A 71,728-nucleotide genomic window follows, 5' to 3' on the forward strand; every position below is an offset into this window, starting at 1 on the left:
GCTCCAGCATGAGCTCTCAGCTGATTGGCTCCATCAGCGCATGTCTGCAGGCCATTGGCTGCCGTTCACACAGCTGAAGATAATGAGGCCTATCGTAGTACATATGTATATATGTTCATTTACACGTCACACGGGTGTCTTCTGATAAATGTCATTGTTTGCTGTTTTGGGTTTGGTTTCAGACAGTTTGGTCTTCTTTGTCTTTTCTTACCGTGATCCGGCGCCCCGTCGACTCCTTGCGTAGATAGCTGTAAGATCTTCTGCCGCAGCTTATCCTCCCAGCTGTTAAACCGTACCTCCTCGTCGGGATCTCCCTCACCCATGGATTTCTTCTCCAGACTGGCCATCTTTGCCTTAACCACCCTCCTGCAGTCGGCAAAGCGCTTCTTGCACGCCTCGACGGTGCGGAACATGGATCCTTTACTGTTCACCTCGTTGACGATCTCCTGCCAGATGCACTGCTTCTGCAACGAGCTGGCAGACGATGGAGCGCAGAGCTCTTTGTAGTGTCTCAGCACTCCGTCGACTAAGGTCTTCTTCTCCTCGGGGGTGAAATGGGGGCCCCGCTGCCGGTCCTCGTCCATGCACATGTTGGAACGCTCTCCCCGACCAGGGCAGTCCCATCGGTAGCGATCTCGATGACCAAACTGGTGCCTGAGCCCTCCCTGGCCTTTGCACCTCGTCCGACTCGCCCTCCTCCATTTACTGTTCTTTTCTGCCCCCCTGGCTATCCTCTCCTGGTCTGACGTTAGCGTGTCTGCCATCGCTCCGTGCTCCACACGCGTGTTCTGTTCCTCTTGTCCTTAAGGAGAGCCATGAAAGAGACCACACACGTTGGCCAAAGAGAGAAAAGAATACATCGCAAAATCCAAAATAATACGACATCAACGCGTTACAATAACGCAGCGGGGAGCGGAACCCCTCAGCTACAGACTGGGGGGGGTATTTTTCGGGAGATTTCAATAAAAACACCACATTCCGCTTGTATCGACGTAAAGGTCTCGTGGCTGGAGCCAGAACACACAAGGGCCTGTTTGGACAGAGCTCTGTGGGTCCATTATCTCTACATCTCCTGTTCATATAATATACGAGAGGGCAGCCATGGGGGCAATAAGAACGCCTCGGCGTGAATGACCTCGGTTAGAGGTGGGGAAGGATTCTTGGCCATAATCTAAAAACCTCTTGAGGAGGCGTCCTAAAGTCCCACGTTATTCACCGACGCTCACGCAGAATGAAAGACGCGTCTCTCGGCTCTAATGGTGGTCACTGGAAGAGACCGTCTGATTTCCACAAACCCCGGCACCGGGCGCTCTCCCTGCAGCTTGGTTACTTTCCGCGAACACCAAGCACCACGTAGAGGAAGGGATGGCGAGAGAGACTGCGGGATACTCACCCTCCTCTGCGTACGCAGCCATTTCTCCTTCCGCTGCGCTGGCCGGGTTTTCGCAGTCTGGCTCTTCTTTCAGGGTATTAATGTCTGATCTGTCTGAATCGCCATCTGGATAGCCTGAGGAACGGAAAACGGGAGTGAGCGGGGAACAAGAACACAAGACGGGCCTGTGAGCCGGGTATGGGGGCCTGTGAGCCGGGTATGGGGGCCGTGAGCCGCAAATGGGCCTGTGAGCCACCAATAGGCCTGTGAGCCGGGAACGGGAACACGAACTGAGAACTTGTGCGTGAGCTGGGAGCGGGAAGACGAGCTTGAAATGTCTCACCATCACTGGGAAAGGAGTGGAGTTCACTCTTTGCTGCGGTCGCTCGACACTCGTTCTCTGGCTCGTCTTCCTCCATTTTGACCTGCAGTCTCTCTAGCACAACCTCCGGTAACCCTGCGGGACGGAGCGGGATGGAGACAGCGAGAGACATCAGCGCCCTCTGCCATTTCATTCCCTTTTATTGGACCAATCATCTGGATCCGATAAGGGAATGAAAGATCCACCAGATCACCCCCCACCACACTCAACGCCGCATCAGATGGACTCACGTAACAGGTTCGGGTCCATCCTGGAAGTGGCCGGCGCCTCCCGGCGGATTCTAAAACGTCATTCACCGTTTAGCTGACGTGCCCCTGATCGGCCTGAGTGTAAAAGAAGAGACGCCTAAGTATGGCGAGAGACACCAGGGTGTGCCACGTGAGGCCGTTTGTGGAATGTTGCCCCAGTGGTTGCGCATAAAGCCCCGATTACCCCGGCGTTATGGAGGCCATCGCTCTCCACGGACTGAAAAGTGCAATTATGCAAAGTGAGCAAAACATGGAATCTGCCTCATTAACCCTCGGAGCTGCTCATCCACGCCGGAGGCCGGACCGGGGCTCGCTCCCTGCGCTCTGTCCCAAGCACTCCGCCAGCCCTCTGTACCCAGGAGCTCTCCCTGCACTCTCTCTCTGTACCCAGGAGCTCTCCCTGCACTCTCTCTCTGTACCCAGGAGCTCTCCCTGCACTCTCTCTCTGTACCCAGGAGCGCTCCCTGCACTCTCTCTCTCTGTACCCAGGAGCTCTCCCTGCACTCTCTCTCTCTCTCTCTGTACTCAGGAGCTCTCCCTGCACTCTCTCTCTCTCTCTCTGTACTCAGGAGCTCTCCCTGCACTCTCTCCCTCTCTCTGTACCCAGGAGCTCTCCCTGCACTCTCTCTCTGTACCCAGGAGTGCTCCCTGCACTCTCTCTCTCTGTACCCAGGAGCTCTCCCTGCACTCTCTCTCTCTCTCTCTCTGTACTCAGGAGCTCTCCCTGCACTCTCTCTCTCTCTCTGTACTCAGGAGCTCTCCCTGCACTCTCTCCCTCTCTCTGTACCCAGGAGCTCTCCCTGCACTCTCTCTCTGTACCCAGGAGTGCTCCCTGCACTCTCTCTCACTGTACCCAGGAGCTCTCCCTGCACTCTCTCTCTCTCTCTCTGTACTCAGGAGCTCTCCCTGCACTCTCTCTCTCTCTCTCTGTACTCAGGAGCTCTCCCTGCACTCTCTCTCTCTCTGTACCCAGGAGCTCTCCCTGCACTCTCTCTCTGTACCCAAGAGCTCTCCCTGCACTCTCTCTGTACCCAGGAGCTCTCCCTGCACTCTCCTCTCTGTACCCAGGAGCTCTCCTTGCACTCTCCTCTGTGTACCCAGGAGCTCTCCTTGCACTCTCTCTCTCTGTACCCAAGAGCTCTCCCTGCAGTCTCTGTCCCTAGGCACTCTCCCTACTCTCTCTGTCTCTTGGCGCTCTCTCTGTCCCCAGAAACTCTCCCAGTGCTAGCTCTGTACCCAAAGGGTCTCCCTGCTCTCTCTCTGTACCCAGATACTCTCCCGATTCTCGGTCTCTCGCTGTCTACCTACACTCTCTCTGTACCAAGGAGGTCTCCTTGCTCTGCATCCACAGGGGTCTCCCTACTCTGTCTGTACCCAGATGCTCTCTCTCTGGCCCAGGGGGTCTCCCTGCTCTCTTTCTCTGTACCCTGGCACTCCCCCTGCTTTCTTTCTTTACCAGGATGTTCTCCCTGCTGTCTCAGTACTCAGACGCTGTCCCTGTGCGCTCTCTTTGTACCAGGTCACTCTTTCAGCTCCCTCTACCCGGGCGTTCTCTCCCCAGGGGTTCTCCCTCCGCTCTCCCCCTACATCAGCAGATTAACCCCTCTACAGCCGCTCTCGTGGGGATAAATCATTTGCCCCCAGTTGTCTGCAGTCACAGGAGGGGGGCACTTACCGGTAACCCTGGCAGAGAATGCAGACGGCGCCCCCTCTCTGGCTGGCAATACGTGACTTGGGGGGGTCATGGAGGGGCTCGGGGTCCATGGCTGAGAGTGCAGCAGCTCATAGTCCGGCTGCTCCTCCCCTTTCTGCTGCTGACAGAGGGGAGGCCCAATAGGGAGGTGCCGCTGCCACGGAGGAAGCACATGAGGGGGAGGCGCCGCTGAAACCGGTCCGGTGGTCACACAGTGGAACCGGCAGACAGGGGCGCAGACGCTCTCATGCCCCCGGCCGTATTTTAAAGGGGGCAAAAGGCAGGGGACTCTAGATGGAGTCCGGGAGATATTCGAGAGACGCTCTGCTGGCGGCTGCAGAACATCGCATTAAACTTGTTAGTAACACAGATGGGGTCTCGGCAGATGTGGCGCATTTATTGGGGGGCGAAGGCAGCATTTAGGAGCCATAAACCGACCCAAAATGAGGGAGATGCCGGAAAATCTATCGCTAAGCCGAAGGGGCAGAACACATTATTAGATGCCCCAAAACACACGGAGGGGAAAACTGCCGGGGGGACAAAAAAAGGGGTAAAACCTTTCTTGGATTTGGTTCTTATCTGCATTGAAATTCTGTTTCACTGACTGGGAATCTGTGCCACTTGGCAGCTATTACTGAGAACACGTGGCTTCCCACCAATAACGTGGGGTTTTCCCCACAGGGGCCGGTCACTGATTCATCTATACATTATACAGGGGGCCGGTCACTGATTTACCTATACATTATACAGGGGGCCGGTCACTGATTCATCTATACATTATACAGGGGCCGGTCACTGATTTATCTATACATTATACAGGGACCGGTCACTGATTTATCTATACATTATACAGGGGCCGGTCACTGATTTATCTATACATTATACAGGGGGCCGGGTCGCTGATTTATCTATACATTATACAGGGGCCGGTCACTGATTCATCTATACATTATACAGGGGGCCGGTCACTGATTCATCTATACATTATACAGGGGGCCGGTCACTGATTTATCTATACATTATACAGGGGCCAGTCACTGATTTATCTATACATTATACAGGGGCCGGCTCGCTGATTTATCTATACATTATACAGGGGGCCGGTCACTGATTTATCTATACATTATACAGGGGGCCGGTTGCTGATTTAACTATACATTATACAGGGGCCGGCTGGCTGATTTATCTATACATTATACAGGGGCCGGCTGGCTGATTTATCTATACACTATACAGGGGCCGGTCACTGATTTATCTATACATTATACAGGGGCCGGTCACTGATTTATCTATACATTATACAGGGGGCCGGTCACTGATTTATCTATACATTATACAGGGGGCCGGTCACTGATTTATCTATACATTATCCAGGGGCCGACTCGCTGATTTATCTATACATTATACAGGGGCCGGTCACTGATTTATCTATACATTATACAGGGGGCCGGTCACTGATTTATCTATACATTATACAGGGGCCGGTCACTGATTTAACTACACATTATACAGGGGGCCGGTCACTGATTTATCTATACATTATACAGGGGACCGGCTCACTTATTTATCTACACATTATACAGGGGCCGGTCACTGATTTATCTATACATTATACAGGGGGCCGGTCACTGATTTATCTATACATTATCCAGGGGCCAACTCGCTGATTTAACTACACATTATACAGGGGTCGGTCCTGGGCCAGGTCACTCTAACAATGTGTTTGGGGCTCGGTGACTGTCAGGCATCCAATTAGTTGAAGTTGCTATGGAAACCTCTAATGTTGGGCTGCACTGGTTGGCTGATGTTGCTATGGAAATGTCGAGATGATTAGCAGAATGGCTGGATGGGTGGGAGGGGGTCACTGTGTAGGTGAAGGAGGGCCTGGCGGGGAGCGCCACCGGATTACATGCCCTTGCCATGCATTGCTTTGGGGAAGCCGTGCGCACCCCCTGGCAGTGAAGGGGTGAAGTGATACATTTATTGCAGACACTTAAAATCCATCATTTCCAAGTGAATGATGTCACCGTGGCAACTGCAATTATTGGCTTTAATCCAGTAAAACGGAAATGGGCAAGCTACAGGAATGAAGGGGTTAATTCTAGGAATCTGGAGGAAGAGCGTTGTGGAGGGGTTAAGCATTTAGTTTTGCCCCTTGGGGTCCAGTCTCCGGTTTCTCCTGCTCCTGATCACCATCTTCAGGTTCATTTAAAGTGACAGACACAACGTTTTGGATAGAGGTCTCTAGCAGCGATCTGGATTTAATCTGTTTCACCGTCTGTGCGGAGTCTGATAAAACGACCTCTGCAGGCAGAGAATTCCACATCCTTACTGCCCTTACTGTAACTCCCCCTTTCCTCTGCCTTAAATCTCCTTCCTTATTTATATAATGTATATCGGCCCCGTGTATATTTATATAATGTATATCGGCCCCGCATATATTTATATAATGTATATCGGCCCTGCATATATTTATATAATGTATATCGGCCCTGCATATATTTATATAATGTATATCGGCCCCGCGTATATTTATATAATGTATATCGGCCCCGCATATATTTATATAATGTATATCCGCCCTGCATATATTTATATAATGTATATCGGCCCTGCATATATTTATATAATGTATATCGGCCCCGCGTATATTTATATAATGTATATCGGCCCCGAATATATTTATATAATGTATATCCGCCCGCATATATTTATATAATGTATATCGGCCCCGCATATATTTATATAATGTATATCGGCCCCGCATATATTTATATATTGTATATCGGCCCCGCATCTATTTATATAATGTATATCGACCCCGCGTATATTTATATAATGTATATCGGCCCCGCGTATATTTATATAATGTATATCGGCTCCGTGTATATTTATATAATGTATATCGGCCCGCATATATTTATAGAATGTATATCCGCCCTGCATTTATTTATATAATGTATATCGGCCCCGCGTATATTTATATAATGTATATCGGCCCCGCGTATATTTATATAATGTATATCGGCCCCGAATATATTTATATAATGTATATCGGCCCCGCGTATATTTATATAATGTATATCCGCCCCGCATATATTTATATAATGTATATCGGCCCCGCGTATATTTATATAATGTATATCCGCCCCGCATATATTTATATAATGTATATCCTCCCCGCGTATATTTATATAATGTATATCGGCCCCGCGTATATTTATATAATGTATATCCGCCCCGCATATATTTATATAATGTATATCGGCCCCGCATATATTTATATAATGTATATCGGCCCCGCGTATATTTATATAATGTATATCGGCCCCGAATATATTTATATAATGTATATCGGCCCCGCATATATTTATATAATGTATATCGGCCCCGCGTATATTTATATAATGTATATCGGCCCTGCATATATTTATATAATGTATATCGGCCCGCATATATTTATATAATGTATATCGGCCCCGAATATATTTATATAATGTATATCGGCCCCGAATATATTTATATAATGTATATCGGCCCGCATATATTTATATAATGTATATCCGCCCCGCGTATATTTATATAATGTATATCGGCCCCGCGTATATTTATATAATGTATATCGGCCCCGCATATATTTATATAATGTATATCGGCCCCGCATATATTTATATAATGTATATCGGCCCCGAATATATTTATATAATGTATATCGGCCCGCATATATTTATATAATGTATATCCGCCCCGCGTATATTTATATAATGTATATCGGCCCCGCATATATTTATATAATGTATATCGGCCCCGCGTATATTTATATAACGTATATCGGCCCGCATATATTTATATAACGTATATCGGCCCCGCATATATTTATATAATGTATATCGGCCCCGCATATATTTATATAATGTATATCGACCCCGCATATATTTATATAATGTATATCGACCCCGCATATATTTATATAATGTATATCGGCCCCGCGTATATTTATATAATGTATATCGGCCCCGCATATATTTATATAATGTATATCGGCCCCGCGTATATTTATAAAATGTATATCGGCCCCGCATATATTTATATAATGTATATCGGCCCCGCATATATTTATATAATGTATATCGGCCCCGCATATATTTATATAATGTATATCCGCCCCGCATATATTTATATAATGTATATCGGCCCCGCACATATTTATATAATGTATGTCGGCCCCGCATATATTTATATAATGTATATCCTCCCTGCATATATTAATATAATGTATATCGGCCCCGCATATATTTATATAATGTATATCGGCCCCGCATATATTTATATAATGTATATCCTCCCTGCATATATTAATATAATGTATATCGGCCCCGCATATATTTATATAATGTATATCGGCCCCGCGTATATTTATATAATGTATATCGACCCCGCGTATATTTATATAATGTATATCGGCCCCGCGTATATTTATATAATGTATATCCGCCCCGCATATATTTATATAATGTATATCGGCCCCGCGTATATTTATATAATGTATATCGGCCCCGAATATATTTATATAATGTATATCGGCCCCGAATATATTTATATAATGTATATCGGCCCCGCGTATATTTATATAATGTATATCCGCCCTGCATATATTTATATAATGTATATCGGCCCCGAATATATTTATATAATGTATATCGGCCCCGCATATATTTATATAATGTATATCGGCCCCGCATATATTTATATAATGTATATCCGCCCCGCATATATTTATATAATGTATATCGGCCCCGAATATATTTATATAATGTATATCGGCCCCGCATATATTTATATAATGTATATCCGCCCCGCATATATTTATATAATGTATATCGGCCCCGCGTATATTTATATAATGTATATCGGCCCCGCGTATATTTATATAATGTATATCCGCCCCGCATATATTTATATAATGTATATCCGCCCCGCATATATTTATATAATGTATATCGGCCCCGCGTATATTTATATAATGTATATCGGCCCCGCGTATATTTATATAACGTATATCGGCCCCGCGTATATTTATATAATGTATATCGGCCCCGCATATATTTATATAATGTATATCGGCCCCGCATATATTTATATAATGTATATCGGCCCCGCATATATTTATATAATGTATATCGACCCCGCATATATTTATATAATGTATATCGACCCCGCATATATTTATATAATGTATATCGGCCCCGCATATATTTATATAATGTATATCGGCCCCGAATATATTTATATAATGTATATCGGCCCCGCATATATTTATATAATGTATATCCGCCCCGCATATATTTATATAATGTATATCGGCCCCGCATATATTTATATAATGTATATCGGCCCTGCATATATTTATATAATGTATATCGGCCCCGCATATATTTATATAATGTATATCCGCCCTGCATATATTTATATAATGTATATCGGCCCTGCATATATTTATATAATGTATATCGGCCCCGCATATATTTATATAATGTATATCCTCCCTGCATATATTAATATAATGTATATCGGCCCCGCATATATTTATATAATGTATATCGGCCCCGCATATATTTATATAATGTATATCGGCCCCGCATATATTTATATAATGTATATCGGCCCCGCATATATTTATATAATGTATATCGGCCCCGCATATATTTATATAATGTATATCCGCCCTGCATATATTAATATAATGTATATCGGCCCCGCATATATTTATATAATGTATATCGGCCCCGCATATATTTATATAATGTATATCGCCCCCCCCGTATATATTTATATAATGTATATCGGCCCCGCATATATTTATATAATGTATATCCTCCCTGCATATATTTATATAATGTATATCCTCCCTGCATATATTTATATAATGTATATCGGCCCCGCATATATTTATATAATGTATATCGGCCCCGAATATATTTATATAATGTATATCGGCCCCGCGTATATTTATATAATGTATATCCGCCCTGCATATATTTATATAATGTATATCGGCCCCGCGTATATTTATATAATGTATATCGGCCCCGCATATATTTATATAATGTATATCCGCCCCGCATATATTTATATAATGTATATCGGCCCCGCATATATTTATATAATGTATATCGGCCCTGCATATATTTATATAATGTATATCGGTCCGCGTATATTTATATATAACGTATATCGGCCCTGCATATATTTATATAATGTATATCCGCCCTGCATATATTTATATAATGTATATCGGCCCCGCGTATATTTATATAATGTATATCGGCCCCGAATATATTTATATAATGTATATCGGCCCCGCATATATTTATATAATGTATATCGGCCCCGCATATATTTATATAATGTATATCGGCCCCGCATATATTTATATAATGTATATCGGCCCCGAATATATTTATATAATGTATATCGGCCCGCATATATTTATATAATGTATATCCGCCCCGCGTATATTTATATAATGTATATCGGCCCCGCATATATTTATATAATGTATATCGGCCCCGCGTATATTTATATAACGTATATCGGCCCGCATATATTTATATAACGTATATCGGCCCCGCATATATTTATATAATGTATATCGGCCCCGCATATATTTATATAATGTATATCGGCCCCGCATATATTTATATAATGTATATCGACCCCGCATATATTTATATAATGTATATCAACCCCGCATATATTTATATAATGTATATCGGCCCCGCGTATATTTATATAATGTATATCGGCCCCGCATATATTTATATAATGTATATCGGCCCCGCGTATATTTATAAAATGTATATCGGCCCCGCATATATTTATATAATGTATATCGGCCCCGCATATATTTATATAATGTATATCGGCCCCGCATATATTTATATAATGTATATCCGCCCCGCATATATTTATATAATGTATATCGGCCCCGCACATATTTATATAATGTATGTCGGCCCCGCATATATTTATATAATGTATATCCTCCCTGCATATATTAATATAATGTATATCGGCCCCGCATATATTTATATAATGTATATCGGCCCCGCATATATTTATATAATGTATATCCTCCCTGCATATATTAATATAATGTATATCGGCCCCGCATATATTTATATAATGTATATCGACCCCGCGTATATTTATATAATGTATATCGGCCCCGCGTATATTTATATAATGTATATCCGCCCCGCATATATTTATATAATGTATATCGGCCCCGCGTATATTTATATAATGTATATTGGCCCCGAATATATTTATATAATGTATATCGGCCCCGAATATATTTATATAATGTATATCGGCCCCGCGTATATTTATATAATGTATATCGGCCCCGAATATATTTATATAATGTATATCGGCCCCGCATATATTTATATAATGTATATCCGCCCCGCATATATTTATATAATGTATATCGGCCCCGAATATATTTATATAATGTATATCGGCCCCGCATATATTTATATAATGTATATCCGCCCCGCATATATTTATATAATGTATATCGGCCCCGCGTATATTTATATAATGTATATCGGCCCCGCGTATATTTATATAATGTATATCCGCCCTGCATATATTTATATAATGTATATCGGCCCCGCATATATTTATATAATGTATATCGGCCCCGCGTATATTTATATAATGTATATCGGCCCCGCGTATATTTATATAACGTATATCGGCCCCGCGTATATTTATATAATGTATATCGGCCCCGCATATATTTATATAATGTATATCGGCCCCGCATATATTTATATAATGTATATCGGCCCCGCATATATTTATATAATGTATATCGACCCCGCATATATTTATATAATGTATATCAACCCCGCATATATTTATATAATGTATATCGGCCCCGCATATATTTATATAATGTATATCGGCCCCGCGTATATTTATAAAATGTATATCGGCCCCGAATATATTTATATAATGTATATCGGCCCCGCATATATTTATATAATGTATATCCGCCCTGCATATATTTATATAATGTATATCGGCCCCGCATATATTTATATAATGTATATCGGCCCCGCATATATTTATATAATGTATATCGGCCCTGCATATATTTATATAATGTATATCGGCCCCGCATATATTTATATAATGTATATCCGCCCTGCATATATTTATATAATGTATATCGGCCCTGCATATATTTATATAATGTATATCGGCCCCGCATATATTTATATAATGTATATCCTCCCTGCATATATTAATATAATGTATATCGGCCCCGCATATATTTATATAATGTATATCGGCCCCGCATATATTTATATAATGTATATCGGCCCCGCATATATTTATATAATGTATATCGGCCCCGCATATATTTATATAATGTATATCGGCCCCGCATATATTTATATAATGTATATCCGCCCTGCATATATTAATATAATGTATATCGGCCCCGCATATATTTATATAATGTATATCGGCCCCGCATATATTTATATAATGTATATCGCCCCCCCCGTATATATTTATATAATGTATATCGGCCCCCGCATATATTTATATAATGTATATCGGCCCCGCATATATTTATATAATGTATATCCTCCCCGCATATATTTATATAATGTATATCGGCCCTGCATATATTTATATAATGTATATGGGCCCCGCATATATTTATATAATGTATATCCGCCCCGCATATATTTATATAATGTATATCGGCCCTGCATATATTTATATAATGTATATCGGCCCCGCATATATTTATATAATGTATATCCGCCCTGCATATATTTATATAATGTATATCGGCCCTGCATATATTTATATAATGTATATCGGCCCCGCATATATTTATATAATGTATATCCTCCCTGCATATATTAATATAATGTATATCGGCCCCGCATATATTTATATAATGTATATCGGCCCCGCATATATTTATATAATGTATATCGGCCCCGCATATATTTATATAATGTATATCGGCCCCGCATATATTTATATAATGTATATCGGCCCCGCATATATTTATATAATGTATATCCGCCCTGCATATATTAATATAATGTATATCGGCCCCGCATATATTTATATAATGTATATCGGCCCCGCATATATTTATATAATGTATATCGCCCCCCCCGTATATATTTATATAATGTATATCGGCCCCCGCATATATTTATATAATGTATATCGGCCCCGCATATATTTATATAATGTATATCCTCCCTGCATATATTTATATAATGTATATCCTCCCTGCATATATTTATATAATGTATATCGGCCCCGCATATATTTATATAATGTATATTGGCCCCGAATATATTTATATAATGTATATCGGCCCCGCGTATATTTATATAATGTATATCCGCCCTGCATATATTTATATAATGTATATCGGCCCCGCGTATATTTATATAATGTATATCGGCCCCGCATATATTTATATAATGTATATCCGCCCCGCATATATTTATATAATGTATATCGGCCCCGCATATATTTATATAATGTATATCGGCCCTGCATATATTTATATAATGTATATCGGTCCGCGTATATTTATATATAACGTATATCGGCCCTGCATATATTTATATAATGTATATCCGCCCTGCATATATTTATATAATGTATATCGGCCCCGCGTATATTTATATAATGTATATCGGCCCCGAATATATTTATATAATGTATATCGGCCCCGCATATATTTATATAATGTATATCCGCCCCGCATATATTTATATAATGTATATCGGCCCCGAATATATTTATATAATGTATATCCGCCCCGCATATATTTATATAATGTATATCGGCCCCGCGTATATTTATATAATGTATATCGGCCCCGCATATATTTATATAATGTATATCCGCCCTGCATATATTTATATAATGTATATCGGCCCCGCATATATTTATATAATGTATATCGGCCCCGCGTATATTTATATAATGTATATCGGCCCCGCGTATATTTATATAACGTATATCGGCCCGCATATATTTATATAACGTATATCGGCCCCGCATATATTTATATAATGTATATCCGCCCCGCATATATTTATATAATGTATATCGGCCCCGCATATATTTATATAATGTATATCGACCCCGCATATATTTATATAATGTATATCAACCCCGAATATATTTATATAATGTATATCGGCCCCGCGTATATTTATATAATGTATATCGGCCCCGCATATATTTATATAATGTATATCGGCCCCGCGTATATTTATAAAATGTATATCGGCCCCGAATATATTTATATAATGTATATCGGCCCCGCATATATTTATATAATGTATATCCGCCCTGCATATATTTATATAATGTATATCGGCCCTGCATATATTTATATAATGTATATCGGCCCCGCATATATTTATATAATGTATATCGGCCCTGCATATATTTATATAATGTATATCGGCCCCGCATATATTTATATAATGTATATCCGCCCTGCATATATTTATATAATGTATATCGGCCCTGCATATATTTATATAATGTATATCGGCCCCGCATATATTTATATAATGTATATCCTCCCTGCATATATTAATATAATGTATATCGGCCCCGCATATATTTATATAATGTATATCGGCCCCGCATATATTTATATAATGTATATCCTCCCTGCATATATTAATATAATGTATATCGGCCCCGCATATATTTATATAATGTATATCGGCCCCCCCGTATATATTTATATAATGTATATCGGCCCCCGCATATATTTATATAATGTATATCGGCCCCGCATATATTTATATAATGTATATCCTCCCTGCATATATTTATATAATGTATATCCTCCCTGCATATATTTATATAATGTATATCGGCCCCGCATATATTTATATAATGTATATCGGCCCCGCATATATTTATATAATGTATATCGGCCCCGAATATATATTTATATAATGTATATCCTCCCCGAATATATTTATATAATGTATATCGGCCCCGCGTATATTTATATAACGCTATCATATCCCCTCCAAGGAGCCTTTCTCTAAACTAAACTAAACTAGATTTAAATAAATTAACCTTTCTTCATAAACAGCGCATGTCAGTGTAAAATATTTCCACATTCCACATAAAATATTTATACATACGTATATAGTATATAGAGTATATACAGTATATAGATTATATACAGTATGTAGAGTATATACGGAGTATATACAGTATATTTGGTAAATAGTACATATACTATATAGAGTATATAGATTATATAGTACATATACTATATAGATTATATACAGTATGTAGAGTATATGCAGTATGTAGAATATATAGAGTAAATAAATTATATACATTATGTAGAGTATATACGGAGTATATCCAGTATATATTTGGTAAATAGTACATATACTATATAGAGTATAAACAGTATGTAGAGTATATAAATAGTATATACAGTATATTTAGTATATAGTACATAGAGTATATATAGTATATACAGTATATTTAGTATATAGTACATAGAGTATATATAGTATATACAGTGTATTTAGTATATAGTACATAGAGTATATAGATTATATACAGTGTATTTAGTATATAGTACATAGAGTATATAGATTATATACAGTATATTTAGTATATAGTACATAGAGTATATATAGTATATACAGTGTATTTAGTATATAGTACATAGAGTATATAGATTATATACAGTGTATTTAGTATATAGTACATAGAGTATATAGATTATATACAGTATATTTAGTATATAGTACATAGAGTATATATAGTATATACAGTGTATTTAGTATATAGTACATAGAGTATATAGATTATATACAGTGTATTTAGTATATAGTACATAGAGTATATAGATTATATACAGTATATTTAGTATATAGATTATATACAGTATATTTAGTATATAATACATAGAGTATATAGATTATATACAGTGTATTTAGTATATAGTACATAGAGTATATATAGTATATACAGTATATTAAGTATATAGTACATAGAGTATATATAGTATATACAGTGTATTTAGTATATAGTAGTAGAGTAGAGGTACCATCGAATATGCTCTGACCCCAACGACCGCACCCTGCATCTAAACGACCTCTCCAAATCTATGAAACAGAAAAGCTACCAATCAAAAACTAACAAATCAACTCTGCTCTCAAAGTTCCACGCACACCCCTGCTACAATATAGAGAAAAAGAATCTCTACACCTATACCACTTGTAGTCACCTATAACCCAGCGCTTGGAGAAATCCGGAAAGTCATCAAAGACCTACAGCCAATGCTAGCAGAAGATGAGACACTAAAAAAACATCTTCCCTGAAACCCCCATTCTGGCCTTCAGACAACCCCCAAACCTGCAAAAAAAATTAATTAACCGGAAACTACCCACTGACAGAATGAATAAAGAAAAAGGGAGCACACCGTGCAAAAGGCCCCGCTGCAAACTGTGCCAACACATATGCACAGACAACATAGCCACCCGCAACAGCGAGACCTACAGGGTTAAAGGATCATACGCCTGCACATCTAGCAATGCAGTGTGTATATAGTGTGTGTGGTGTATATATAGTGTGTATGATACAATGCACGAAATGTGACCTAGGATGCTACATTGGAGAAACCAGCCAGCAATTAAATGGCAGAATGAACAAATGAACATGCGCAGACATTCCATTAAACGCCACAAGGAAAATTCCTACTGCACCCCTGTGGGACACCATTTCACCCAACATGATCATTCAATCAAGGACCTAAAAATCAAAGTACTGAAAGGGGACCTCAGTAATACCAAAGAAAGACAAACATTTGAAGTCAGAATGATTCAACTATTCAACAGCAAGAATAGAGGACCCAATGCCGATTTGGGCTTCCTGTCCCACTACACAGGTTTTACATAACCCCCCACCTGCTGTATTTTTAGTGCACCATGTTCATCTATATTTACCTGTATATATATGACAACGTGTGTAGACATATACATTCCCATCCCTATATTCATCACTGCATTCCTATTCCCTGTATGTGAGCACAAGCATCTTATGTTTTTTTGTCAATTTATCTTCAGCAGTGCTAACCCCCCCCCCCTCAAAATTCCCTACTCAGAACATTTATGACCCTCTGGAGGGACACATACTTTTACAACATCTCACCCTCCCTTATCAGATCTGGGCAGTAAGCCCCCCTCCCCTGCCACACAACATTGAATTCTATGTCGTTTTGCTCAGAAATGTTTTAGACTTGAGAAAGGGAGAAGAGCTCCCGAAAGCTTGTCATTCCAAAATTCTGTTAGTCCAATAAAAAAGGTATTATCACAAGATACTTATTCCATCTGTTATTAGTATATAGTACATAGAGTATATATAGTATATACAGTATATTTAGTATATAGTACATAGAGTATATAGTATATACAGTATATTTAGTATATAGTACATAGAGTATATAGTATATACAGTATATTTAGTATATAGTACATAGAGTATATATAGTATATACAGTGTATTTAGTATATAGTACATAGAGTATATATAGTATATACCGTATATTTAGTATATAGTACATAGAGTATATAGATTATATACAGTGTATTTAGTATATAGTACATAGAGTATATAGATTATATACAGTGTATTTAGTATATAGTACATAGAGTATATAGATTATATACAGTGTATTTAGTATATAGTACATAGAGTATATATAGTATATACAGTGTATTTAGTATATAGTACATAGAGTATATAGATTATATACAGTGTATTTAGTATATAGTACATAGAGTATATAGATTATATACAGTATATTTAGTATATAGTACATAGAGTATATAGATTATATACAGTGTATTTAGTATATAGTACATAGAGTATATAGATTATATACAGTGTATTTAGTATATAGTACATAGAGTATATAGATTATATACAGTGTATTTAGTATATAGTACATAGAGTATATAGATTATATACAGTGTATTTAGTATATAGTACATAGAGTATATATAGTATATACAGTGTATTTAGTATATAGTACATAGAGTATATAGATTATATACAGTGTATTTAGTATATAGTACATAGAGTATATATAGTATATACCGTATATTTCGTATATAGTACATAGAGTATATAGATTATATACAGTGTATTTAGTATATAGTACATAGAGTATATAGATTATATACAGTGTATTTAGTATATAGTACATAGAGTATATAGATTATATACAGTGTATTTAGTATATAGTACATAGAGTATATAGATTATATACAGTGTATTTAGTATATAGTACATAGAGTATATAGATTATATACAGTATATTTAGTATATAGTACATAGAGTATATAGATTATATACAGTGTATTTAGTATATAGTACATAGAGTATATATAGTATATACCGTATATTTAGTATATAGTACATAGAGTATATATAGTATATACAGTGTATTTAGTATATAGTACATAGAGTATATAGATTATATACAGTGTATTTAGTATATAGTACATAGAGTATATATAGTATATACAGTGTATTTAGTATATAGTACATAGAGTATATAGATTATATACAGTGTATTTAGTATATAGTACATAGAGTATATATAGTATATACCGTATATTTAGTATATAGTACATAGAGTATATAGATTATATACAGTGTATTTAGTATATAGTACATAGAGTATATAGATTATATACAGTGTATTTAGTATATAGTACATAGAGTATATAGATTATATACAGTGTATTTAGTATATAGTACATAGAGTATATAGATTATATACAGTGTATTTAGTATATAGTACATAGAGTATATAGATTATATACAGTGTATTTAGTATATAGTACATAGAGTATATAGATTATATACAGTGTATTTAGTATATAGTACATAGAGTATATAGATTATATACAGTGTATTTAGTATATAGTACATAGAGTATATAGATTATATACAGTGTATTTAGTATATAGTACATAGAGTATATATAGTATATACCGTATATTTAGTATATAGTACATAGAGTATATAGATTATATACAGTATATTTAGTATATAGTACATAGAGTATATAGATTATATACAGTGTATTTAGTATATAGTACATAGAGTATATAGATTATATACAGTGTATTTAGTATATAGTACATAGAGTATATAGATTATATACAGTGTATTTAGTATATAGTACATAGAGTATATAGATTATATACAGTGTATTTAGTATATAGTACATAGAGTATATAGATTATATACAGTATATTTAGTATATAGTACATAGAGTATATAGATTATATACAGTGTATTTAGTATATAGTACATAGAGTATATATAGTATATACAGTGTATTTAGTATATAGTACATAGAGTATATAGATTATATACAGTGTATTTAGTATATAGTACATAGAGTATATATAGTATATACCGTATATTTAGTATATAGTACATAGAGTATATAGATTATATACAGTATATTTAGTATATAGTACATAGAGTATATAGATTATATACAGTGTATTTAGTATATAGTACATAGAGTATATAGATTATATACAGTGTATTTAGTATATAGTACATAGAGTATATAGATTATATACAGTGTATTTAGTATATAGTACATAGAGTATATAGATTATATACAGTGTATTTAGTATATAGTACATAGAGTATATAGATTATATACAGTGTATTTAGTATATAGTACATAGAGTATATAGATTATATACAGTGTATTTAGTATATAGTACATAGAGTATATAGATTATATACAGTGTATTTAGTATATAGTACATAGAGTATATAGATTATATACAGTGTATTTAGTATATAGTACATAGAGTATATAGATTATATACAGTGTATTTAGTATATAGTACATAGAGTATATAGATTATATACAGTATATTTAGTATATAGTACATAGAGTATATATAGTATATACCGTATATTTAGTATATAGTACATAGAGTATATAGATTATATACAGTGTATTTAGTATATAGTACATAGAGTATATAGATTATATACAGTGTATTTAGTATATAGTACATAGAGTATATAGATTATATACAGTGTATTTAGTATATAGTACATAGAGTATATAGATTATATACAGTGTATTTAGTATATAGTACATAGAGTATATAGATTATATACAGTGTATTTAGTATATAGTACATAGAGTATATAGATTATATACAGTGTATTTAGTATATAGTACATAGAGTATATATAGTATATACCGTATATTTAGTATATAGTACCTATATACTATACTATATACATATATATAGTACCATTGTTGGGTTCACCTAGTGGATTATTTCTTCATTGTTTTGTGAAAAAGGGTAAAATAAAAAAAATTAAAAAGGGTACGTTTTGTTGTATCGCCAATTAATAATTAGAGTGTTAAAAAATGTTAATTATTTATTTTCGTCGCAGTTTACATTTTTATTCATAAAAGTTGACCATTTATTGATGATCTTTATTATTTTTTTGTAATATTGGCTTCGAAGAAGGTTTTATTCAGATTTTGAGATATTTTATTCTGTTTTAGGCATTAAATAGAACGTTTGCCAAGATTCTGTGTATTTGGACTCCATACCCCTCGCGCTCAGTACTCATCGCTCCGAACCCTCCACTCTCCGTACCCTGCGCTCCGTACCCCCTGCTGTATATCCCCGTGCTTCGTACCCCCTGCTGTATATCCCCGTGCTTCGTACCCCCTGCTGTATATCCCCGTGCTTCGTACCCCCTGCTCCATACCCCTCCATGCCCCCTGCACTCCATACCCCCGCGACCCCTACCCCCCCACGCTCCGTACACTCCGCTCTGTAACCCCCGCGCTCCACACCCCCTGTTCCGTAGCCCTCCGTACCCCTTTGCACCGTATCCCTGCACTCAGTTCCCTCGTGCTCCGTATCCCCAGGCTCTCTACCCCCTCCATACCCTCTGCTCTGTACCCTGTACCCCCTGCTACATACCCCTCTGCCCAGTACCCCCGCGCTCCGTACCCCTCTGCCCAGTACCCCCTGCTACATACCCCTCTGCCCAGTACCCCCCGCGCTCAATACCCCTCTGCCCAGTACCCCCGCGCTCCGTACCCCTCCATACCCCCTTCACTCTGTACCCCCTGTGTTCCTTACCCCCTGTGTTCCGTACCCCCCCAGCTCTGTTATCGCCGCACTTTGTACCCCGCTGACTTTTCTCTATCTTCATTCGCTGTAATGACGTCAGGATTGATTACCGACGGCGGATTATTGTGTTGGGATTAGCAGCAGATAAGGAGCGGGGCAAAGGCGTCCGGAGCCTCAAACCAGATGCAGGAGCAGAACATTAATACTATTACAGTTACCCCCCACCCCCCTATCAATGTACAGTTACCCCCACCCGCCTCTGTTAGTGTACAGTTACCCCCAACCCCCCTATCAATGTACAGTTACCCCCACCCTGGTGGTGCAGTTTCACCTTCTTGCCCCAGCACTGCGCGGTTGATGCCAGTAATGAGTTCTCTTCAGTCTGGGAGAGCGGGTTTAACCCTTTCAATTCACCATAGTGTCGTTTGTTACAAGATACAGGATGGGAAAGAGTCGGGATCCGTGTGGATCTGGGGTGCTTCTGCGGCATTCGGCTCTATGTTCTGGGGAGCAGGGTAATAACCCCCCCACGCAGGGTAATAAGGCTTGTAGCGCACCCTGGGTACCTGAGAGGTATTAGTGGACGGGGCAAATAGAGGAGTTTCTTGCGGTCCCACCGTGGACCCCGTATCCTGCTGGAGGGTTACAAACGGTTAACAGACCAAAAGCCGCCGAGTCCGTCCATTAATCCTCTTAAAGCAGGCAGCGAACAAAGTGCAATAAGCCTTTAAGATAACGGTCTCCATGGCAACTATCACGCAACAAGTCAATTCATGGCGTAACTGCTAAGCGGGACTCTGATCTCGCCGATGCGCCGCAGGAGCGAGAAAATGGATTTACTGCGCCGGTCGGAGGGTAACTAAAAACGACCGAGGGGTCAGAGCGAAACTCCCTGCTGTGTCGGACCCCCAAACCCTGACATCTGTCACAGGGCAGGGGTCAGAATATCGGGGTAATAAACCTGGAGGAGGAGGCACCTGCTAGTCCCGCCATACCCCTCGCAGTATTATGCGGGGTAATTATATTCACACCCTGGAGGTGCTTTTAGAACTAAATGCAACCTCAGAAGCCTTCCCAGGAATAATCATCTCCGTCAAGTCAAGTTTCGGCTGATTCGGAATTTTTCAGGGAATGCTTAATTGTCATGTGACAGAAAGCCAAACACCGGGGGGGGGGACAATGGCAGATCTGCTAAGAAGGGTTTATTTTTTTAACCTTTCCCAGAAAAACATAAAAGTCGGATCGATAAACGAAGACACCGAGTATTTCGCAATACTCGGTGGCTGCAGATAACGCGACGGACTTTAAGTGAAAAGTGATTTTCTGTAAACAGACCGCTGAGTCCTCTGACAATCTCGTACCCGGTGAACCTCGCGTGACTCTCGGTTATCAGCTCATGTACCAGTAAAGCCCGAAGGCGTTCCGTCTCCGTACCGGATCACCGTTCATTAAATGATTAATCTGGAGATCTGGATGGATCCCAACGACGTCACATGCGGCGTCCGACACTTAAACTCCGCTCTCTTTCCGCACCTCTCCGCATTCGTCTCGGTAACATGGCACAGCAAGTCTTCTGCCGGGCCACGGTCTCTGCCGGCTGGCTGTCGGGGGCTTTGAAGACCAGACCGCCTGGACCTGCTCTGAGGGTCCTCGACTCCTCGTGGTACGGCCCGGGGGGGAAAGACGCCCGCAAGGAGTTTGCGGAGAGACACATCGAGGGGGCCTCGTTCTTCGACCTGGACCGGTGCTCGGACCGCAGCTCGCCCTACGAGATGATGCTGCCCGGCGAGGCTCAGTTCGCCAAATACGTGAGCGGCCTGGGAATCAACAACGAGAGCCACGTGGTGGTCTACGACTGCGACAGCTCGGGCATGCTGTACGCCCCGCGGGTCTGGTGGATGTTCCGACTCTTTGGCCACAACAAGGTGTCGGTCTTGGACGGAGGACTCAAGAACTGGCTGAGGCAGGGGCTGCCGGTCACGTCCCAAGCAACCGACGTGAAGCCCGAGGAGTTCCGGAGCCGCTTCAACCCATCGCTGCTGAAGACCTTCGAAGACGTTCAGGAGAACCTCGCGATCCGGGGGTTCCAGCTGGTGGATGCGCGGTCAGAGGGCAGGTTCCGGGGCCCCGAACCCAAACCCGGAGAAGGTGAGTGAAGGAAAGGAGGCTGGCGGCCCCAGATGTCTCGCTCTTAACATACGGAGGTCACATCGGGGCTGGGGTCACGAGAGACGCCGATTACAGCAACAAAGGTATGAAGAAGCCAAGAAGGGAGGGAAGCAGGTTACGCAAATATTTATAACTAGAGGGTGAGCCGCGGACACAGAGTGCCCTATTACCCCGCGGAGACAGACGGGGGCAGAGAGGAGACAGACGGAGGCAGAGAGGAGACAGACGGAGGCAGAGAGGAGACAGACGGAGGCAGAGAGGGGACAGACGGAGGCAGAGAGGAGACAGACGGAGGCAGAGAGGGGACAGACGGGGCAGAGAGGAGACAGACGGAGGCAGAGAGGAGACAGACGGAGGCAGAGAGGAGACAGACGGAGGCAGAGAGGAGACAGACGGAAGCAGAGAGGAGACAGACGGAGGCAGAGAGGAGACAGAAGGGGCAGAGAGGAGACAGACGGAGGCAGAGAGGAGACAGACGGAGGCAGAGAGGAGACAGACGGAGGCAGAGAGGAGACAGACGGAGGCAGAGAGGAGACAGACGGGGCAGAGAGGAGACAGAGGGAGGCAGAGAGGAGACAGACGGAGGCAGAGAGGAGACTAGACTTGCGCATTCGTCTTTGGGCGAAAATGTAAACCAGCACAAAGAGGCCGTTTTTTGGTTCGTGCCGAAGAGGCGCCGAAGAGAATACAGTGCCGGCAAAACGTAGGAGAAGACGAAGACTCACAATCACGAAGAATCGAAGATCCGTTCATTTTTCGCTGTGACTGCTTTGGCGACACTGCCACATCCGAGCGTTACAGAGAGATTGTTCTGTTCCGTGTGAGACTGGTAAGCCTCAGCCTGCCATTTCTCACAGTGTACTTCATCCTCACTTCAGTTCTACTGAATTAATATTTAATAATAATCATTTGATTAATTTAATCATTTATTTTATTTAATTTGTCTGTCATCAACTGTGTAGTGCTGTTGAGTTGACCTCACTGGCACTGGGGTGCCCTTGCCCTGGGCTGGCACTAGTGCCTACTGCCTGCCCTGCTTAAATAAATTAAATAATAGAATTTATAAATAATTTAATAGAATATATTATTAATAATTGAATACATATAAAATTATATATATATTTGTCAGTTATAGTTAGTAATAGTATACTAGTGTAGAGTGTACTGTAGACATTCAAGACATCTACTAGTGTCTAATCTAAAATCAGTAATATCAATAATTCTATAATTCTTTCTTGTCTTAATAGTTAATTAAATTAGCTATAAATAAAAGTAATAATATTAATTAATTACTACTAGCGTATAGTTCAGCTAATCTTATTAGTACTGGTGCTGCAGCTCTATAGTTTGCTTTGTTTTAGCAACAGTAAGAGACCAAGTCAATTTTTCTTAATTAATCTTTCCTTTTATTTCATTTGTTTTGCTCACCTCAGTCCATCAGTGGAGTGAACTTGTTGGGCTAGTGAGTGCAGCCGCATAAGTGCTGTGTGTTTCAGCAAGCAGTGAAGCTAACTGTTTTGCTGTGACATTTTATTTTATTTCTAATTTCTTTTCAAGAAAAATTGACTGTGACGACAACAACTGTACTAAGCAAAGCTTCAAGATACTAGCTGCAGTACTAAAATAATTCTAATCTTTAATCTTCTTAATCTATAATATATTATATAATATAAAATAAATTCTAATTCATAATCTATAATATAAGTAATTCTAAATTCTAATTCATAATCTATATTCTTCTATCTATAATCCATAATATATAAGTAAATTAGTTCTAATCTATTAATAATATAATATTATATATAACTTAACCTCACTTTAGCTTAGTGGGCTTGAGAGCGTCTGCCTAGAGTTAGACTAGAATACTAAGAAATATCGCTTTAGGTTTAGCATAGTAGTAGGCTAGGCTCTTAGGCCCGTGTAAATTCAAAGTCTTTAATTTTTTTATCCCCCTTTTTTCTTTAAAGTTTTTTTAAACACCACACTACACACGCAACACAACATTTGAAATGGATCCTCCTTTTGGGACTAAGGAGGGACAAGCTCCATCTACCACCACCACCAGCACCACCACCAGCACCACCACCAGCACCACCACCAGTTCTAAGATGCAGCCTTTGCGTCAGTCTAGTCGGCCAAGTAGGCCAAGCTCTCGCTTATCATTTGGGGAAGCATTGCTTGAAGGATCATCAAGTAAAGGAAAGGCACCAAAAGCAGGCAGTAGTGCTGCTAGGCCCACAAGCTCTATGGTTTTTTACGGAAAGCCTAAAGCACCAGAAGCACGTTCAAAGTTAAAGGGTAGCACAAGTAGTACTTCTACTAGCCCAGTGAGTAAAAAGAAGTGCCTTTTGCCCCAAGCAGCATCTTCCCCATCCACAAGCAGCATGCAAGGTACCAAGCAGAGCCAAATTAGCAGCAAGACTCAGAGGGGTCCCAAACCAAAGCGATCTCATTCCTTCATAGGGAAAAGCACACTTCCCAAAACATTCTGCATGCGACGAGGAAAATGTTTAGCCTTTGGGTGGGAGCAGAGGCGGGCACCAATGTTGAAGTTGGTTTTGTGGTAACTGACGGAGGTGCCAATATGGTGAAAGCGCTGCGAGATGGTCATATTGTTGGTGTGCGCTGTGCAGCCCACATCATCCATCTTGTAGTGAAAGCAGCAATGTCAGAAGGAACTAATGTGGCAGCAGTAGTTCTGTCCCGCTGCAGAAAGATCGCTGGGCACTTTCACCATAGTGTTAAGGCTAGCCAACTTTTGAGGGAAGAACAAGAGAGGTCAGGTCTTCCCGTACACTGCCTACGTCAGGATGTCAGTACACGGTGGAACTCCACGTTAGACATGCTGGAGAGGATTTTGGAGCAGCAGAGGGCAATCCATAATCTTGCCTCAGAGCGTAATATTGGGATTACCTCTCCATTGAATAGGGAGGATTGGACAGTGATCGCCCAGCTAGTGGCAGTCCTTAAACCATTCAGGGACGCCACAGAAAATTTAAGCTCAAACACTGCCAGTCTGGCCCAGGTAATCCCAGTGTTCTCCCATCTAGGCAGCAAGATGGATGTGTTCCTTGGAAACCGTGAGGCTGTTCAAGGTGGCACTCTACATCCTGACGTAGCAGCCATAGTCAGGAAGCTGAAGGAGCTGCTAAAAGTACACCTTCGCAGACGAATGGAAGAGAGTCCCGAAATGATGCTAGTGTGCCTTTGCGATCCAAGAATTAGGAAGGAAGAGATGATGTGGTCTGCTACCCCTAGCAGCAGCATCAGCAGCAGTGCCACAAGCAGCACAATACAGCTGAGTGGAGCAGCTGCGTTTTGGGAAGAGGCACTTGGCAGTATAGTTGGACCATCTGACAGAGCTAGCAGCAGAAAGGAGAGTAGTGCTGCTGAAATGGTCAAACTTTACCTCTGTGAAGTTCCTTCTGCTCCTAATGTTGATCCTCTTAGCTACTGGGATGAAAAGAAGAGTGTGTGGCCTGCACTCTCATGGGCTGCGCAGCAGCTACTATCATGTCCGCCAACCACTGTTCAAAGTGAGCGCGTGTTTTCTATGACTGGAAACATACTGAGTCCACAGCGCTCACGCATGGCACCTCATCTGATGGAGCAGATTGCCTTCCTTAAATTCAATCTGCCCAAGTTGGGTAAGTTAGCTTGGAAAGTTAATTTGTTCAAGGTAGTTTCTCCCCCTGGTTGCACGTGTTTGTGGTGTGGTCCGAAACGCCATGGACTGACAGACTTTCATGCTTTGCCCTGGGGTGGAACAGGTGAGCGGGTCGTCAATTGCCCACTCATTCAACTTTCCCAATGCTGCTGCTGCTGGTGGTGGTGGTTGTGGTGGTTGTGGTGGTGGTGCCAGCGTCTCTTCTCTGCCAGTTCGCTTCCTGGCTAGTGTCATGCCTCAAATGTCCAAAATGTTCAAGGTAGTTTCTCCCCCCTGGCTGCGTCTGTCTGCGGTGTGGCAACGCCTGTTACCTCCGCCGGAGTGGCCAGCTTACACTAGGGCCTTGTGTCTGAGCTCTGGAAGTTCGCTCCCAACTGACCCAACTTTTTCAGGGACAGTCCTGCTTTTTTCCTGTCCCATCAAATTTAGCTAAACTAGGTATGCTAGTGCACATAGGTATAGCTGGGTAGGGTATCATTACAACATTAAATAAATATAATAAAGTAAATAATAATAAATATAACTTTAAAATAAAATTCAATAAACCCATTAAAATTAAATTATTATTTAGACATAATAATAGATCTTTAACCAAACCAGTGCACTGCTAATAATCTTACAAATAACCGTACATTAACCCTAAGCTATTTTTTAGTTCTTGTCCAACATTTTTCCATTCGCATACCCGCCAACACACCCAACATTTTCGTGGACAGTCCTGTCCAGTAAAAGTTGGGTTGTTGCAAATGTTAGGCATGTATTACAAGTGGTCCAAAATCAATTTAAAAACGTAAAATAATCCCTATTCTTTTATTAAACATCTATGGATGTGTGATTGTTTATGATAAACGGAGGCCAAGTTCCTTGGAGCATTTGTCTCTAGGTCGTTTTGTGTACAGTACACCTCAGTACGTGTGTGCAACTCTATTGGTCGTTTTGACAGGGGGCTGGCCTGCCATCAGCGAATGAAGTGAGTTCTGCAATTCTGCAAATTATTTGTTGATGCCAGACCAGCCCCCTTCCGGCAACCAATAGAGTGGCACACACGTACCTTCACGTGCTGCTCCGATGTGTTGTTAACCCCGTATTAACCCCTGCTAAGCAGCCGGGAGACAACGAAGATGAAACGAGCACGAAGAATGGCCACGAATATTCGCCCGAAAAGAAGACAGGAAAGGGCGAATATTCGGGGAATACGAAGTTTTTTTTTCCCTCGAAGACGAACACGAAGAGCCCCCTGGTGCCAAAGTCTAGAGGAGACAGACGGAGGCAGAGAGGAGACAGACGGAGGCAGAGAGGAGACGGACGGACGAGGCATAGAGGAGGCAGAGAGAGGCAGAGAGGAGACAGAGAGAGGCAGAGAGGAGACAGACGGAGGCAGAGAGGAGACAGACGGAGACAGAGAGGAGACAGACGGACGGAGGCAGAGAGGAGACAGAGAGAGGCAGAGAGGAGACAGACGGACGAGGCAGGAGACAGAGGGAGGCAGAGAGGAGACAGACGGAGGCAGAGAGGAGACAGAGAGAGGCAGAGAGGAGACAGACGGACGAGGCAGGAGACAGAGAGAGGCAGAGAGGAGACAGATGGACGAGGCAGAGAGGAGACAGAGAGAGGCAGAGAGGAGACAGACGGACGAGGCAGAGAGGAGACAGAGGGAGGCAGAGAGGAGACAGATGGACTGAGGCCAAGCAATCATGGAGGATAACGGAGTCTTCAAAGGGAAAGGGTAGAGAAACCAGAGAGGAAGATGAAGGTCGGTTTATAGTCACGGTACAGAGAACATAAAGAGACGTAATGAGCAGAGATGTCTCCAGACACAGAGGGGGATTATTCACTAAGCTGCGAGTCGAGCATTTCCTCTCCTGGACTTTGCTCTACGTTATGAAAGATGCGTCTCTCCTGCTGTAACGACTCAAACCTTAATCAGTCGTTGGTCTCGTCTTAGATTCAGGAGCCGTATGTCTATCCCATGCATGTTTAATCCCCTCACTGTATTACCCTCTACCACCTCTGCCGGGAGCCTGCTCCACTTATCTACCCCCCTCTCGGTAAAGTAAAACTTAAAAGCCTCTGACCCTCTAGTGTTAGATTCTGTCCTCTTCTTTTAACGTTTCTCCTCCTTTCAAATAAACTTCCCTCCTATACGTTGTTGAAAATACTTATTTTCCAAATCTTGAGAAAACAAAAGAAAACATAATTTTTTTTATTTTATTTCTTCCAAAATATAACAAATCAGATAATGGGGTAAAAATAAGCTGTAATACGTCACGCGCCCATTATAGAGAATTCTATAACCTCTGCATCAGAAATCTGTGCGTTTTACACCAATTCAGTAACAACGATCAAAAAGGGGAAAAAAACAGCGCAGGGCGCGACCCCCCCAGAGGGGTATAAAATGTGTCAGGGAAGGGCATTGGCGAAAGCCTTGGGTGCGCCTGATCTCTGCGTATTTCTCAGATACCCCTTTACTTTATCTCGGGTTTTGGTATCGGGAGGGGATCCGGGTCCATCCTGCCCCTGAGAGGCAAGATCGCTTTTGCCCTCTGTTTCCAGCAGGGGGCACAATCCTGGAGCATTGCCAGCAGTCCATGTAGATCCAGACATACCATACACTGATGTAGTACGGACAGGTCTAAGGCACACAGGCGGTGGTATTCACCTAGGGCGTGTGAGTGTGAGTGTGAGTGACTGAGTAATCTGCGAGCTGAATTTAAATGCTCCAAGGTTGAATTTTGCAAACCCCCAAAGGCTGCAGCCCCCCCAGCTGTACGAGAAATATATATATATATACGCTTTATACATAGTAACAAAACCAAGCACACCGACCTCACATCCCCTCGCCTTTAACCCGCAAACTCAGCCATTCTGTGAGTGTTAGTGTGTGGGGGCATTCAACTGGACTCGAGTCAGTTCAGTCATATTAACCCTTAACTAGACTGACCATTCAACTTCTTAGTGAATAGATCCAAAAGACCCAAGGTCCGTCACTCTTTATTCCTTCCCCGAGGTTCCATTCACGTACAGCCTTTGTTTAGACACCAGAGAGCTGGCGATGAACGCGACCGAGCGCCCTACTCACGCTTTCCATCTCATCACTAATGGCGGAGAACGGCTGCCGGCGAATCAAGAGACAAAAGCCCCCATTTCACAGCAAAACGGAGCACACCGCGCATGTTACTCCGCTTGCTGTGCCCTGTCTAGTGGGTGTTTTTCTCACTTTCGACCCACAGTCAGCACACAGGATATCTGGCTGGGTTCATAGAGTCAGAACATGGCGGTGATGTCACACGTTGTGTCGTGATGTCACAGGTCGTGATGTCACACACATGGTGCAGTGTGGGGAAGGTAAGCGTATGAGATATTCCGTAGGGTGCGTGGAGGGTGGCGATGGCGGTAACCGTGGGGAGATTTCTTTTCACGTCATTGTGTCCTTTGCGGCAGGGATCGAGCCCGGACACATCCCCGGCTCCGTCAACCTTCCCTTCTCCAGCTTCCTGACGGCGGACGGATACGAGAAATCTCCGGCCGAGATACGGCAGCTGTTCCAGGAGAAGGGGATCGACCTGACCAAGCCCCTGACCGCCACGTGCCGCCGCGGCGTCACCGCCTGCCACCTGGCACTGGCCTCCTTCCTGCTCGGCAAAGAGGACACCGCGGTCTACGACGGCTCGTGGTCTGAGTGGTTCCATCGCGCGAAACCCGAGCACAAGGCGTTTGAGACGAGCAGAAGCAAAGCGTAAAAAAACGAACCCCGCTGGGGAGACGGAACGGCACGGCTGCCACGGACGGGCCGAACGCGGACGCCTGCGGGACCCCACACGCCAAACACGGAGCAGCGCTCTGAACGCTCTTACATCATTGTAAATATTACGTCATGCGCGGCCCCGGGGCGGAAACACTTCGTAAAGCGAAGGTGGAGATTATTATTTTGTGATAAAAAAAAGAGTAAATTTGGTAAAGAAAGTATGGTGCCTTTATTATCTAAAGTATAATAGATTGCAAGCTTTTGGGGCTATTTAGATCTCCTGTTCATCAATAAACCTCCGGGGCGCCGTCTACTAAACCCTTTCGTTTCCGGAGCACACGGATGGAGCGCGCTCTGTACCGCTCATTTATTCAATAAAGCGTAAATAAAACCCGTCATTCTTCCACCAAACGCCGCACTCCGTCCCATAAACGCGTTTCAGGCTCCGCCTTGGGCTGACAGGAGGATTCCGGCGCACTGAGGGATTGTGGGAAATTAAAGGCGTTTGCATTTAACGCCCCTGAGGAGCATTAAATATAAATAACTGTTTCAGTGCCGCATTCGGCTGTGTATCAGAGTTCTGGCGGTCATCCTCCATTTAAATTCGCGGGTTACAGAGGTCATTGGATGAAGATAACCCTTTCACCGCCACAAAAGCCGTTCAAGCAGCAAAGAGGATAATGTCTCGGGCTGCCGGACTTCTGTAAGTAAACGAACGTAAGAGGGTAACAGGCTGCAGCGATGCTCGTGGGCCCCGTGGCTGGAGCCTTTGCTTGGCGGAGAGAAAGGGAAGGGTGATGAGGGAGCAGGATGGTGGAGAAAGAGGGGCAGAGGATGGAGACAAAGCCAGGCAAGAGAGAGCCGGACGGTGCAGAGGGAGAAGGGCAGAGCAGGGTAGTGATGGGAGAGCGGGGCAAGGAAAGGCAAGATGGCGGGTGAGAGAAAGACAAGGAGAAGGACCTGGGGGGTGCGAATAGCGAGGCACCGAGGGGCAGAAACATAGAAAGTGACGGCAGATAAAAAGCATTCGGAGTCCAGTCTGCCCGACCTCTGAATACTTTCCTTAGTCTTCACTGCATTAACATCTACCACCTCTGCTGGAAGGCTATTCCCCTTACTATGTCACTGGTCTTCCGTCTGCAACAGGCCGAACCCGGGAGCCGGCAAACCACTCGGTAACCGCGATCAGAGCCAGAGATTACCGTCTGTCCTCTTAATAATAGAATCCGCACCACCACCACCTGGGCTTCCCTTCCTTCCGGATCCCCGTACACCGGATGAGCCCCCCCAACACGCTCACTTAATCGGCACATTTGTTGGGATGGAGAAACTCTGGACTGGCTTCCCTCCCCGACAGCCACCACGTCTGTCACTCAGCTACGCGCTCCCTACGACGGATCTCCCCGTCTAAACTCTGCTCAGTGAGCGAGGGACTCCCCTCAATCTCTCTCCGCGTCTCACTGCGCCTCTTCAGAGCTCCAGCAACCACTCACACTCACCACAGCGATATGGAATGATCTCCAGGCTCACTCACAGGGTTGAGAGAATATCCATCTTACCTGAGTTTCTCCTTTGTGGCACCGACTGGCCGCGTACAGAAAGCACGAGAAAAGCTAATAAAAGCATATTTAATGTTTTCTAGAAATCCACAATTTCCAGCATAAACCATAACAACGAGTCTCTGGGCCACACTCAACAGGCGTAACCCACACCGGGCATTTCCCACTCACCCGGCAGCCCGGAGTGCCCGTGGGGCGACGTCACCACGTTAACCGGCTGGGTTTCGGTGCCGAGCTCGGCGGCCGCGGGGTGAGAGCGCCAGCCCTGACTACGCCGGCTGGAACACATCTTTAAAGCGTCGATCATCATGGGGGGCACGTGCTCGCTCAGGGTCTTCATTAGGGTGTTGCCGGACCCCGCGAGCTCCCACCTCCGCGGCCTGGCGCCCGTCTTTCTCCGCGAGTGTTTGATGTGCGTGCGCCGCTTGTGCACGTTGGCGTTGTAGGCCAGGGCCGCCAGCTTTGCCCTGACGTCCGTGGCGTCCGCCGTGAAAGGATTCTTTTTGCAGAGAAACTTTTGCATAAAACTGTGATAAATCTCGATTTCCCTGGTGTGGCAAAACTGTGACAACCGGGACAAATCTCTGGTGACCCGCGGATCCAGCACCACCTCCCTCAACGCATTGAAACTGGGAGATCCCGGCCTCAGCCACGGGCGGACGCTGCGCTGCTCGGCCTTCAGCGGCTTATGGGCACAGGAAGGATACAGACTCGCGCCTTCCCACTCATGTTGGTCTGTGACGTGGAAAAGCGTGGACTGCCAGCGCTCCCGCAGCATGTCCTCTTTCCCCTGACTGGTGCTGGCGCACCACCATAGGTGGTCACTAACGGCAGGGACCCACTGGCCAAGCTCACGGCAGGACTTCCTCCTACTGGCGGCTCTCAGTCTTCTCCTCACTCCTCGGGCATACTGCCAGATGTCGAACTCGTGGTTGATGTGGCGGTAGCTGCGAGACATCACTTTGCTGATGCCCGGGTGACTGTCTGTGGCGACGGTCTTTATCTCGAAGTCTTGCAGCAATCTATCGAGACCGTTCTTGAAAGTCCGTTTCTCCAGGTCGGCGGACAAAGTGCTTTGGGAGGCCCACTCCATCTGAAAATCCACGATCCTGCTGGTGGCCACGTCGATGAACGTATAAACGCAGCACTTCAAGCTGTCGCCGGGAATATCGCGCCGCCTGTCCCCGGCCAGCGTCAGCTGCGTGTTTCTAAAGGCGTCTCGAAGCCGCAGCCGCTCCTGCCGCCAGTGCAGATCCACGGTGGGGAAAAGGTACTCCTGCTGGTATTTTTGGTAGGCGGACAGACTGATCTGCTGAAGACCCAACAAGTGGCTCATCTCCTGCAGCTGCCGGAAGCTGGAGCCACTAAACAGCACGGCGGCGGCCGTCAGGACGTTCCCGGCGGCGATATCCCCCGTGGTCGGCTGACTGTGCCACAAGTGGGAGCGATGACCGCTGAGGCAGTGGCCGGTGACTGACAGGGAAGTCCCGTTGACGTGTTTCTCCAGTTTCCGAATGCGTGCCGTGCACCCGTCGCCATGGCGACAAGTGGCTTTATAAAGCAGGTCATCCAGACAGGACTCGAACACGATAAACTTTCTTTCGCTGGCGAGATCGCTTTCGGAAATCTCTCTTTCCGCCGAGGCGTCGGAGACCGTGGCCATCGAGCCGTACGGCTGGCTCTTGGCGTTAAACCTCGTGGTCTTGTTGGGTGGAAGAGTCTTGCGCGTCTGAGACGACTGCCACGGCCGAGGTGCTTCGTGCCGCTCCAAAAGCGCAGAACTGTCAGCCCCTGGAGGCGGCTCCGGGTTTGGGGCAGGCGCTTTACACTTCTTTGTGGTTTTTACGTGCGTGGCGCCAGAGCTGGGGTAAAAGTGGTCCAGCTGCACCTTCCAAGGTTCACCGTTGAAGTTAAACTCGAACTCTGGCCACTGAACCCCTTTGTCCACTTTGTTACACTGAGGATCCGTGGACGTGGAGGCATCAACCATCTTGTTGTGCGTGGACGTGTAGGCATCTTTGGTGGCGCGACCCGAATGGCAGGATAGCCGGGAATGTCCTCTCCCGGTGCTCGCGTTGGTACCGGTCTGAGCGTGAGCGACCGGCTGCAGTTTGGGGTGACGTCTGCCGGTCTTATTGCCTGATGTGGTGGCCGCGGCTTCCGATTTCTTTTTCCCCGGGAAAATAGTCGGGACGGCGTCTGCCCTCAAAATCGATTTCTTGCCGTCCCAAACGTAGTTCTGGGGCGAGAAATGTGCGGAGCAGATCCGGAAAATCCACCTTTTCCTCGAATCCAAAATGCGCTGCGCGAGGGCATCGACGTCTCCCACGCTGTCCCCGATCTGCTCGAGCCACAGCTTTATCAGCGCCAGCGAGTTGGGGAAGCCGTGGAGTTTGACCCCGCTGTTCTTGCCGGTGGTGTTGGAACATCCCTTCACGATGCACTTGGTCATGGCGAGTCCCTGCACGAGAAGAAGGCCAGCCGTCAATATACAGGCCGGGGCACGGAGGGGCAAGTACCGGTGCTGGGAGGGCAACGGGGCTTGTGATATATATCGTGAGGACACGTTCTGTGGACACGTGTGGAAAGGGGTGGCACGGGAGGGCAGAAGGGGGTTTCATGGGCAAAACGTGAAAGAAGAGGGGTAACAAAGTGCGACCTACTTTATAAAATAACCACCGATGACGACTCGGTAACCGGGTCAGGAGCTAACCGGGTATTTAGGTGTCCAGCCAACCAACCAATGGGAGCTAACCGGGTATTTAGGTGTCCAGCCAACCAACCAATAGGAGCTAACTGGGTATTTAGGTGTCCAGCCAACCAACCAACTGGAGGTAACTGGATGTTTAACAATACAGCCAACTGACCAATAAGAGCTAAACTGGCATTTAAGTTTCCAGCCAACCAACCAATAGGAGCTAACCGGGTTTTCACGGTTCAAGCCATACACACTGCATTTGGCCTATAATTTTAATCGCGAGTTGGTTTGGTGCAGATCGGCTCTGCGGGTAATAACCGGGTGCATATATCCGGGGGTATCACCATCTGCCCCCCAGGAGCGATAAAAAAACAAATACTTCCCAATGGCGCGTCAAAACGGGGAACCGCCGGCTCTCTCCCGGGAATATTAATATTTCTCATCGAATTACCTTTTGATCTAAAATTTTTCAGGGAAAACAAAGTCTTTCCACTTAAAAACCAGGGGGGGGGTGGAGGTGACTCAGAGCTTTCTGCATCTCCCCAGGTACCAACCAGATGTCACTAATACCCCCAGACAGGGTCAGTAGTACCCTCATACCCCCCAGACAGGGTCAGTCGTGCCCTCATACCCCCCAGACAGGGTCAGTAGTGCCCTCATACCGCCCCCAGACAGGGTCAGTAGTGCCCTCATACCGCCCCCAGACAGGGTCAGTCGTGCCCTCATACCCCCCAGACAGGGTCAGTAGTGCCCTCATACCCCCCCAGACAGGGTCAGTAGTGCCCTCATACCCCCCAGACAGGGTCAGTAGTGCCCTCATACCGCCCCCAGACAGGGTCAGTAGTGCCCTCATACCCCCCAGACAGAGTCAGTAGTGCCCTCATACCCCCCAGACAGGGTCAGTAGTGCCCTCATACCCCCCAGACAGGGTCAGTAGTGCCCTCATACCCCCCCAGACAGGGTCAGTAGTGCCCTCATACCCCCCCCCAGACAGGGTCAGTAGTGCCCTCATACCCCCCAGACAGGGTCAGTAGTGCCCTCATACCGCCCCCAGACAGGGTCAGAAGTGCCCTCATACCCCCCAGGCAGGGTCAGAAGTGCCCTCATACCCCCCAGGCAGGGTCAGAAGTGTCCTCATACCCCCCAGACAGGGTCAGAAGTGTCCTCATACCCCCCAGACAGGGTCAGAAGTGCCCTCATACCCCCCAGACAGGGTCAGTCGTGCCCTCATACCCCCCAGACAGGGTCAGTCGTGCCCTCATACCCCCCAGACAGGGTCAGTAGTGCCCTCGTACCCCCCCCCAGACAGAGTCAGTAGTGCCCTCGTACCCCGGGTTACTGGTTCCCAGGTCTCCCCTCTGCCTGTTGCCCTTCTCCTTCGCAAACTGCCCCTCTATGCTGCCCCTAGCAGGATCTTTCATCCAAATACATAAAGTGGAAGCTCTGCGGCCCAGACCCCCTCACTCACCTACCGCTCGGCACACGAGGACTACAACTTCCATCATGCCCCGCAGTGCAACAGTAACCCTGCCCCTATACGTGACGTCACTTCCGATTTCTGCTGCTCTTGCTCTGCTATACGACACCGGAGTAACAGGGTAAAAAGGAGGCGGACTGTAACCAGAGAAAGGGGTAATAAAGAGCTGCCCTCACTGTTACCCCTCATATTATACACTGCACCCCAAATATACCCTTCATACTATACACTGCACCCCAAATATATACCCCTCATACTATACACTGCACCCCAAATATACCCCTCATACTATACACTGCACCCCGAATATACCCCTCATACTATACACTGCACCCCAAATATACCCCTCATACTATACACTGCACCCCAAATATACCCCTCATACTATACACTGCACCCCAAATATACCCCTCATACTATACACTGCACCCCGAATATACCCCTCATACAATACACTGCACCCCAAATATACCCCTCATACAATACACTGCACCCCAAATATACCCCTCATACTATACACTGCACCCCAAATATACCCCTCATACAATACACTGCACCCCAAATATACCCCTCATACTATACACTGCGCCCCAAATATACCCCTCATACTATACACTGCACCCCAAACATATACCCCTCATACTATACACTGCACCCCAAATATACCCCTCATACTATACACTGCACCCCGCATATACCCCTCATACTATACACTGCACCCCGAATATACCCCTCATACTATACACTGCGCCCCAAATATACCCCTCATACTATACACTGCACCCCAAATATACCCTTCATACTATACACTGCACCCCGAATATACCCCTCATACTATACACTGCACCCCAAATATACCCTTCATACTATACACTGCACCCCAAATATACCCCTCATACTATACACTGCACCCCAAATATACCCCTCATACTATACACTGCACCCCAAATATACCCCTCATACTATACACTGCACCCCAAATATACCCCTCATACTATACACTGCACCCCAAACATATACCCCTCATACTATACACTGCACCCCAAACATATACCCCTCATACTATACACTGCACCCCAAATATACCCCTCATACTATACACTGCACCCCTAATATACCCCTCATACTATACACTGCACCCCTAATATACCCCTCATATTATACACTGCACCCCAAACATATACCCCTCATACTATACACTGCACCCCAAATATACCCCTCATACTATACACTGCACCCCGAATATACCCCTCATACTATACACTGCACCCCAAATATACCCCTCATACTATACACTGCACCCCAAATATACCCCTCATACTATACACTGCACCCCTAATATACCCCTCATACTATACACTGCACCCCAAATATACCCCTCATACTATACACTGCACCCCGAATATACCCCTCATACTATACACTGCACCCCGAATATACCCTTCATACTATACACTGCACCCCGAATATACCCCTCATACTATACACTGCGCCCCAAATATACCCCTCATACTATACACTGCACCCCAAATATACCCCTCATACTATACACTGCACCCCAAATATACCCCTCATACTATACACTGCACCCCAAATATACCCCTCATACTATACACTGCACCCCAAACATATACCCCTCATACTATACACTGCACCCCAAACATATACCCCTCATACTATACACTGCACCCCAAATATACCCCTCATACTATACACTGCACCCCTAATATACCCCTCATACTATACACTGCACCCCTAATATACCCCTCATACTATACACTGCACCCCTAATATACCCCTCATATTATACACTGCACCCCAAACATATACCCCTCATACTATACACTGCACCCCAAATATACCCCTCATACTATACACTGCACCCCGAATATACCCCTCATACTATACACTGCACCCCAAATATACCCCTCATACTATACACTGCACCCCAAATATACCCCTCATACTATACACTGCACCCCTAATATACCCCTCATACTATACACTGCACCCCAAATATACCCCTCATACTATACACTGCACCCCAAATATACCCCTCATACTATACACTGCACCCCAAATATACCCCTCATACTATACACTGCACCCCGAATATACCCCTCATACTATACACTGCACCCCGAATATACCCCTCATACTATACACTGCACCCCAAATATACCCCTCCTACTATACACTGCACCCCGAATATACCCCTCATACTATACACTGCACCCCGAATATACCCCTCATACTATACACTGCACCCCGAATATACCCCTCATACTATACACTGCACCCCGAATATACCCTTCATACTATACACTGCACCCCGAATATACCCTTCATACTATACACTGCGCCCCAAATATACCCCTCATACTATACACTGCACCCCAAATATACCCCTCATACTATACACTGCACCCCAAATATACCCCTCATACTATACACTGCACCCCGAAAATATCCCTCATACTATACACTGCACCCCGAATATACCCCTCATACTATACACTGCACCCCAAATATACCCCTCCTACTATACACTGCACCCCGAATATACCCCTCATACTATACACTGCACCCCGAATATACCCCTCATACTATACACTGCACCCCGAATATACCCCTCATACTATACACTGCACCCCGAATATACCCCTCATACTATACACTGCACCCCGAATATACCCTTCATACTATACACTGCACCCCGAATATACCCCTCATACTATACACTGCGCCCCAAATATACCCCTCATACTATACACTGCACCCCAAATATACCCCTCATACTATACACTGCACCCCAAATATACCCCTCATACTATACACTGCACCCCAAATATACCCCTCATACTATACACTGCACCCCAAATATACCCCTCATACTATACACTGCGCCCCAAATATACCCCTCATACTATACACTGCACCCCAAACATATACCCCTCATACTATACACTGCACCCCGAATATACCCCTCATACTATACACTGCACCCCAAATATACCCTTCATACTATACACTGCACCCCAAATATACCCCTCATACTATACACTGCACCCCAAATATACCCCTCATACTATACACTGCACCCCAAACATATACCCCTCATACTATACACTGCACCCCAAATATACCCCTCATACTATACACTGCACCCCAAATATACCCCTCATACTATACACTGCACCCCAAATATACCCCTCATACTATACACTGCACCCCAAATATACCCCTCATAGTAATCACTGTACCCCTCACGTCAACAGTCGTTAACTCTATGTTTTTTGCGTGACGTACCCTGACCGCCAATTGTCGTTAAGGGATTAAGACTGAGCCGTTCTATTACCCCCGCAGGCAGTATGATAAGGAGTCGGGGGGGGTTAGTAGATCGGGGATCAGATAACAGAGCGAGAATCATACAAACGGCTGATACGCAGCTGCCTGAAAACTTTATATTATGGGGGCAAAAACTACAACTGGGGTAAAAAATGAAAACAGAATATTTAAGAAACCGTTTGTTAATGTGCTGCTTCGTGAAGCTCGTGGGATTAGCGCTCGGGTCGCGCAGGAGGTTTTTTGTCTCCCCCTCTTTCCGGTTTCCGCTGGCGAAGCCCCCGCTGATCCCTCAGATCTGGGACTCGGTATTTTTTTGGCCGCTCCTTTTTCCTGAGGTATTAGAATAATATTTCCGTCTCGCCCAAAACCCTCAAAACTCACAGAAAACGGAAACGTCTGGATTTGGTGTTTGAAGAGAAACGCGGCCGTCCACGGCCTCTCCCACATTCTGCCCCGGACAGCGATGCCTTCATTTGGATGCATTAAACATTTTTGGGGCTGTGGTTTAACCATGAAGGTGCCTGGCCAGCACACCCACACGCCCCAAAGGGTTAAAGCAAATATCTTTTCGCGGTGACAGCGAATGTTTTAGTAAATAAACCAATCGGGTGGAACGCGGCGGTGCCCGGCACACAGCATGAATTCTACTGGTTGCCATGGTGACTGTGTAAGAGAATCACAGAAACGGAATTATTTTGGGTTTTTGCTGTTCAATGCACCCACAGGATTGTGTATACTCACAGGGTTAACCCCTTAGGGGCAGGAGGGACCTCAGCTGTATGCATTAAAGTGGATATGATGAGTGGAGCGTCCCTTTAACTGCCTTACTGATAAGAAACAGCATTAACCCCCTCCCTGGCAGCATTAACTCTCTCTCGGCCATCCACGTTCCTATTCCCTGCCAGAGGGAGGACCCCTGGGAGCTTTAGGCACTCGGGGCCCCTCACCCCAGTACCTAGCTTGCAGCGAATCCCCACTGGTTTTACAGTAAAATTACCTCTTCTGCTGGTAGGATCTCCACAGCGGCCCCTGATACTGGAAACCACCGCTTTAAAATACATGTACATGCCTTTAACCCCTTAAGGACCAGGCTTTTTTCTTTCCTTTTTGTACCCTTTGGGCTGTTTTAACACTTTTGCGGGGCTCGTGTTTATTTGCGTCGATGTTATTTTTCTCCTCACTCATTTAGTGGCACGAGTTACATGTTGTTGTTTTCAGGACCAGGAGGGCTTTCTTCAGATACCGTTATTTTTTGATCATATTATCTAATTTCCTATCTAATAATAATAAAATATGAATTGAAAAAAAACACGTTTTCTCACTTTTATTTGAAAAATCTTTTACTCATCCAAAAAGGCAATGAAAAAAACTGCTAAATAGATTCCACTAATTAGGTCACTCGGCAGCTATTATTCTGCATTTCCCCCGTGATTTCCGGTGTATTGCTGTATATATTACACGTCGTTCCCGTTTCCTGACGTTACTCGGGGTCCCTCAGTAAAGGCCTTAACGCACAGCAGCAACCAAACGTTATGTGAAGCCGGTTTGGGGCAGAGGGGTCACATGTCTCTCTCCTGCCCCAGCCCGGTGACTAACCCTTTCAGCGAGTAACGCTTCACAGTCATGGTAACCCACAAGCGGCTATCTCCGTCCCGGGCAAACGCGATGCGTTTACGTCACTTCCGGAACCCGCTGTTGGCCGTACCTCAAAACTTGTCATTTTGTTTTGTTTTTATTTAGCGAGAAGCAGGTTCGTTTACTGATTGGGCCGCGCCGGGTGACGTACCCCGAGAGTCTCTAAGCACCGCCCACTCAGTCTAGCGCAGTGTTAGGATGTCACTTCCGGTATTCCCTGTCTGTTGTACCGGAAGTCTCCTAGAAGCGCGTTGGTGAGCAGTGAAATACCCCTGTAAGTTCAATACACAGTGTACGACGTCATTTTTCCGTTCGTTTTGCGGGCTGCGTGGGGTTAATGGCTCCCGTTTCATTCCGTGTACGGTTTACAGACCTCTTATTAACATTTTCCCGCGTTACCCACCGACCCCCTCCTCCTGGGGCTGCGACCACGTTATTCCCATTACTTCTCTGCCATTTCAGTACTGAATAATTATATGTAACGTGTGCCCAGCAAAGAGCCTTCCCGGGTCCCTACCTATCAGTAAAATGTAGGGCCCCAACATCAGTGGAGCAGCCTCCCAGCAGAAGTGGTAGAGGGTAATACAGTGAGGTTATTAAACATGCATGGGATGGACATACGGTTCCTGAATCTAAGACGAGACTAAGTATTGATTAAGCAGGAGAAACGGGGTCCGGATGGGGCCGATCTCCGGGGTGGTTCAGGGTTGGTGTTGGGAGGCGCGCGGAGCTCGCAGGGTAACTGATGATATGATGTATGTGATGTATATGATGTATATGATGTATATGATGTATGTGATGTATATGATGTATGTGATGTATATGATGTATGTGATGTATATGATGTATGTGATGTATATGATGTATGTGATGTATGTGATGTATATGATGTATGTGATGTATATGATGTATGTGATGTATATGATGTATGTAATGTATATGATGCATCGAGTTTACATACTGCTTTCCTCTCCTCGTGACGCAGGAGCCCATGTCTGCGGATGACCCGGCTCCCGCCGGCGCCTCCTCGCTAGACAGCGATGGCCGCTCCTCCTCTGGCCCTTCTACCAAGTTTGAGCTGGACCGCGAGACGGAGCTGCGGCTGGAGGTGGAGGGCCCGGCTCCCGTGCGCATCGAGCTGTTGACAGGCATGGCCGAGGTGTTTGGGACGGAGCTGACCCGAAATAAAAAGTACACGTTTCCCCCGGGGAGCCGGGCGGCGGTGTTCACGTGGCATGGATGCACCGTGCAGCTGTGGGGCAGCCCGGACGTGGCGTACGTGTCCAAGGACACCCCCATGTTACTCTACCTCAACGCCCATGTGGCCCTGGAACAGATGAGAATGCAGGCTGAGCGCGAAGGGGAACGGGGGCCGCGGGTGCTGGTGGCAGGACCTTCGGATGTCGGCAAGTCCACCCTTTGCCGGATGCTTCTAAACTACGCGGTGAGGACGGGCCGGAGGCCCACCCTGATAGAGCTGGATGTCGGCCAGGGGTCCGTGTCCGTGCCCGGCACCGTGGGAGCGCTGTGCGTGGAGCGGCCGGCGGACGTGGAAGAGGGATTCTCGGCCCAGGCTCCGCTCGTCTATCACTTCGGATCCACCACCCCGGGGACCAACATAAAGTTTTACAACAAGGTGAGAGCGGTTAACCCCCGATACTCCACAGCGGGAGCTTTACACATGCGCTAACGGCGGCGTCTCTCATCTGCTTCCTATTCCCGTTCCTGCCCTCCCTGACGCGTCTCTCAGCCTAGAACCCACGCACCGTCTTTACCGCTCGCTTCTGTGTCCGTCGCCTCGCGCTTCTTTTCTGGGTTAGTTATTCTCTTTGTCTCTCCGGTTGTACCTGTCGCGGTGTAGCTAATAATTCTTTGCCTCTCCGCCTGTAGCCGACGCCGCGTATCTAATAATTCTTTGTCTCTCCGGTTGTACCTGTCGTGGCGTATCTAATAATTCATTGTCTCTCCGGTTGTACCTGTCGCGGTGTAGCTAATAATTCTTCGCCTCTCCGCCTGTAGCCGACGCCGCGTATCTAATAATTCTTCGTCTCTCCGCCTGTAGCCGACGCCGCGTATCTAATAAATTTTTGTCTCTCCGGTTGTACCTGTCGCGGTGTAGCTAATAATTCTTTGTCTCTCCGGCTGTAGCCGACGCCGCGTATCTAATAATTGATTGTCTCTCCGGTTGTACCTGTCGCGGTGTAGCTAATAATTCATTGTCTCTCCGGCTGTAGCCGACGCCGCGTATCTAATCATAATGTTTTCTCTCTCTCGTGCCTCCAGCTCACTTCCCGTCTGGCGAACGTCTTTAACCTGCGATGTGATTCCAACCGGCGCGCGTCGGTCAGCGGCTGTCTCATCAACACCTGCGGCTGGGTGAAGGGCTCCGGATATCAGGCTCTCATCCATGCCGCCTCAGCCTTCGAAGTAGACGTCGTCCTGGTGCTGGATCAGGAACGTCTGTATAACGATCTCCTGCGCGACCTCCCTCACTTTGTGCGCACCGTCCTTCTCCCCAAATCCGGCGGCGCTTCTGAGCGCTCTAAAGACTGCCGCAGGGAATCCCGAGACCTGCGCGTGCGCGAGTACTTCTACGGCCCCCGCGCCTCCCTCTATCCCCATGCCTTCGAGGTGAAGTTTTCGGAGGTCCGAGTCTACAAAGTGGGGGCCCCGTCTATCCCGGACTCCTGCCTTCCTCTGGGAATGTCTCAGGAGGACAATCAGCTGAAGCTGGTGCCGGTGACGCCGGGACGGGACATGGCCCACCACTTACTCAGCGTGGTGCCTGTGGACGGCGGCACCGCAGAGGAGGGCATAGAGGAGAGGAATGTGGTGGGATTTATCGTCATCACCGGAGTGGACATAGAGAGGCAGACGCTGACGGTGCTGTCTCCGGCCCCCCGGCCGCTGCCCAAGTCCGTCCTGCTCATTATGGACATCCGGTTTATGGATCTCAAGTGACGGGATAACGGGGCTGGGATCTCACGGGCGAGAGACTGCTGCCGGCGCGGGGGGCGAGAGTGCTGGACAGAGGGGCGGCCGAGGCCAACGCGGCGGATCCAAAAACGCGCCTTTTCCGTAAAAAGCCTCTTTTATTTCATTTTAAAACATTTTATTGATCTTTGAAATCGTTCCGACGTTGGGTTTTCCGCGCCCGGTCTGCGCTCCGTTTACGTTGGAACCGTTTAATAAATGAAACGTCCGAGAAATTCTCTGAATCCTTATCGTCCTTTCGGTTTTTCTGTGTGCGGGAAGCTGCAGCCGGGGGTGTTTGATAACAAAAAAAATGTAAATATGCAGTGGTTCCAAAATCTGAGTGATTTGCCAGAAATCTCCGGGAATTGAGGGATTTTTCAGCATCGGCCGCTCCGGGACCCGGCGGGTATTCGGGGGAACGCATCCTTCGCGTGAAAGCCGCTTGCGGAGGGTTCCCTGTGAAGGTTTTTTGGGGTCCCTCGCGTTGGAGACGGTCTGATCTGCCGGCAGATTCCGGGGTTCTGTTGTGTTTGTTGGGGGGGGGTTGTACCTGGGCGGTTTATATAGGAGGTTTCAGTGTTAGATTGACGCGTGGCTGTGGGACGAGGGCCAGGTAACCGGATCTGAAATACATTGAAATAAGTAATGTGTGTATTGGAAACCCATCCGATGTGAATACCCTGACAGCGGCCGTCTTAACTTCCTTTTCTCAGGATCTGCAGGCTTATTCCTCCCCATTACCTCGCTTTCAGCAGTAAGAGCTGTAAACATGTGGAATCCACTCATCCTCCCCAACATTATGGGACGTTATGCTCCACCCCCCAACAAGCTCAGTGCCTGATTGGACGCTGTACATGTTTGTAGCCGCAGCAGACGCCGAGTTTGCCACACGCAGCTCGTCCTGGTAGACTGGGAAGGGCTCGTTAATCAAGGGTCTTGATTTGGCAAAAGAGCTGACGTTTCTTAATTCTGTTATATGTTGATAAACGAAGCTTGGCTTTGTTGTCAGTGTTGGTTCCGGCTGCTCAGCACAGGACTTCACTTGTCACAAAGGGGTTAATGCCAATGCATCTGAAATGGTGCTTTCCTCCCTGCTCTATCACAGGTGGAGTCCCTGCCTGGATACAGGTGTCTTCATTCAGAATATGTTTAAGTCATGGTTTCCAAAATGACCGTTAATAGAAGCGTTTGGAGCGACGGTTAGCGAGTCCCTGGCGTGGGATCTGTATAAGCGGGTATTATAGGGTTAATATTTGGGGGGGTAGCTCCCACGTATGCCGTATATCTGGGGAGTGGAGGCTGCCGGCGCTCGTGGGATTTGTTGGCAGGAAAGTCAAAAATGTTCGTTAAAAGCACTTTTTTATTTTTATTTTTTTTGGAGGAATGTGATGCTTCGGAGCAGTGCCCAACATTTACACAAACAGAACGCGGGTCGGCCCTCCGGGGCCGGGGTGGGCAGGGTGTTATATACAGGGCAGCCTGTGAGTGTGGGGGCCCTCCGGGGCCGGGGTGGGCAGGCTGTTATATACAGAGCAGTCTGTGTGCGGAGGTAGGAGCCTCAGATCCTGAGTGAGGTTTGACTCACAGCCCTGTCCTCGTCTGACGCCCCGAGCTCCGATTTCACATCTGGGGGAGAATTCCAGCGAAGCGGAGAACCGGCGCCTGTTCTGGACTCGGCCCTTTGGAGAGGTCTGTGCCCGCAGAGAGCTGCGATGCTCTGATACATGGTCAGCTTCCTGGCTGGGGAACGGCCCTCTGGTTTGTAGGGGCCACAGTCCTGGGTTACAAAGTCCCGGTTACAAAGAGTCCAGGACACAGGGCAGGGTCTGGTGATGCACCCTGGGGGGTTATATTACTGTATACTGTGCTGGGGGGGTTATATTACTGTATACAGCGCTGGGGGTTATATTACTGTATACAGTGCTGGGGGTTATATATTACTGTATACTGCGCTGGGGGTTATATTACTGTATACAGCGCTGGGGGGTTATATTACTGTATACAGCGCTGGGGGGTTATATTACTGTATACAGTGCTGGGGGGGTTATATTACTGTATACAGCGCTGGGGGTTATATTACTGTATACAGCGCTGGGGGGTTATATTACTGTATACAGCGCTGGGGGGTTATATTACTGTATACAGCGCTGGGGGTTATATTACTGTATACAGCGCTGGGGGTTATATTACTGTATACTGTGCTGGGGGGGTTATATTACTGTATACAGCGCTGGGGGGGTTATATTACCGTATACAGTGCTGGGGGTTATATATTACTGTATACTGCGCTGGATGGGTTATATTACCATAAATACAGCCCTGGGGGTTATATTACCGTATATACTGCACTGGGGGGTAATATTACCGTGTATACAGCCCTGGGAGGTTATATTACCGTATATACTGCACTGGGGGGTTATATTACCGTATATACTGCACTGGGGGGTTATTTTACTGTAAATACAGCGCTGGGGGGGTATATTACTGTACACAGTGCTGGGGGTTATTACTGTATAAAATTCGGGGGCTCAGGGGTAGCTCCCGCATTTGTCGGCCTCTGTATGAATGCAGCGCCGTATATCCAGGTAGTGGAGGCTGCTGGAGGTCGTGAGATTTGTGTAATAAAGGTATGTTGGGGAAAGGGCTAATAGTGTAATAGAGGCACATGGCGGAAAGGGTTAATAATGTATTAAAGGGTTAATAGTGTAATAAAGGCATGTGGGGGAAAGGGTTAATAGTGTAATAGAGGCACATGGCAGAAATGGTTAATAATGTATTAAAGGGTTAATAGTGTAATAAAGGCATGTGGGGGAAAGGGTTAATAGTGTAATAGAGGCATGTGGGGGAAAGGGTTAATAGTGTAATAGAGGTATGTGGGGGAAAGGGTTAATAGTGTAATAGAGGCATGTGGGGGAAAGGGTTAATAGTGTAATAGAGGCATGTGGGGGAAAGGGTTAATAGTGTAATAGAGGCATGTGGGGGAAAGGGTTAATAGTGTAATAGAGGCATGTGGGGGAAAGGGTTAATAGTGTAATAGAGGCATGTGGGGGGAAGGGTTAATAGTGTAATAGAGGCATGTGGGGGAAAGGGTTAATAGTGTAATAGAGGCATGTGGGGGAAAGGGTTAATAGTGTAATAGAGGCATGTGGGGGAAAGGGTTAATAGTGTAATAGAGGCATGTGGGGGAAAGGGTTAATAGTGTAATAGAGGCATGTGGGGGAAAGGGTTAATAGTGTAATAGAGGCATGTGGGGGAAAGGGTTAATAGTGTAATAGAGGCATGTGGGGGAAAGGGTTAATAGTGTAATAGAGGCATGTGGGGGAAAGGGTTAATAGTGTAATAGAGGCATGTGGGGGAAAGGGTTAATAGTGTAATAGAGGCATGTGGGGGAAAGGGTTAATAGTGTAATAGAGGCATGTGGGGGAAAGGGTTAATAGTGTAATAGAGGTATGTGAGGGAAAGGGTTAATAGTGTAATAGAGGCATGTGGGGGAAAGGGTTAATAGTGTAATAGAGACGTGGGGGAAAGGGTTAATCGAAAGGCATGTTGTTTTTCTGCTAGTTTTGTGCAAAACAGATACTTTGTGTCAGAATGATATGTGGAAATAACTTACCCCCCCCACACATTCCTGCCCCCCCCCATTCCTGCCCCCGGAGGGGGGGCAAGGGTCCAGATAACGGGCACGATCTGGTAAACAGCTTCTCAGACCCCGCTCACAGCTCCGAGGGTCTCCTGGGGCAGAAAGGTGAAAGCCCGCGGGTGTGAGGGGTAATTGTCAGAGAAAGGGGTAATAGTTTTACTTTACTGAGAGGGTGGCATATAAGTAGAACAGCCTCCCAGCAGAAGTGGTAGAGGGTAATACAGTGAGAGGATTAAACATGCATCGGATAGACATCCGGCTCCTGAATCTAAGACCAACGGTGTTATGCAGGGTGCGTGATTTATAATGCGTGAGGTGTGACGCGTGATGTATGATGTGTGACGCGTGATGTATGATGTGTGACGCGTGATGTATGATGTGTGACGCGTGATGTGTGATGTGTGACGCGTGATGTATGATGTGTGACGCGTGATGTATGATGTGTGACGCGTGATGTATGATGTGTGACGCGTGATGTATGATGTGTGACGCGTGATGTATGATGTGTGACGCGTGATGTGTGATGTGTGACGCGTGATGTATGATGTGTGACGCGTGATGTATGATGTGTGACGCGTGATGTATGCTGTGTGACGCGTGATGTATGATGTGTGACCTGTGATGTATGATGTGTGACGCGTGATGTATGATGTGTGACGCGTGATGTATGATGTGTGACGCGTGATGTATGATGTGTGACGCGTGATGTATGATGCGTAATGCGCGTTACAGAGTTTATATGTTTGCTGGGTGGGGTAGTCACTGTTGATCCGCGTTTCTGCCGCAGAGTGTCTCGTGTATCCCGTAGAGGCTCCCGCCGGCCCCGACATGCAGCTCCTGGCCCTCGTGTTATTGGCCGCCGTCGCCGGGATTGTGACGGCCGAGACTCCGACCGACAAGAAGGTGCGTAACGGGCAGGAGCGACCAGGAGAGGTGGTCCACGACTAGCCAACAGTGTGCATGGAACGGCGGGGCGGGGTATTAGTGCACGCTGCGGGGTATTACTGTCGTGATACTGACTACCCCCAGCCTCGGGGCTGGCAGTATCACTAATACCCGCTGTTATTGCCCTCGGGGCTGGTAGTATCACTAATACCCGCTGTTATTGCCCTCGGGGCTGGTAGTATCACTAATACCCGCTGTTATTGCCCTCGGGGCTGGTAGTATCACTAATACCCGCTGTTATTGCCCCCGGGGCTGGTAGTATCACTAATACCCGCTGTTATTGCCCTCGGGGCTGGTAGTATCACTAATACCCGCTGTTATTGCCCCCGGGGCTGGTAGTATCACTAATACCCGCTGTTATTGCCCTCGGGGCTGGTAGTATCACTAATACCCGCTGTTATTGCCCTCGGGGCTGGTAGTATCACTAATACCCGCTGTTATTGCCCTCATTGCCCCCGTATGTTTCAGGTGAAGAGCTCGGCGCAGCCGGAAGCCGCTAAGCGCAGGGGCCCCGCAGCCCCACGAGGGAGGAGGAGGAATATCTGGTCCTACAACCTCGGCCACCGCTCCCTGGCTTTCCTGGTGAGCGACTCCTTTACCCCAAACCCCTGAACATGTATAAGAATGAAAAGTGTGTAACCGGGTTACGTTCCCGCGTGGCGCAGGTGGCGGGGGACGTGGAAGTCGGGACGCCCCCTGCTGGGACCGTGGATCCTGCCCCGGAATATCGCTGCCTCGGCTGCTGCGGAGCTGGATGGAGCCCGAGTGTGAGTGACCCTTTGCAGGAATGGACTCCCACTCTCACCACTCCCCTGCTTTCCCCCCTCCTTCCTCTGGGTTAGCGGGGGGGCTCATCATGTCTGTCCCCGCAGGGCCGAGGGGTCGCTGATCAGGACGTAGCAAACGCCATCGGGCAATCTGTGCTCAGGAGAGAGGAGCTCGCCGGACTGGGGGCCGAGCCAAACTCAGTCGCCGACCGATGTCTTGGCTGCTGCCAGCAGGACGTGACTCCCGCCCCGGGCCACAGAGGGGGAGTGAGGGTAAGATGGTGGCAGGAGTGGGGGGTACTAAGGGGTAGTCGAGAGCTTCCACTTCCCACATCAGTCTCCGAGGGGCTCCGCGTCTCCCATTGGTTTATCTGCTCAGTACCTCCCACCGCGCCGAGTGGCAGGGGTTCTGTGAGATGCCCCCCAGGGGCGGCGACTTTGGGATAAAATCACAGCTGGCACTTTAAGGCCAGCAGCTGATAAATGGCGTCTGGCTGCCTCCTGGGTAGAGGAGACCCGCGCTGCGCTCCCAAACTCACGCGCTTCGCGGCCTCGTGTCTCCGGGGGTCTGCCTCTTAAGGGGCAGGAAACACAAGTGACCGGTGGCAGTACAGGTCTGTGCCGGAGGGGGGGTCTGTGCCCGGGGGGGGCAGCAGCACTGGGCCAAGCGGGGTGCACGACTTCTTGACATTATTCAAGGCAGCAGCCGTGTGATGTCACAGCATGACATCATTCAACAAGTAAGGGGAAAAAAGGTGTGGCTCCAACTGTAACTCCCATCATCCATTTCCCATTTTGGAAATAATAGCCCCCCCCCCCGGCTGCTGTCAGGGAAGGGCCGTGCCGGCTGATGGGATTTGGGTCAGATTGAGGTTTGTGGCTTTTGCCGGGTGGGCCCTTCCTGAGAGCGGTGGGAACCGGGGGCCGGGGGCCGGGGCCCTCCCTGCGGCCGCAGAGGATGTTTTTAATTCAGGGGAGGAGATATCCCAGCCGCGTGACCCCCGTGGCCCCGGTGCCTGATTCTATACACCTTACAAGTGAGCGTCAGCTCCTGTGCCAGCACACAAATATTAACCCTTGGTATTCTTCAGAACCCCCTCCTGTGAGTTTTGCCCCTCCCCGACTCCCCCAGCCGTGTCACGGGATATAATTACCCCCGGGCAGCTCCAGCGCTGGACACCCCCCCATTTTTGTTATTTATTATTATATATATAGCGCTGTCATATTCCGTAGCGCAGTACAATCTTTCTGACTGCCGCGTATCTGCTTTTCTATAACGGTACCGAGTATGTTCTGAATCAGGCAGGAGCAGCGGCTGGAGCAGAGAGAGGGCCGAGAGGGCCGACCACGTATGGACAGCGGAAGTGGCAGGCTAAGCCGGAGCAAAGTCGTAACGACCCCTGTGGCCGTCGGGGCTGCCCCCTGGGGTCTGAGGCGTCCAGCTCAAGCGAAGAGGTCAGTCTGAGGACGTCTACCGGGGGGGGGGGTAATTTGGTAATTACCAAATTACTCACGCTTACACCATACACTAACACTCACTCTAATACCATACACTAACACACACTCATTCTAATACCGTACACTAACACACACTCATTCAAATACCATACACTAACACACACTCACTCTAATACCATACACTGACACACACTCATTCTAACACCATACACTAACACACACTCACTCTAATACCATACACTGACACTCACTCTAATACCATACACTAACACACACTCTAATGCCACACACACTCACTCTAATACCATACACTGACACACACTCATTCTAACACCATACACTAACACACACACACTCACTCTAATACCATACACTGACACTCACTCTAATACCATACACTAACACACACACTCTAATGCCACACACACTCATTCTAACACCATACACTAACACACACTCACTCTAATACCATACACTGACACTCACTCTAATACCATACACTAACACACACTCTAATGCCACACACACTCATTCTAACACCATACACTAACACTCACTCTAATACCATACACTAAGACACACTTATCCATACACTGACACCCCACACTACCACACACTCTAACACCCTGCCTTCACACACATTTGCACCATACACTTACACACATACACGCTCACTCTCCTCTCCCTGCTTCCCCGTCACAGTTCTCTGTCCCATAGCCCCTCCTCTCTACCGCTCTCCATCTCCAGGCCCTCCTGTCCACTTTTCACAGCTCTTACTCTCTCACAGCTCTCCCCCTTCTCGTTGTTCTCCCTCTCCCAGCTCTCCCTCTCCCCCTCATAGTCCGGATCATGCTCAGTTGTCCCGGTGCCCCGGTAACCAGGGCTTCCTGTGAAGCGGCTCGGGTGGAGAGTGTGAGCTGCAGCGCAGGCAGGGCTCCGCACCTGTGTTTCCCGCGTGAATAACGTTATTTCTCCCGTTTGGCGTTTCCAGGACGTTGTGGGGGTCAGAGGGCGCAGGACGGACATAAAGCCCGGGGACCCGTGCCGCTACCTGGGCTGCAGGTCCCCGCTGGGGTCGTTCGAGGACAGTTCCAGCGAAGAAGACTGATTGGTGTCAGGGCAGTCACCGAGCCGACAGCAAGCGCTGCCGGGTAACCACGGGGCACGAGTGAAGACGCAGGGTAATCGGTGATACCGTATAGGTTCCGACCCCCCGCAGCGCATGTTTATAGCAAATGACAACCAATGAAAACACTATTTACTGCTACGCATCAATGGGAAGGGGGAGGGGCAGACGGAAGCGTTAACTCGTATCGGAAGACAACTTTCATCATCCTCAGCCAGGCAGATTCTATCCCAAGAACTGCTGAAAAGGTGGAGCGAGGAGTGGCGGCTGCTTTAAGGCTGACTGCCGGATCTCAATCAGCCAATTACAGCGTGTTACGGAAAGGGTTACAATGTCTGCCCCGTGGCGGGTTAATAATAGAGGGATTCAAGCAAACACTTTTCATGAAATAATAATAAAAAACACATTTTAAATAATAATGATAATAATAATAATGATGATAATAATGATAATAATGATAATAATAATAATAATAATAATGATAATAATGATAATAATGATAATAATAATGATAATAATGATGCGACTCCGTCAGTAACGCGGATGATTCTGTTCTTTCAGTGATTAAAGCCTTTCTCCCCTCCCCCGAGCGTATTCATTCATTCATTCATTCGCTGTGTTTATTCCATCACAGAGTCTGATTCCCGTCGCTGTGATGTCATAGACCGGAGCTCTTATCTCGCCCCCGGTTATTATTCCCGGTATCCCCCGTGCCTGGCGTGGCAGACCCGTGTTGGGTTTCTCAGACGGGCCCCGAATAACCGAATAGAGGGAATCACGAAATAAAACCGGCCGGGCGAGGATTGGGGAAGCCGTTCTTCATGTTTTCTTCACTTTTGCGTCTTTTACAAGCTTTTCGGATAATCCGACCCGTACTACCGGTATTTACCCAGGGGCCCTTAACGCTCAGTGTCGTTTACCCAGGGGCCCTTAACGCTCAGTGTCGTTTACCCAGGGGCCCTTAACGCTCAGTGTCGTTTACCCAGGGGCCCTTATTACTCACCGATACCGCGATTTAAACACTTGCTGAAATGTAAATGTATCTCATCGTCATAGCAACAGATTTAATACCATTAATACTCATCAAACATGGGCGAAAGACGTCGGATTTCCCACCAATCACTGGCATTGCGTGGATTGTGATATTTTGTGTCTTTTTATACATTATTTTCCTATTTTTCTTTATACTTTCCCCTTTTTGGTGCATCCGGAGCTGAACCTGGGTCGTTGGTCCGGTTTCTGCACAAAAAAAATTTCTTTTGGGTGGAAAAAAGCATTATAGATTCATTTTCAGTTTTAGTGCTGGCTTCCCCGCAGCGCCCTCCCCGCGCGTGGAGAGCGTACCTGAGAGTGCCCCGGAGTCTCAGCGTGAAGCTCCACTCCTTCGGATCACCTGCTCTGCCTCTGGGTGTCTCATAGACACGCCCACAGGATGTGTGTCTATTACTGTATGGTGTTAGAGTGTGCGTGTATAGGGTGTGTATATTAGTGTATCGTAAGAGTGTGCATGTGTGTGTTAGTAGATGGTGGTGGTGTGTGTGTATCAGTGTATGGTATGAGTGTGCGTGTGTGTTAGTAGATGGTGTTGGTGTGTGTGTGTATATTAGTGTATGGTATGAGTGTGCGTGTGTGTTAGTAGATGGTGGTGGTGTACGTGTGTGTGTATCAGTGTATGGTATGAGTGTACGTGTGTGTTAGTAGATGGTGGTGTGTGTGTATATCAGTGTATGGTATGAGTGTGCGTGTTTGTTAGTAGATGGTGTTGGTGTGTGTGTGTATCAGTGTATGGTATGAGTGTACGTGTGTGTTAGTAGATGGTGGTGTGTGTGTATATCAGTGTATGGTATGAGTGTGCGTGTGTGTTAGTTGATGGTGTTGGTGTGTGTGTATATCAGTGTATGGTATGAGTGTGCGTGTGTGTTAGTAGATGGTGTTGGTGTGTGTATCAGTGTATGGTATGAGTGTGCGTGTGTGTTAGTAGATGGTGTTGCTGTGTGTGTATATTAGTGTATGGTATGAGTGTGCGTGTGTGTTAGTAGATGGTGTTGCTGTGTGTGTATATTAGTGTATGGTATGAGTGTGCGTGTGTGTTAGTAGATGGTGGTGTGTGTGTATATTAGTGTATGGTATGAGTGTGCGTGTGTCTTAGTAGATGGTGTTGCTGTGTGTGTATATTAGTGTATGGTATGAGTGTGCGTGTGTGTTAGTAGATGGTGTTGGTGTGTGTGTATATTAGTGTATGGTATGAGTGTGCGTGTGTGTTAGTAGATGGTGTTGCTGTGTGTGTATATTAGTGTATGGTATGAGTGTGCGTGTGTGTTAGTAAATGGTGTTGGTGTGTGTGTGTCAGTGTATGGTATGAGTGTGCGTTTGTGTTAGTAGATGGTGTTGGTGTGTGTGTATATTAGTGTATGGTATGAGTGTGCGTGTGTGTTAGTAGATGGTGTTGGTGTGTGTGTATCAGTGTATGGTATGAGTGTGCGTGTGTGTTAGTAGATGGTGTTGCTGTGTGTGTATATTAGTGTATGGTATGAGTGTGCGTGTGTGTTAGTAGATGGTGTTGGTGTGTGTGTATCAGTGTATGGTATGAGTGTGCGTGTGTGTTAGTAGATGGTGGTGGTGTGTGTGTATCAGTGTATGGTATGAGTGTGTGTGTGTGTGTTAGTAGATGGTGTTGGTGTGTGTGTATATTAGTGTATGGTATGAGTGTGCGTGTGTGTTAGTAGATGGTGGTGGTGTACGTGTGTGTGTATCAGTGTATGGTATGAGTGTACGTGTGTGTTAGTAGATGGTGGTGTGTGTGTATATCAGTGTATGGTATGAGTGTGCATGTTTGTTAGTAGATGGTGTTGGTGTGTGTGTATATCAGTGTATGGTATGAGTGTGCGTGTGTGTTAGTAGATGGTGTTGGTGTGTGTGTATCAGTGTATGGTATGAGTGTGCGTGTGTGTTAGTAGATGGTGTTGGTGTGTGTGTATATTAGTGTATGGTATGAGTGTGCGTGTGTGTTAGTAGATGGTGTTGCTGTGTGTGTATATTAGTGTATGGTATGAGTGTGCGTGTGTGTTAGTAGATGGTGTTGGTGTGTGTGTATATCAGTGTATGGTATGAGTGTGCGTTTGTGTTAGTAGATGGTGTTGGTGTGTGTGTATATTAGTGTATGGTATGAGTGTGCGTGTGTGTTAGTAGATGGTGTTGGTGTGTGTGTGTCAGTGTATGGTATGAGTGTGCGTTTGTGTTAGTAGATGGTGTTGGTGTGTGTGTATATTAGTGTATGGTATGAGTGTGCGTGTGTGTTAGTAGATGGTGTTGGTGTGTGTGTATATTAGTGTATGGTATGAGTGTGCGTGTGTGTTAGTAAATGGTGTTGGTGTGTGTGTATCAGTGTATGGTATGAGTGTGTGTGTGTGTTAGTAGATGGTGTTGGTGTGTGTGTATCAGTGTATGGTATGAGTGTGCGTGTGTGTTAGTAGATGGTGGTGGTGTGTGTGTATCAGTGTATGGTATGAGTGTGTGTGTGTGTTAGTAGATGGTGGTGGTGTGTGTGTATCAGTGTATGGTATGAGTGTGTGTGTGTGTTAGTAGATGGTGTTGGTGTGTGTGTATCAGTGTATGGTATGAGTGTGCGTGTGTGTTAGTAGATGGTGGTGGTGTGTGTGTATCAGTGTATGGTATGAGTGTGTGTGTGTGTTAGTAGATGGTGTTGGTGTGTGTGTGTATCAGTGTATGGTATGAGTGTGCGTGTGTGTTAGTAGATGGTGGTGGTGTGTGTGTATCAGTGTATGGTATGAGTGTGCGTGTGTGTTAGTAGATGGTGTTGCTGTGTGTGTATATTAGTGTATGGTATGAGTGTGCGTGTGTGTTAGTAGATGGTGTTGCTGTGTGTGTATATTAGTGTATGGTATGAGTGTGCGTGTGTGTTAGTAGATGGTGTTGGTGTGTGTGTATATCAGTGTATGGTATGAGTGTGCGTTTGTGTTAGTAGATGGTGTTGGTGTGTGTGTATATTAGTGTATGGTATGAGTGTGCGTGTGTGTTAGTAGATGGTGTTGGTGTGTGTGTATATTAGTGTATGGTATGAGTGTGCGTGTGTGTTAGTAAATGGTGTTGGTGTGTGTGTATCAGTGTATGGTATGAGTGTGTGTGTGTGTTAGTAGATGGTGGTGGTGTGTGTGTATCAGTGTATGGTATGAGTGTGTGTGTGTGTTAGTAGATGGTGTTGGTGTGTGTGTATCAGTGTATGGTATGAGTGTGCGTGTGTGTTAGTAGATGGTGGTGGTGTGTGTGTATCAGTGTATGGTATGAGTGTGTGTGTGTGTTAGTAGATGGTGTTGGTGTGTGTGTGTATCAGTGTATGGTATGAGTGTGCGTGTGTGTTAGTAGATGGTGGTGGTGTGTGTGTATCAGTGTATGGTATGAGTGTGCGTGTGTGTTAGTAGATGGTGTTGCTGTGTGTGTATATTAGTGTATGGTATGAGTGTACGTGTGTGTTAGTAGATGGTGTTGGTGTGTGTGTACATTAGTGTATGGTATGAGTGTGCGTGTGTGTTAGTAGATGGTGTTGGTGTGTGTGTGTATTAGTGTATGGTATGAGTGTGTGTGTGTGTTAGTAGATGGTGTTGGTGTGTGTGTATATTAGTGTATGGTATGAGTGTGCGTGTGTGTTAGTAGATGGTGTTGGTGTGTGTGTATCAGTGTATGGTATGAGTGTGCGTGTGTGTTAGTAGATGGTGTTGGTGTCATGGAATTCATTCACAACTAAGCGCCGCGTGGGTTAAATCCCAGAGTGAGAGTGTCCGTGGGGAGGAATTACTGCATTGTTTCCCCCAGAAGCCGTGGGAAGGGGCTGTTTCCTGATCATGTGGCCGGAGCCGAGGATTCTGTGTTCTGGGAAAGTGAAAGTTTTCTTGAGTTCGCTGGGAGGGTGAAGACTGGTCGGCGGATCAGAGGTAAAAGAGACGGACAAACGGACACCCGGGGGGGCAAACAAGCAGACGGGCAAACGGACGCTTGAGGTAAACAATCAGACAGCAAATAGACGCTCGGGGGGCAAACAAGCAGGTGGGCAAACACACTTTGGAGGGGGGGCATGCAGACAGGGAAACGGGCAGTCGGGAGGGGGGGCTTATCAGAGAGAGTGACAGTTTCCCTTCCCCCAGCCTGTTGGGGCAGGCGGATGATAATATATATAAATATATATATACCGTATATCGGTGACGCTCCTGCCGGTCCGCTCTGCTAGATAAAAGGATGATGGATGGAGAGCCCCCCCACCGGTCCGAGTCACGGAACCACACAAAGCACTGGGACGGAAGAACAAAACCAGTAAACAGGTTGGGGGAGGGGAAGTATTTCACTAAACCGGGTTTATTTCTTCCATAAAGCGGGTCCTTAAAGGACAAAGTCATCTATCTTTTAATAACCAGGGAAGTTCTACGTTTCTCAGAGGGTAGTAGATAAATGGAACAGTCTCCCAGCAGAAGTGGTAGAGGGTAATACAGTGAGGGGATTTAAACATGCATGCGATAGACATAACCCCCCCCCCAGGACCCGACCAAGGACTGATGTGGGTCCCTCTAGATTGTAAGCTCCTGTGCGCAGGGCCCTCCTCACCTGTTGTCTCTGTAAGTCAATCTGTTATGTTCCATGCTACTTGTTATGTCCACCCATTGTACAGCGCTACGGAATATGATGGCGCTATATAAAACAATAAATAATGATAATAATAAACCCCTTACATCCAAAAAAAGGGGTGACTGGACGGGCCGGAGGGGTCTTATCCGCCGTCGATTTATCTGCAGGGGAGATCCGGGCCCCACGGGCGCTTAATACACTTAGAAGGGGCCGCGTTCCCGCCCTTCCCAGTGGGGTCGCTGTTGGCTGAATTAATGGGCGAATTCTCCTCAGAAAGAGTTTTCATTTATTAAGATCATGCGCAGAATCGAGACGAGGCACGCAACACACATACATCACGCGTTGTCTGATTACATGTTTGGATTACATGGTTTATATAACCTCTTATCTACTTCTAATAGCAGGCATCATTCTGATTGGTTACTTTTCAAGCAGGTTACGCCTCTAAAGCTGCATAATTAAGAATGGCCTAGACTCGACCCTTTGCACGTGTGTGTGTGTGTGCGCGCGCGTGTGTGTGCGCGTGTGTGTGCGCGTGTGTATATATATATATATATATATATATATATATATATATATATATAGAATAACACAGAGTAGGCGTGTTGGCGGGAACTCGTGAATATATCACAGACTCGGCATTCCCTGCTTTCTGATGTCTTTGTCAGCGATAATATTTAGGAAAACGCAAGCATTTTTCTAACAGTCGCCCGTGGGGTCAGAGCCGGGCTCTGCAATTAATGGGCTCTTTCTTCCTTTTTTGGGGTCCGCTGTGCAGACTCGTGGAGATGAGGGGCTTGTGGGGGGCCGTTGCTGCCGTTGCTGCCGTCCTGGCGATGGCCGTCGAGGCTCAGATCCCCGAGAAGGAGTTGACGTCCATGCAGAGAAGGGCCGTCCACTCGGTGATGCGCGAGTTCCACGCTCGCGATTACATCAATAACGGCTTCCACGCCACGTCCTTCCAAAGAGCCAATCAAATGGTGAGGAGAGCAGCCTCGGGATTGGGGGGGGGTCTCTGTATTGGGTGAACCCGGGGGGGGACCTAAAAAACAGCCCCCCCTCGTGTCATCGCTCCGCCTGCGGGGGGGGGCAGGATCTCGAGGTCACCGTCCCCCCATCTTTATTGCAGGAATTCCCGGCGGGGATCTTCGTCCGCGTGGAGTTCACCATGAAGCAGACCGACTGCCGGAAGCACCAATGGATGGAGCCCAAGTGCAAGACCCCCAAAAACCCGGTGAGAACGCGCTGGGGGGTGACCCCCGGGGCGCTGGAGTCGCGCATGTCTTAAGGGGGATTCTGGGGGGTTTGTCGCCCGTTACCTGATGTTCTCCGCCTTTCCTTTTATCACCCAGAGGGTCTATAACTGCTTCACCTGCTTTAAGTTCGAGTTCAACTCCCACCAGGTGATCTCCGAGCTGAAGGACTGCATTCCGCAGCGCAGCGTCACTCCCGTGAGTACCGGCTTGGGAGAGAGAAGAGAGAGGGGATGGAAGAGAAAGACAGGGGAAAGAAGAGAGAGAGGAGAGAAAGGGGATGAGGAAGAGATGGGGGAGAGAAGAGAGGGGAGGGTAATAGAGAGGAGGCAGGAGAGAGACATTTAAATCCATAAGGGGATAAAGGACGGGAGAAAAAATTACAACAAGAGAATCTAACACTAACACAGGCTGAGATGGGATGGAAGGGGGGTAGATAAGTGGAGCAGCCTCCCAGCAGAAGTGGTAGAGGGTAATACAGTGAGGGGATTAAACATGCATGGGATAGACATACGGCTCCTGAATCTAAGACGAGACCAACGACTGATTAAGGTTTGAGTCGTTACAGCAGGAGAAACGGGCGATTATCTTTGCTCTACTCGGCCGCTGTCTAGCGGGCGCTCTAAGCCGTCTCTCTCTGTCTCTCTCCCCAGGAACGTACGAGGAAGAGGGAGACGTCGTGTAAGGAGGTGCAGGACAGGAATGAAACTGGAGAGCTGAGACTGCCCGGAGCCTTCAGCTTCCTGAAATCCCAGTGATGCGCTGCGGGTGACGGAGGAGGTACGGGGGGTATGGGGGGTACAGGAGGTATGGGGGTCCGGGAGATGCAGAGAGGTACGGGAGGTGCAGGGGGTACGGGGTGTACGGGAGGTACGGGGTGTACGGGCGGTGCGGGAGGTACGGGGAGTGCGGGGGGTACAGGAGGTGCAGGGGGTACGGGGTGTACAGGAGGTATGGGGGGTACGGGAGATGCAGAGAGGTACAGGAGGTGCAGGGGGTACGGGGTGTACGGGAGGTGCGGGAGGTACGGGGTGTACGGGAGGTGCGGGGGGTACGGGGGGTACGGGAGGTACGGGGAGTGCGGGGGGTACAGGAGGTGCAGGGGGTACGGGGAGGTACAGGGGGTGCGGGGGGTACAGGCTCCTCCTCACTGAGGGTGACGGATATTCTCAGACGTTTCTCGGGGTCTCCCGCTCGTTACCCGCTTGCACCGTTTCCGTACGGATTACAGGATAACAGATCGGGAAGCCCCCCCCGGGGGTCGTTACACCGACGCGTTTCACACTCAGAGAGAGGCAGGGGCTGCTGCCGTAAAACAACAACAGTATTACCCTGGCTGAGGGTCATAGGGGTTATATTACCCCAATTTGGCTGAGAAATGCCCTTTATAATGGGGTCTTCTTAAAGGAACAGTCACAGCTTTATTCTGCCCGGGGGAGTGAAGCGCGCAGGACTGCCGGGTGTAAGGATGGGGCAATAGGGCAGAACGGCCACGCTTGGGGGTTTTATCTATTTAATTCTCCTCTTTCCTTCCTTTGCAGTCGCGCATGGAGATCATCGAGCGCCAAAGACACTGACAGAAGCTGACACTATACCGCCTGCTATACATTATCCCGTACGTAGTGTGTGCGGGGCACAGAGAACCAGGTGCAGGTGACACCGCAGCCCTATAGAAATATACACATGATGGCATGCAGAGGGTTAATAAGCTGTTACCTATATTTCTATCTGTATCTATACCGCCCCGCGCAGCCAACTCCTGCAAATACACAATACATAGGGGCGTCAGGGTATGAAGCGGCCCCTAAGAACCCACATTACCCCCTCGAGACCCACAACTGACACGAGTGCCACGCATAATACCCCTCTACGGGGCAGAATTTCTATGATGAATAAATACACCCGGGGTAAGGACCCACAACAGAAACGCCACAGCTGCTGCGGAGTACAACTCCTATTACGTTCAGCCAGCCACTCAGTTCATCAGAGGGATGTGGTGGGGGTGGTAATAATCGAGGATACCCGCTCCAACCCCAAAAAGTATCAATCAGGAAGAACCCGCTGCCCGTAGCCCCCCGTAGCCCCCCGCGCTTCACCCCGCGCTTCACCCCGCGCCAGTCCGTTAACTTAATCTGCGCCGTTATCGGCAGTCATGGACGCCATGTGATAAAAATACAAACATCTACTAACAATGACGAGTTGGTGGTAGTGTCAGTCAGTCAGTGGATGTGTAGTGAGTGTGAGTGTGCATATGTATAGTGCCGGAGTCAGTGTGTGAGTGTATACTGTAGTGTCAGTGTGTGAGTGTATGTGTATATCTGTAGTGTCAGAGTCGGTGTGTGTGTGTGCATATGTATAGTGCCGGAGTCAGTGTGAGTCATGTTTAATCCCCTCACTGTATTGTCAGAGTGTGAGTGAGTGTATACTGTAGTGTCAGAGTGTGAGTGAGTGTATACTGTAGTGTATGTGTTCATATGTACAGTGTTAGCCAGTGTGTGTGTTTGTTGTTGGATGGTGTCTGCATGTGTATAAGAATGTTACATAGTTACATAGTTACATAGGCTGAAAAAAGACAGGCGTCCATCAAGTTCAGCCCCTCCCACATCTGTTAATCTGTTGCTGTTGATCCAAAAGAAGGCAAAAAAAACCCCGGCCTCGCTCCCTCCAACTTTGCACCAACCAGGGAAAAAAACTCCTTCTTGACCCCAAAATGGCAGTCAGATTTCTCCTTGGATCAATAAGCTGTTTCCCCATAATTACAGATTATATCCCCGAATATTATGTTTTTCCAGGTATCCATCCAGTTGCAGTTTAAACGTCTGTACAGACTCTGATAAAACTACCTCTGCAGGCAGAGAATTCCACATCCTTACTGCCCTTACTGTAAAAAACCCTTTCCTCTGCCTTAGACTAAATCTCCTTTCTTCCAGTCTAAACGCATGACCACGTGTCCTATGCATAGTCCTGTTTATGAACAGATTTCCACACAATGGTTTGTATCGGCCCCGAATATATTTATATAACGCTATCATATCCCCTCTGAGGCGACGTTTTTCTAAACTAAACAGATTTAAATGAGTTAACCTTTCTTCATAACTATAGCGCTCCATTCCTTTTATTAATTTTGTAGCCGCCTCTGCACCTTTCTAGTGCTATGATATCCTTCTTTAGAAAAGGTGCCCAAAATTGCACAGCATATTCAAGGTTCGGCCTTACCATTGATTTATACAGAGGCAAAATTATATCTTTATTCCGCGACTTGATGCCCCTTTTTATACACGACAACACCTTACTGGCCTTAGCAACTGCAGACTGACATCGCACATTGTTGCCGAGTTTGTTGTCTGTAACAATTCCCAAATCCTTCTCATTTGTCATTACCCCTAATTCACTACCGTTTAGGGTGTAGGTTGCTTGTGCGTTCCTTACCCCGAAGTGCATAACTTTACATTTATCTACACTGAATTTCATCCACCATTTGTGTGCCCGGCCCCCCAGTCTATCTAGATCCCTCTGCAGCACAGTAATATCCGCTCGCCCTGTATAACTTTACCTAGTTTAGTGTCATCTGCAAACACAGAAACATGACTTTCAACGCCTACTGCCAGGTCATTTATAAATATGTTGAATAAAATTGGTCCCAGAACCCTGAGGGACACCGCTTACCACTTTCCACCAGCTTGAAAATTTACCATTTATAACAACTCTCTGTTCTCTACCTCTAAGCCGATGTTCTACCCAAGAACAAGAATTTGCATCCAGACCAATTTCCTTCAGTCTGAATTCTAACCTATTGTGTGGAACCGAGTCAAACGCCTCGGCAAAATCCAAGTAGATTACATCCACTGCAACACCCTGAATGTGGTGTTGTGTATGGCATTAACATGAGTGTGTATGTCAGCAAATAGTGTTAGAGTGTGTGTATTAGTGTATGGTGTTAGCATGTGTGTACGTGAGCGTATGATGTCAGCGTGTGTTTTACTGTAGCGTGTCAGTGATCAGAATATGTTAGCGTGTGTACACAACTATATGTTGTTAGAGTGTGTAAGTATATGTTAGTGTATGGTGTTAGCATGAGTGTGAGTGTTACTGTATGGTGTATGGTAGGGTTACAGCACTCACAATATGGGCATAACTCACGAACGAATCAGCAGGCCCGGCACACCAGCACCTGCCAACAGCCTCGATTACAGGAGCTCTTGATGGTCGGCTCTGCCTTTTTACATTACCTGGAGAGACTGAGGGGTCTCGATATGTCCAGCTTGGGGGAGAGAGGAGATGAGAGAGACGGGGAGAGAATAAAAAGAGGAGATCGGAGAGAGACATGCAGAGAAGAGAGACGGGAAGATTAGAGAGAGGAGATGAGAGAGAGACATGCAAGAGAGACGGGTGAGAGAGAGAGACGGGAAGATTAGAGAGAGGAGATGAGAGAGAGACATGCAAGAGAGACGGGTGAGAGAGAGACAGGAAGAGAACAGAGAGAGGAAATGGGAAAGCCTGGGAGAGAAGAGAGGAGATGGGACTGAAGAGAGAGAAGGTAGAGGAGAGAGCGGGAATGAGAGACAGGGAGAGGAGACGGGAGAGAAACGTTAAAATACAGATTTAAGAAAGTCCAATTACTCGCTTGTATCACATGACGCGAGATTTTTATTTTCTTATAAAGGGTAATATTTTTTCACAGAGGGTTCCGTAGAGGAGGATAGAAAGACACAGAGAGTTGCCACATAGAATACTCGTGCAGAGCTGGGAGTGCTGGGAGTTCTCCAACACACGAGTCCTCAGAAGACATAGGAGTTGGGTTGGTGCCTTACGTCGAGGGTCCTCTCGGCCTGCGCGATCGCGTCGTCCGCTCTCCTGCCCAGTTCTTTGCACTCTTGCAGAACGTCGTTAAATTGTTTGTAGGTCTCTTCCATGATGGCGCTCTGGGTGGGTTTCAGCTCCCAATACCCCTCCTCCACCCACGGCTTCACCGCCCCCGGCGCGTCCAGCGCCCCGCCGCCGATAAACCTCTTCAGCGAGTTATCGATGTCCTTGCAGAGGTGGTAGAGGTCGCTCCCGGAGCCGGCCACCCTCTCGCCGTCGATGACCCGGACGCTGGGGACGGCGTCGAGCACCGAGTGCCTGTAGGTGGCGTTATTACACAGGGGGTTACTCAAAGCGTACAGGGGGTCCCGCAGCCGAAGGCTCTCCAGCTTGCGCAGACCCCTCAAGCACGAGAGGTTCTCGACGCTACACAGGAGGTTCCCGGCCACGTTGAGGGTCTGCAGGCTGTCGCAGAGGGCCAGGGGCTCCACGGACGAGATCCGGTTGGAGGACAAATTGAGGGCGACCATCAGCTTCAGGGAGGACAAGGGGCCCAGGTGGGAGATGTGGTTGCCGGAAAGGTCTAGACGCTCCAGGTTCAGGCATTCGCCGAGGCAGCCGAGATCGTGGAGCCCGACGTCCCGGAGCTTCAGGAACAGAATGGACTCCAAGTCAAACTCGCCCGTCCTCGACTTCAGCATCTCGTGAGTGACCGCGCCGCTCTCCGGTGCCTGCTCCTTACCGCTCCTGCTCTCCATGACACACGAGAGGAGCCCCAATAAATATAAAGCCGGATAACCCCAACAGCAGCGAGACGGCGAGGAGCGGTCTCTTTGGGAGATCGATGCGGTGGCCGGGCGGCTGTCTGTCGGCGGTCAGAAACGTCACGGTTTGTGGCCGACCTGAAAGGAGAAAGAGACCCCGTCCGTCAACGCAGTGATACCTCCACCCGCGAAGGGTTAACATTCCTCACCCACTTCATCGGTCAATTAACTAACGGACTCTCTAACGAGACAGCTGGGGAAATGGCATTTAACACTTTGAGTGCCAGACAGGTGACAAACCAAAGCGATTAACCGTTAGCTTCCCTCGGTGCGATCCGTCACACGGTCATTCACAGCGGGTCTCAGAGAGACTGTCACACAGGCAGAAAGACAGAATGTGACGCGCACACGGGGGAAAAAACAGTGAATGAGACAGACGGGGGGGGCAGACAGCTACAAGCACCAAGAGATGGAGGAAACTGCCAAAAACAGAGACAGACAGCCGAAAATAGACAGGGAGAAAGAGACAGCCAGCTGAAAACAGATGTGACAGAGGAGACACAGACAGACAGACAGCTCGGGGTTTCGGGTTCTGCCGCGATTTATCAGACGGATTCTTCAGGTTTCCCTCCAATCACTAAAAATACCCCCGCCGGCCGAAGAACCCCCGTACGGCGCTTATATTGGGGCCCCCATTCCCGGGCCGGGTCAGTATCTGGGCCCCGGTGACCCCAGTAAAAGATTTTCTGCCACCGACGTCTGCTTCTGGTACCTAAGGTGCTGCACTTACCATGGAAACCATCAGCTCCTGCCTCTCGTCGGGTTAACATCCCAGAAAAGTAGAGCATTCTGGGTAACGAGAGAGGTGGAGCCAACTCCCAGTATACGCAGAACAGCTCTGTGAGGAACCCTGTCTGATCTTCACTGTTATTATTATTATTATATTTCTGTGTACCCGGTTTGAATGCGGCTGCAGCTCCAGCCTTCAAAGAGACGATCCTATAATCTGGCTGGAGCTCTTAATCAGCCAGCACAGCCCTGTCTGCCCCGCCGGCCCCCGCACTACAGGGGGGATTACACAGGTGGGGGAAACCCATTGTATCCCTTAATCCCCTCACCTGATACATCCCCTGTATACCCATGGGGTTTGTGAGGGGATGGGGCTGATGGGATTTGTGAGGGGATGTGAGTGATGGGATTTGTGATGGGATATGAGTGATGGGATTTGTGAGGGGATGTGGCTGATGGGATTTGTGAGGGGATGTGAGTGATGGGATTTGTGATGGGATATGAGTGATGGGATTTGTGAGGGGATGTGGCTGATGGGATTTGTGAGGGGATGGGAGTGATGGGATTTGTGAGGGGATGTGGCTGATGGGATTTGTGAGGGGATGTGAGTGATGGGATTTGTGAGAGGATGTGGCTGATGGGATTTGTGAGGGGATGTGGCTGATGGGATTGGGGGTTGGGTTCGGTGCACAGTGAATGGAGATTGTATATAAGTTCTGTGTGTTTGTAATAAAGGGAGTTCTGTTTTTAACCTCAAAGCATGAAGTTCTGTCTCATGATTGAGGGAAGTGCTGGTCTGGGACTGCTTTCTTCGGACAGCCACAGCGCGTCCGCTTACTGGGAGAGGGAAGGAGCTGACGGGCGGATGTGTCCAGTCTGGGGCACAGGACGATCCGTCACAAGCTCCCAGTATACAGAATAACCCCCCAGCGCTGTATACAGTAATATAACCCCCAGCGCTGTATACAGTAATATAACCCCCCGCACTGTATACAGTAATATTACACCCCCCAGCGCTGTATACAGTAATATAACCCCCCAGCGCTGTATACAGTAATATAACCCCCAGCGCTGTATACAGAATAACCCCCCAGCGCTGTATACAGTAATATAACCCCCAGCGCTGTATACAGTAATATAACCCCCCGCACTGTATACAGTAATATAACCCCCAGCACTGTATACAGTAATATAACCCCCAGCACTGTATACAGTAATATAACCCCCCAGCGCTGTATACAGTAATATAACCCCCCAGCGCTGTATACAGTAATATAACCCCCCAGCACTGTATACCGTAATACCCCCCCCGCACTGTATACAGTAATATAACCCCCCAGCGCTGTATACAGTAATATAACCCCCAGCCCTGTATACAGTAATATAACCCCCAGCGCTGTATACAGTAATATAACCCCCAGTGCTGTATACAGTAATATAACCCCCCCAGCGCTGTATACAGTAATATAACCCCCCAGCGCTGTATACAGTAATATAACCCCCAACGCTGTATACAGTAATATAACCCCCAGCGCTGTATACAGTAATATAACCCCCCAGCGCTGTATACAGTAATATAACCCCCCAGCGCTGTATACAGTAATATAACCCCCCAGAACTGTATACAGTAATATAACCCCCCAGCCCTGTATACAGTAATATAACCCCCCAGCGCTGTATACAGTAATATAACCCCCCAGAACTGTATACAGTAATATAACCCCCAGCGCTGTATACAGTAATATAACCCCCAGCGCTGTATACAGTAATATAACCCCCCAGCGCTGTATACAGTAATATAACCCCCCAGCGCTGTATACAGTAATATAACCCCCAGCCCTGTATACAGTAATATAACCCCCAGCGCTGTATACAGTAATATAACCCCCAGCGCTGTATACAGTAATATAACCCCCCCAGCGCTGTATACAGTAATATAACCCCCCAGCGCTGTATACAGTAATATAACCCCCAACGCTGTATACAGTAATATAACCCCCAGCGCTGTATACAGTAATATAACCCCCAGCGCTGTATACAGTAATATAACCCCCCAGCGCTGTATACAGTAATATAACCCCCCAGCGCTGTATACAGTAATATAACCCCCCCGCACTGTATACAGTAATATAACCCCCCAGCGCTGTATACAGTAATATAACCCCCAGCGCTGTATACAGTAATATAACCCCCAGCCCTGTATACAGTAATATAACCCCCAGCGCTGTATACAGTAATATAACCCCCAGCGCTGTATACAGTAATATAACCCCCCCAGCGCTGTATACAGTAATATAACCCCCCAGCGCTGTATACAGTAATATAACCCCCAACGCTGTATACAGTAATATAACCCCCAGCGCTGTATACAGTAATATAACCCCCCAGCGCTGTATACAGTAATATAACCCCCAGTGCTGTATACAGTAATATAATCCCCCAGCGCTGTATACAGTAATATAACCCCCCAGCCCTGTATACAGTAATATAACCCCCCAGCGCTGTATACAGTAATATAACCCCCCAGAACTGTATACAGTAATATAACCCCCAGCGCTGTATACAGTAATATAACCCCCAGCGCTGTATACAGTAATATAACCCCCCAGCGCTGTATACAGTAATATAACCCCCCAGCGCTGTATACAGTAATATAACCCCCCAGCGCTGTATACAGTAATATAACCCCCCAGCGCTGTATACAGTAATATAACCCCCCAGCGCTGTATACAGTAATATAACCCCCCAGCACTGTATACAGTAATATATACCCCCCAGCGCTGTATACAGTAATATAACCCCCCAGCGCTGTATACAGTGATATAACCCCCAGCGCTGTATCCAGTAATATAACCCCCAGCGCTGTATACAGTAATATAACCCCCAGCGCTGTATACAGTAATATAACCCCAGCGCTGTATACAGTAATATAACCCCCAGCGCTGTATACAGTAATATAACCCCCAGCGCTGTATACAGTAATATAACCCCAGCGCTGTATACAGTAATATAACCCCAGCGCTGTATACAGTAATATAACCCCGGCTGTGTTACCCACCTCGGTCCTGGGGCCCCGGAGACCCTCCGCATGAGCCACAGATACGACTTTACAAACTGCTCATTCATAAAGTCACCTGGGGGCGTGGCTAAGAATGTAATCAAAGCCTGTAACCATGGTGACATGACACTGTCTGTCCTTAAAGAGACACACACAACACAAAGGCAAAAGAAGCACCCCTGCCGCGTATCATCGATCTTTAGGGGCAGTCACGTCGTATGGTGTCTCGTGTTCTTCCAATGGGGCTGTCCGAACCGGGCTACCTCTCTGGTGGATAAGGTAATGGAAGCGTGAGTGTGAGAAGATGAGGTCCTGGCATTTTTAGTGTCTCTTCCTAGTCCGTTGAATGGTTCAACCAGGTCACCTGATGTCACGTTATGTAACTCCCCGAGTATAAGGCAGCACTCATTGTGTGAGGCGGATCGGAGACGGGCTGAGGGTACATGTGGAGTAAGGGAGGTGTTAGTGTGAGTGTCTGAGTATGTGTTAGTGTCTGGGTAAGTGTGTGTCAGTGTGAGGGTCAGTGTCTGTGTCAGTGTTTGTGTGAGGGCCAGTGTCTGTGTGAGTGTTAGTGTGAGGGCCAGTGTCTGTGTGAGTGTTTGTGTGAGGGTCAGTGTCTGTGTGAGTGTTTGTGTGAGGGTCAGTGTCTGTGTGAGTGTTAGTGTGAGGGTCAGTGTCTGTGTGAGTGTTAGTGTGAGGGTCAGTGTCTGTGTGAGTGTTTGTGTGAGGGTCAGTGTCTGTGTGAGTGTTTGTGTGAGGGTCAGTGTCTGTGTGAGTGTTTGTGTGAGGGTCAGTGTCTGTGTGAGTGTTAGTGTGAGGGTCAGTGTCTGTGTGAGTGTTTGTGTGAGGGTCAGTGTCTGTGTTAGTGTGAGGGTTAGAGTCTGCGTGAGTGTTTGTGTTAGTATGATTGTCAGTGTCTGTGTGAGTGTTTGTGTGAGGGTCAGTGTCTGTGTGAGTGTTTGTGTTAGTATGAGTGTCAGTGTCTGTGTGAGTGTTTGTGTGAGGGTCAGTGTCTGTGTGAGTGTTATTATGAGTGTCTGAGTGTTAGTGTGAGTGTCAGTGTCTGTGTGAGTGTTAGTGTGAGGGTCAGTGTCTGTGTGAGTGTTTGTGTTAGTATGAGTGTCAGTGTCTGTGTGAATGTTTGTGTGAGGGTCAGTGTCTGTGTGAATGTTTGTGTGAGGGTCAGTGTCTGTGTGAGTGTTAGTGTGAGTGTCTGTGTGAGTGTTAGGGTCAGTGTCTGTGTGAGTGTTTGTGTTAGTATGAGTGTCTGTGTGTTAGAGTGAGTGCGTAGCTGTGTCTCTGCACCCAATTTCCTCTCTTTCTGTCTTCTCATCTCCTCACTCATCCCACCCCCTCTCCTTTTCTCGTCTCTTCTCTTATCTCCTTTTCTCTGCTGTCTCTCTTCCATCTTCTCTTCTCTCCTTCTTTTCTCTTGACCCTCCTTTCTCTTCTCTCCTTCGCTGATTTCTAATGTCTGTCTCTCTTTTATTTATTTTTTTCTCCAGTCCCAGGTAGCAGGCCGTTGGGCCGACAAAGGGCCAATAAAGGATCTCATGACAGATCAGGGAGATCCGGCTCCTTGCCCACACCCCATAGGTGCTGGTGCTGGTGATGCCCCCCCCCCCGGCCCAAACATGTCAGCCGAAAACATTACAACAGAATATCATGTGATTTTTACACCGGAATGTTTCCACAACCAGAATGTTTCCACAACCCCCCCAGGCCAAAGGGAATCAGGGCTACAATCTACTAGTGAGTGCGCGTGCAAGCCCCTCCCACTAACCACTCGCACTGTGTAAAAAGTGCGAGTAAGAACCCTCAATGGTACCGAAGAGTTTGCCCACAATGTGACCGTCTCTGCTTAAATGTCTCAGAGATAAGAACCGAAACACCAAAAACCACACGGAAAAAAATTCACATTTTCATTCACTTTTATGTATCAAAATGTGTCAAAGAATACAAAAGTGGAATTAAAAACACTCAGAAGCCCATGGATTATAATTTTATGCATCCTTACACCCTATATATATATATAGTGTCAAGTAAACTAATGTATCCTTACACCCTATATATATATATAGTGTCAAGTAAACTAATGTATCCTTACACCCTATATATATATATAGTGTCAAGTAAACTAATGTATCCTTACACCCTATATATATAGTGTCAAGTAAACTAATGTATCCTTACCCGCTATACTAAAAACTATAATAAAAAATACCCAAAAAGCGTTGTATCTCGTGGTATGACGCGTAGCTTCGTGGCACATGGTGGTGGACATTTTCAGGTTTAACTATTGTTGCCCCTCTTTACGGCGGATCTTCTGCTTCCATCAACTCAACTTCAAGAGCGCTGAAAGAAAGATTCAGAGAATGTAAAAATGACCGTTTTAGAGACCTGATCGCAATACGATGGAAAACCTTTGGATGGAGCTGAAATCTCTGAAGTTATTGAATATTAAAAGGGGGGGGCGATAATGCATAATGCTGACCGTAACTACAGTGGTGTGAAAAAGTAAGTACGCCCTCTTGGAGTGGTTTTACATATCAGGACATAATAACAATCATCTGTTCCTTAGCAGGTCTAAAAAAATAGGTAAATACAACCTCAGATAAACAACACATGACCTATAATTTATTTAACAAAAATAAAGCCAAAATGGAGAAGCGATTGTTAATGTTATTATCATTCTTAGATGATTGTTATTCTGTCCTAATATTTAAAACCCTAGAATTCCAAGAGAGTATACTTTTATTTCACACCACTGTATGTGTGACAGTATACACGCATGTGCTGAAGACATACTTGCATTCATATACAGAGGTGGACTCTGCGCCCAAGTAATCAGGGATGAGTATAACCCGGGTCTTGCTATCGGTTTTTGTTTCTTGTCGTTGTTCTTGTCGTTGACCCCACATGACTCCAGATGATGCTGTGTGACCCCACATGACCCAGATGATGCTGTGTGATCCCACATGACCCCAGATTCTATGTGACCCCACATGATGCTGTGTGACCCCACATGACCCCTTATGATGCTGTGTGACCCCACGTGACCTCAGATAATGCTGTGTGACCCCACATGACCCCAGATGATGCTGTGTGACCCCACATGGCCCCGGATGATGCTGTGTGACCCCACATGATCCCAGATGATGCTGTGTGACCCCACGTGACCCCAGATGATGCTGTGTGACCCCACGTGACCCCGGATGATGCTGTGTGACCCCACGTGACCCCGGATGATGCTGTGTGACCCCACGT

The 71,728-nt window shown here is 46.4% G+C and overlaps 7 protein-coding genes across 7 annotated transcripts in view; 4 read left to right on the plus strand and 3 right to left on the minus strand.

The window, feature by feature from the left end:
- The window catches only part of LOC128496435 (uncharacterized), a 7,953-nt gene extending 4,137 nt beyond the window's left edge, over positions 1 to 3,816 (minus strand). Inside the window, exons 1-5 of the mRNA XM_053466064.1 lie at positions 3,678 to 3,816; positions 1,985 to 2,077; positions 1,716 to 1,829; positions 1,394 to 1,507; positions 212 to 802 (exon numbers count right to left, since the gene is read on the minus strand). Coding sequence (XP_053322039.1) covers positions 212 to 802; positions 1,394 to 1,507; positions 1,716 to 1,829; positions 1,985 to 2,003 — 838 coding nt within the window. The 5' untranslated portion in view covers positions 2,004 to 2,077; positions 3,678 to 3,816. The remainder of the gene's footprint in view (positions 1 to 211; positions 803 to 1,393; positions 1,508 to 1,715; positions 1,830 to 1,984; positions 2,078 to 3,677) is intronic.
- An 18,666-nt stretch (positions 3,817 to 22,482) lies between these two features.
- On the plus strand, positions 22,483 to 30,749 carry LOC128496442 (thiosulfate sulfurtransferase-like). Its single transcript, XM_053466074.1, has 2 exons — positions 22,483 to 23,098; positions 30,228 to 30,749. Exons 1-2 carry the CDS (start codon positions 22,507 to 22,509, stop codon positions 30,524 to 30,526), a joined length of 891 nt encoding a protein of 296 aa, XP_053322049.1. The 5' UTR covers positions 22,483 to 22,506; the 3' UTR covers positions 30,527 to 30,749.
- A 1,396-nt stretch (positions 30,750 to 32,145) lies between these two features.
- Positions 32,146 to 36,305, minus strand: LOC128496430 (uncharacterized). The gene is made up of 2 exons (XM_053466056.1): positions 36,257 to 36,305; positions 32,146 to 34,551 (listed from the first exon to the last, which is right to left on the minus strand). Exon 2 carries the CDS (start codon positions 34,540 to 34,542, stop codon positions 32,224 to 32,226), a length of 2,319 nt encoding a protein of 772 aa, XP_053322031.1. The 5' UTR covers positions 34,543 to 34,551; positions 36,257 to 36,305; the 3' UTR covers positions 32,146 to 32,223.
- Positions 36,306 to 41,440: 5,135 nt separating this feature from the next.
- Positions 41,441 to 44,457, plus strand: CLP1 (cleavage factor polyribonucleotide kinase subunit 1). Its single transcript, XM_053466068.1, has 3 exons — positions 41,441 to 41,522; positions 42,234 to 42,884; positions 43,532 to 44,457. The coding sequence occupies exons 2-3, from the start codon at positions 42,240 to 42,242 to the stop codon at positions 44,207 to 44,209; spliced, it is 1,323 nt and encodes a 440-aa protein (XP_053322043.1). The 5' UTR covers positions 41,441 to 41,522; positions 42,234 to 42,239; the 3' UTR covers positions 44,210 to 44,457.
- A 1,264-nt stretch (positions 44,458 to 45,721) lies between these two features.
- LOC128496812 (uncharacterized) lies at positions 45,722 to 52,142 on the plus strand. Its single transcript, XM_053466613.1, has 7 exons — positions 45,722 to 45,913; positions 48,652 to 48,767; positions 49,278 to 49,391; positions 49,475 to 49,576; positions 49,682 to 49,849; positions 50,879 to 51,031; positions 52,026 to 52,142. The coding sequence occupies exons 2-7, from the start codon at positions 48,693 to 48,695 to the stop codon at positions 52,140 to 52,142; spliced, it is 729 nt and encodes a 242-aa protein (XP_053322588.1). The 5' UTR covers positions 45,722 to 45,913; positions 48,652 to 48,692.
- A 4,872-nt stretch (positions 52,143 to 57,014) lies between these two features.
- On the plus strand, positions 57,015 to 60,780 carry RARRES2 (retinoic acid receptor responder 2). The gene is made up of 6 exons (XM_053466078.1): positions 57,015 to 57,175; positions 58,573 to 58,774; positions 58,924 to 59,028; positions 59,147 to 59,245; positions 59,701 to 59,836; positions 60,589 to 60,780. Exons 2-5 carry the CDS (start codon positions 58,583 to 58,585, stop codon positions 59,803 to 59,805), a joined length of 501 nt encoding a protein of 166 aa, XP_053322053.1. The 5' UTR covers positions 57,015 to 57,175; positions 58,573 to 58,582; the 3' UTR covers positions 59,806 to 59,836; positions 60,589 to 60,780.
- Positions 60,781 to 63,691: 2,911 nt separating this feature from the next.
- On the minus strand, positions 63,692 to 65,448 carry LRRC61 (leucine rich repeat containing 61). Its single transcript, XM_053466077.1, has 2 exons — positions 65,387 to 65,448; positions 63,692 to 64,752 (listed from the first exon to the last, which is right to left on the minus strand). Exon 2 carries the CDS (start codon positions 64,606 to 64,608, stop codon positions 63,826 to 63,828), a length of 783 nt encoding a protein of 260 aa, XP_053322052.1. The 5' UTR covers positions 64,609 to 64,752; positions 65,387 to 65,448; the 3' UTR covers positions 63,692 to 63,825.
- Positions 65,449 to 71,728: the final 6,280 nt, after the last annotated feature.

Source organism: Spea bombifrons, chromosome 5 (genome assembly GCF_027358695.1).
Source record: "Spea bombifrons isolate aSpeBom1 chromosome 5, aSpeBom1.2.pri, whole genome shotgun sequence".
In the NCBI taxonomy this organism is placed as follows: Eukaryota; Metazoa; Chordata; class Amphibia; order Anura; family Pelobatidae; genus Spea; species Spea bombifrons.

What these genes read in the sequence shown, in the direction of transcription:
- LOC128496442 (XM_053466074.1), top strand. Translation starts at nt 22,507, where the DNA reads ATGGCACAGCAAGTCTTCTGCCGGGCCACGGTCTCTGCCGGCTGGCTG. An exon ending in CGAACCCAAACCCGGAGAAG is followed by an intron (nt 23,099 to 30,227) that starts GTGAGTGAAGGA and finishes CCTTTGCGGCAG; the next exon opens with GGATCGAGCCCGGACACATC.
- LOC128496430 (XM_053466056.1), bottom strand. Translation starts at nt 34,542, where the DNA reads ATGACCAAGTGCATCGTGAAGGGATGTTCCAACACCACCGGCAAGAAC.
- CLP1 (XM_053466068.1), top strand. Translation starts at nt 42,240, where the DNA reads ATGTCTGCGGATGACCCGGCTCCCGCCGGCGCCTCCTCGCTAGACAGC. An exon ending in ACATAAAGTTTTACAACAAG is followed by an intron (nt 42,885 to 43,531) that starts GTGAGAGCGGTT and finishes TCGTGCCTCCAG; the next exon opens with CTCACTTCCCGTCTGGCGAA.
- LOC128496812 (XM_053466613.1), top strand. Translation starts at nt 48,693, where the DNA reads ATGCAGCTCCTGGCCCTCGTGTTATTGGCCGCCGTCGCCGGGATTGTG. An exon ending in ACCGCTCCCTGGCTTTCCTG is followed by an intron (nt 49,392 to 49,474) that starts GTGAGCGACTCC and finishes CGCGTGGCGCAG; the next exon opens with GTGGCGGGGGACGTGGAAGT. An exon ending in GAGCTGGATGGAGCCCGAGT is followed by an intron (nt 49,577 to 49,681) that starts GTGAGTGACCCT and finishes CTGTCCCCGCAG; the next exon opens with GGCCGAGGGGTCGCTGATCA.
- RARRES2 (XM_053466078.1), top strand. Translation starts at nt 58,583, where the DNA reads ATGAGGGGCTTGTGGGGGGCCGTTGCTGCCGTTGCTGCCGTCCTGGCG. An exon ending in GCAAGACCCCCAAAAACCCG is followed by an intron (nt 59,029 to 59,146) that starts GTGAGAACGCGC and finishes TTTATCACCCAG; the next exon opens with AGGGTCTATAACTGCTTCAC. An exon ending in CGCAGCGCAGCGTCACTCCC is followed by an intron (nt 59,246 to 59,700) that starts GTGAGTACCGGC and finishes CTCTCTCCCCAG; the next exon opens with GAACGTACGAGGAAGAGGGA.
- LRRC61 (XM_053466077.1), bottom strand. Translation starts at nt 64,608, where the DNA reads ATGGAGAGCAGGAGCGGTAAGGAGCAGGCACCGGAGAGCGGCGCGGTC.